Raw genomic sequence first — 72,089 nt, forward strand, 5'->3', positions numbered from 1 at the left:
GACAATGGCATAAATGACTCAATTAAACCCAGTTACAGAAATTATAGTGTCACGCTGAACATGCTTTTCAAAATGTAATTTTAAAACTCGACTATTCTGTCAGAGTCGGCCGATAACGTCTTCATTGCATTCTGCCATGTATTTATGTATGTCTTTTCATTGGAGTGTTTCTTCCACTAATTGGTCTTAATTGTTGGTAATACCCCCATGTCATTCTCCTTTAGGTCACTCGGCATGCAGCTAAGGAGATGCCTTTTTTATTGATGTGACAGCGTTAAATTGAGAACCTTTGGCGGTGTGTCAAAGCCTAATTAATCACTCTAATTTCATCTCTCCATGCATCCTCGGCCATTGAGTGAATGTGATCAGAGGGAGAGGCATAACTGTGTTAGCTAAGCCTCCTCATGCTAATTAGTTTGTAGCCCAGAGATGGAGAGGCCCTACGGGTGAAAGGCAAGATACTAAAGCTGGCCTAAATGGCCATATAATGACCAAGGGAACGGTAATCAGACCCCAGCTCATTTTCATTACATATTAGATTCAAGTTCTTCACCCCTTTTCACCCCCGGCCCCCTCCGTTAAATGGCACAAGTTTCGCAGATGAGCCAAGATTATGTGGTAGTCTCGTCCAGCCCTCATCAGCCACTCAATGTCTGCCAGTCCAGACATTACTTTACTGGACCGCCATGTGATTCCAAAAGCGCTCTATATATGATGGGGAATATAATTATGAACTTAATAAAGAAAGAAAATTAAGCAACATTTAGAATTAGATTAGAAATTAGAAATCCCTTTATTGTCATTGTACTCAAGTGTGCAACGAGATTAGAGGGCTCCCCTCTCCAGTGCAATACAACAATAATACAGACAAATATATAAATTAGATAAATAAATAAGAGAGTGCAATGGAATTTAGTACTAAAAACACATCACAATGCTGTTCTGCAAGGTAAGGGTGTTCTCGTGTGTGTGTGAGAGTTCAGAATGGAGATGGCTCTCGGAAAGAAACTGTTTCTCAGTCTATTGGTCCTCGATTTGATGCATCTGTAGCGCCTGCCAGAGGGCATTAGCCATTTGAAAACATGTTCCTTAACCACAGAAGATGTCTATAGTTGGCATAATTGTGTTATTCAATAATTTCACACATAGGTAACCTAGATTGTGTTTGCAACAACATTAAGGGTAAATTGATGCAATGTATTTTATTTAATTTTTTTAATTCCTCTAGACGGGTTCAACGTTTTCTCCCAAAATACATTGCAGGTGTCTGTACTAAATGTGGTCGGGTTGCTAGCTGTGTTCGGGGTCCTTCAGTGGCCTGCGCGCCTGCTGATGATGTCATGTTTTAACCACATATTTCTCAAATGTATTTCTTTGCCTCTGCATTTTTTTTAATCCGGCTGTTCAATTTGCATATGTTGATTTGCTAAATAAAAAAATAAAAACTGCAACACCAGCGGACATCTTGAAAGACTAGCCCCACTAACAAATCCCCTCAGTGGGATAGAGGCTTCAGCAGTCTGAAGAGCATACCCATAAACGCAGACGTGTTGTTGTTTCTTGTGTCATTGGCAATAGTTCTCATATAAGAACCGCCCTGGACTGCTCCCTATGTGTTGTTTGAAGGTTTCTAAATTAGCTATCAGTAGTGATGTGTAAATGAAGCTTCAAATTTGCTTCATGAACCAGTTGTAGTATTTTTGGACTCCTGTGGATGGCACTCTCTGTTCAACATTGGGCTGAAAGTACACTGAGTTGCCATCTTTTAAACCCTTTATTTAAACCAACAGTGCCATCGAGAGGACTCAAAAATACAACAACTGGTTCATGAAGCAAATTTGAAGCTTCATTTTCCCATCAGCTGTTCATTGTTTAGTAATTTGTTTTTCATGAGAGTTTTACATGGCACAAGAGCTTGGAGTGACAAATAAACACCTTTGAAGTAAGAACGTTTTGCCTCTTACTAGTTGAAGTCCTGACCATATGAATGTAAATTAGATGAGAACAAGTGAAGTTCATTTGTCTTCTACATAGCGGTAACACTCCAAAAATGACTTCAGGTGACTCCTATCGTAAGACTGCTAAGCACAGTCTTGCGTGTGTGTATATATATATATATATATATATATATATATATATATATAATCCAGTCTAGCTGTTGAAGTTTATAAGGATCAAAATCTCCAATCCAGCACAATATACTGCCTGTCAATTTGTCAGATTGTCAAAATTCACTAAAAGCTGCTAGTTGCTACACTTCACAACATATCGGCATTTGGTGTATGTGTGGGTTTTTGTATTTTTAATAGACATGTTTTTTTAAAAAAACACTAAGCTCCTGTTATTCTTATATGTATTGTGTATAAAATTATATGTAATAAAATAACACAAATATTATTATATAGTGTTGTGTTGGTGGCGGGGTTTGGTGGTAAATTCTTTTTTTGTGGGGCTTGGTGTGGGGATTGAGGGATGGTTCACCCAGGGCGCAAATCTAGCCTCCTCTAACGACACCATCACTGACTATCCATATTAAAGTTGTTGCTCTCCGGCCTCTTACTGTCAAAATGAAAACTTTAAACTTTGCAAACGTCACAAAAGAAAAAAGTCTGCCCTCACAAAATCTTCTCAAGCGCCTTCTTACAGGTCTAAAGCCATGAGTGATGCAATAAATAAAAGAATGTCCAAACCAACCCCTATTGATTGGATATTAATATGCAACAAAGATTACCTCTATGACACACGATCGAGGGTCCTTCTGCAGCAAAGTAGATTGTAGCGATGGTGAAGCCTCACACTTCCTAACATGCTTTGGTTGAGCATGGAAGGGTGCACTTTGGTATGGGTGAAATACTGAAAGCTTGTGACCAAAATCTACTGACCATTATGCACCGCATCGGGTACATTCAAATTATGAATTTGATTGTGTTCTTTGTTTGTTTCTTGTATCACTCTTTGTTCCTTGTGTTGGTCATTGCAAAGAGCTTTGTTTCTGGCTTTGTATTTGTAACATTGATTTATTATTATTTATTCATTAATAATTGGAAAATCTTATACCTTTTATTTTAACTACATTCTCTGACTGATTTGTTGTTGAAAGATTTTTTTATGTCTCAAATTTAATACAGTGAATTTTTTTTGTTAAATAGATTTGTTTTATCGTAATGTAAATGATCATTTATTTCCACAAACAACAGAAAAAAATTACCTGAAATTGGTACCGTTGAGTACAGGTATCGATTCCCAGGTAACGAGAATTGGAACTAAAACAGTTCAAATGTGAAAGGTACCCAGCCCTAGTGAGATCTGAAATGTATTCCATTTTTATGGGAGTTTTACCATCAGTCAAACTGTACTGCACTTGTGAAATTCTTGCTTGTTAAATTTTACAGAGCTCTGTTTTTATATTTCCTGTCATACTGGCTTCACTCTAATAAAACCTTCAGTGTGCCACATTTCATGAGTGTGTGGGTACATCTGGCCAACGTATTTGGCATCTGACGATTCTGGCTGCGACACCAAACAGGAGACCTAAAAGTCCTTCGACTCATCCTCAAGCCTTGCTTGGCACAAGCAAAAAGCTACATTGGGTGAACAGGCTCCTAATCAGAACTGCCTGGAGAGTTTTGTGTGTGTGGATAAGAGGTTGACCCCTGTTCCACTTAAGGCCGCTTGCTTGTAGTTTTGGTGTTTCAGGAATTTAAAGCCTCTACTACTATTCAAGAATGTGTAGAGCGTGTGTGACTGCTTGTGTATGTCCCTCTCAGAGAGTACCAGCTAATTGCCCAAAATATAAATGTTGCTCTATTGATATTTGAATTCAGACGCCATTGCAACGGTTTTTAAATTGTGTAATATTAATAAACGGGTGGGTCTAATTCACCAATATACTCAGTCATAAGAAAGTTTTTAATTTCTTTATATAATGGTTCTGTCAGACGAGTGTGAGCATGGATGGTTGTTTGTCTTTGTGTGCCCTGCGATTGGCTGGCAACCAGTTCAGGGTGGACCCCGCCTACTGCTCAAAGACAGCAGGGATACTCCCCGCAACCCTCGTGAGGATGAGCAGCTTATATAATGGGGGGGATGGATGAATGGATGGATGTTTAACATGGATCCTTTTGAAGGTTTTGATGAACAAGTTATATGCATGAATTGCATAATTTTCTTGGGATATTTTTAGGGCAACATTTCTGTATAGTGAACACCTGTAGATGAACCATGATGTCAATTATTTGTACTCCCCTATCTGTATTGTTTTATGTTGAATTGAAAAGTATATTGACGAGTACGGCACTCTCTACCGTTATTCTGTTGAATTTAGTTGTCATCTCCCTAAAAGATATTCCTTTGTGTTTAGGATAAAAATGAAAGAAAATATACTCAATTCGTTCGGACTACAGTTAGAAATTAAATGTGTTAAAAGCTATACTTGGAAGTTTAATTTGACTTCTCCCGAATTTAAATGAAAAATAACAGCATGACAATGGCATGGAAACTAGAGACGTCCTGGAACCCTCTGTGTTCTTAACGTCTGATGCAATTTTTTAAATAAAAGTCAGATTGTTGTCATGTGAAGCAAGATTTGTGCCAGCACTGCATAACACTGAACAGTAATTTTAGCACCACCGCGACAGCTAACACGACATAAAATAAAGTGCACAGTCTAGTACACTAATATGATCATCCAATGGACGAGGTGTCCCAGGGTTGCCATGGCAGTTACACCATAATTCTTAGCAAAATCAGCTGAAGTTGGGCTATTTTTTGAAGGAACAGTTGCTTCAGTCTTTAGTCTCTTTGATCCCACAACAGCATACGGTATGAGTAGGCCTGAGAATGAGTAAGCCCATCATGTGTGTACATGTAAAAGAATGAGTCCTCCAGTTCCGGGAACTGTTTTCCAACCCTTTTTCAATGACTCATAGAAGCTGACCTGTACCCATCCACTAGTTGTGCTCTTTTTGAAAATCATGCGACTTTTAAATTATACACAGAAAGAATAATTAAAGCATAATTTGCAGTTCAATGTGTCAAGAAAATAGTAATTTATGGTTCTGGTTGAATTTTAACTTTTTTCTTTCCAGCTAATTGTTTGATTATGATTTAATTTTAAGTCAGGAATTGAAGTGTGGTCAAAGAATAATAAACAAGGGATTGAGAACCAAATATGTCGTGTTGAGGTATTAATGGATAAAATCTACCTATACTATCCTGTTCGACGATTTCATGGAGAGCTGAGTTCATCCCAACTGACTTTAGATGAACGGCAGACACCATCTTGAATGGGTTGACGCTCAGACAACAGAAACAGACAACCATTCACACTCATACTCACTGAGCGGGAACTGAACACAAGCATTTTTCTTCACGTCAGTCACCTACCAGCTTATCAAATATCTGTAGATTTCAATTATATACCATTCTTCAAGTGGCTTTTTTTGATGAAACGGGATAAATCATTAAATAAGCCACTTGCAGCCCACCAACAATCCCAGTGTGTAAAATGACAATTTAAGTCACTTCAAAGTTCATTGTCATTACAATGTGGATCTTTATGCCATGCCTCTTCCTTTATTATAATTAACGGATCAAATCCTTATTCCGACTAAACATGAAGCAGGCAGCCAAATGGGCAATATATAGCCACAAATATTTTTGTGTGTGTAGGTGTGTGTGTGTGTGTGTGTTGTGTCTGAATGTGAGTTGCTTGCGATTGACTGTCCAGGGTGTGCCACTGCTCAGGCATGTTGTAAGCTGGGATAGGCCCAACTTCCCCACAGCCCTAATGTGAACAAGCTGTATGAAAAATTTAAGCCAGGATGTTTTTCTATGAAAAAAAATTAAATCCCGTCACTACACACCACCTCTTTGTTAAACCATTAAGCTGAACCAGCTTTAAAGCAATATTTTAAGTGGGAAATATTCCTCCAATTATAATACCTAAAATCTCGGTTGTCTGCGCCCTGAGACACATTTTTCATTAACAGACGTGGACGTCTGTGTTTTTTTTTTTCCTTCATCTTTTTTAATGGTTTCCCTTTCAGGTGGGCTGTCAACTATTTTCTCCATTTTGGCACAAATGCCCCAATGAACATGGATTGTTTTTTTTAAGAAGCAATCATCTGCAATAGGAAAGCATAATTAGCTTGCTGTTCTGTTTGAAGATGAGCTACAAGATCTTTCACATCTCATATGTGATTCCTGAATGAGATATTTTTTTGCATTAATGTGATTTCCTAAACCTTTTTATTCCCACACATCTTTTTACTATGTTGCACTCTGGCTCAAGAGACTCTGGGAGGTCCTTGGAATCAGTTCAGAAAAGGAGGAGAAAATGTGTGCTTTTACTGGCAAGTTGCAATTTACTGAAAATGACATAGGCATAGTTTACTGTAAACCTAAAGCAGTTTTCAACGGTAAGTTTACTTGTGCTCTATATGTTTTTAATTAATGAGGACCTTTCTGCATCTTTGTGTTTTATTCAGTCATGTATTAAATACTGAGACACAGACTTTGCCTCCCAAATTGTTTGGATAGAGCTGATGTCTCAATAGAAATGGGAAAAACGATTTTCCAAGGCATATATCAGTTTTTTTGTTTTTTGTTTTTTTTTCAAGAGTTTTTTTTTTTTAATATAAAATATAAACATTTAACCCGCCCAGAAACCGATGAAAAATACTTGAGTTGACAACTTGAAAGCTCCCATGCATCACAGTTATTTCCAATTATTTTCATTTAAGCCATTAACAAATCCTATGAAGAAGTTTTAATGATTCCTCTAATTTCTGCATTTGTGTTTTGTCTCGCATTGGGGATATTCACCACACAGAACAGTTCAGATAAAGTTTGCATTCACAAAGCCCTTCATATCTTTGACAGTGACATTGCAGCGAGGGGTCAGTGCCAACATTTAGTGAGCTGCATATGTATTAATGTGAGGCCAATTTTACGCTTCGGTTAAAGTTCTATATCCAGCAAGATCGGGAAAATAATACATTAGTTTGTTTTCCACAACTCCACGCAAGCTTAAATAACACAAACATTAGGAATCACTACCAATACACACAGACAACCATACACACAAGCCACAATGGCCATTTTCTCTCCTGAGGCAAACCATTCATGTCTGATCTTGCACATCAGTTGGATGAAATAGACTTCAGGCAAGTTGCAGTAAGAGGGTATTGTAACCTGTGTTTAATCTCAGATTTTCCCAAAGAAAAAAAAAAAAGAAAAAAAAGAAAAACGACAATCCATCTAACAATGACTCTTGTACAACAACATAAATACTGTGCTGGAAAATTTCTTCCAAAAATTAAGCAGTTTTTCTCTCCTTAGTCACTTTCTGTAAACATTGAAAAAATGCAAATCAAGTCTTCTCAGTTCTCAACAAGACAACATCTAAATAACAACAAGAGTCCCATCTGTGAGGCTTTGCCTGCCTCACACTGCAAAGAATCAAACAGTTTTTTATTTTGTTTCTGTTACGTTCACTTTTCTAATCTTAATGTTCAAAGGAATCATTTTGTTTTCGATTCAGCGGGTTGTAGCAGAGGATGGGGTGGTTGCGTCGATCAGAAAAGGCTAGTCAGTGTGGTCTGTGACGGACTCCTACACTCGTGGACGTCCATGCCGCCTGCCACTGAGGTGAGCACAGAGGTTACCGTGGGCATGGTGGGGTTGGTCAAGTCTGTCAGGGTGGTGGGGGTGCTGGAGGGGCTCATGGAAGCATTTGAGATTTCAGAGGCGGGTCCTGACGGCGTGCCACCCTGCAGTGTGGAGCCATCAGAGGTCTTGTCTGCACCAGTGCTTTCTTGCCGCAGAAGATTCCTCCTGAATTTGGCCCGAGCGTTCTGGAACCAGACCTGTGTAGAGTATGATAGACAGTATTAAATAAAATTGTTTGCCATACAGTCTAGTGTATTTGGTAATCACATTCAATCAGATTTGTAACACTATTCCATGATAATATAATGCAAAAATGATGTCTGACTGCAGCTACATTATATTATTCACACATTTAAAATAAAAAAAACCCTGCATGTGCACAATTTGATGCTTTTTCCACAACAAATAACATTTGGGCAGTAGTGGATGTGAAAACAGATGTGCCAAAAATAATTATAAAAATACAGCAATAATATCCTTGAAAGCTGCAAGTAGCAAATAAAAATATTGAATTTGAATTTTAACTATTTATTATGCTTCTTATTTACTCTGAATACTTTCTTCCAAAAAAGATAATCACCTTACAAGTCCCTTTCAGATTTTACAGTACAAAAATGAACTAAAGTTGTTCATATGGAGAAACGAATGTGCTGCTCCGAGTGTGCCCTTTAATTGTGTGTCCCTTTCTATGCAAAACAGAGATGAATGAAAATCTTATAGAGCGTGGACTATGATGTCAAGAGGCAGTTTTCATTTCCAAAATGTTAACCCACTCAATTAATGATAAACAGCAGCCCCGTCAAGTCCGTCCTTGTCTACATGCAATCTTCAAATAATGAACTTTTTTTTTTCATGACAAAATCGAATAAGCAACTAATGAAGAAGCTTCTCAACTTCTCGACATTGTTTGAGTCTTCTGTAACAGCTTTTCTCTCAGAATAAAAGGTTAAGTCTTGTCTGCAAGACAAATATGAACCAGCACACACACGCAGTTGGAAAATATTGGACCAATGGCATGTCCTTGCACACCTGACACAATCGTTGTTCCAAGCCGTTGAAAATGAAATAAATGGTGGCTTGACTTTCCTCAATTTTATTTTGTCAAGTGGTTCACGAGAAAAAATTGTCTGGATCCAGGTACATTTTTAAGTAGACTATACATTTACTGGAAAATGTGTCCGAATCCAGATATTATTTTGTTCAACAACTTGACGAAACAAAATTGAATAACTTCAACACACCATTTTCTTTCATTGTAAGTGCAGGCAGAAAACTGTTTGTCATTCAAATTCACTGCTGACTAAAAACGGGAGTGCTGCTATAAAATTCCCGTAAGGATATAAAATGGCTTTATCCAAAAATAAAACACAGCAATGCTTGATGACAACAAATAATGCAATTCCTAAGTTGAAAGGGACAGACTTGGGAAATTAGCATTTGCGATAAATGTTGTGATGCTGTACATTAGAGTTCTGATTTTTTTTTTTCCGTTCGTCCATGTTGAGCATCTGTCCCCACTCAAATGAACATGAAATAAAATGGGGTGGGGGGGGCATTCTGAGACCTGCAGCGTAACTCTGTTGTGCAACCCTTTGAAATTTCAGCACAGAAAACTGACTTTGGTGGGCAGCGTTCATACACCACATTGAAAAGTCTTGTTTAAAATGAATCAAGTTGGTTTGACTTACGTCGCAGCAATAATGACCGGTTAAAAGAGAGGTGGCCAAATTATACTAATGCTACACTCTCCATATTTTAAAATGATCACCCATTCAATTTTCTGTTCCATAGAATCAAATAAAATTCAAGTAAAACTACATGTAAACTATTTTGAGTGACGATTCTTAGCTATCAACATTGCTATAACAGGAAAATTAAGCAATATGTCTTCATCTTGATCAACAAATCCTGACATGCATGTTCAACTCTGTGTACGTTGACTTCAACTCAGTACGCGAGGCAAGCAAAAATACAGTTCATCCATCCATCAATACGTCCGTCATCATCATGTTATACACTGCTTGCTCTCAGAAAGGTCACGCGTCAGGTGGCGACAATCCCAGCTGACTTTGGGACAAAAGACTAGGGACACCCTTGGTTGGTCGCCAGTCAATCGCAGCAAAAGTGAATCCATTTGACATCATGCAAACAAAAGCAATTGTCACAGTGAAGCCCGTTGTTTTTCAGAAATGCAAAATGTAATTCAATAACGAACGTGTAAAGGCCTGATTCTCAGCATTCACACCCATTCCTTTATGCATCAACCAGCAAATATAAAACTGCCTTTTGGAATGAAAGTCAAATGAAATCATCGTTCCTTATTTATTTTTTTTTGTCTAATCCTCACATCAAATTCATCCATTTACTGTTTTTCACCAATAGACTAGGCATCAACTTGTGCACCGCTGAGGACAAGTGATGGAATCATGCATGCAGGCGTGGGAAACAAGCAGGGGGAGCGGCATATCAGCTGGAATAGCAGGCGTGAAAACTTGAAAGCATCAAAGCAAAACGCCTGCTTTGTCTTCTGCAAGCGTTAATTAAAACAGTGGGATGAATTGTCAAATTGTCTCGTCCCCATGATGATTTTACCACTTGTCTGTGGAATTTGGTTGTATTCTCGCTTCAATTACATTAAACAGCTTTTGTTTCTCATCCCTCATTCCTCATCGCATCACTTATTCCCTTGATATATGTCATGCTTCCCCTCTCAAAAAATTGTTATTCATGCTACAAAATGGTGCTTCAATTTAACTTTAACAATAATGATTTTTTTTAGTGGATGTCACATCAAATGCGCAGAGTGCAGTTTTGGTAAATACAAAGAGAAGTTCGAACGGTTTTGTTTCCTTTTGCGGCTAAACATTAACATTATATTTATTTCGATTTTACCCAGATGTTATTATTAGAATCAATTAGGTAAGTGTTGGTAATTTGTCATATTTGTTTCTGTGATTTTGCTTTAATATGCTAACAAAATGGATGAGAAATAAGTTGAAATAAAGATTGAGAAATTAAATTCTTTTTTTTTTTTAATCCACGAATTAAAGCCATTATATGCAGAAAACGGCACCTGAAATGTATTGGCAGCCAATAACTACCCAAAGACTGGAAGTCGTGGACATGAGCAACTTCTGAGTTTCCACCTTGGAGAGCTTTCACTGCTGACACCTTCTTATTATGTATTGTATTATGCTGAGTAGAAATGATGCTTTCTGTGCTTGGGTTCGGGTATCTGAACGTGTGGCAGGTGTTTAAAAGCACGAATCATAAATAGCAGCACAAACCATCAGTGTCCAAAACATGTCTGGATTAACTTAATGCATTCTCTTTCTGAGTGAATGAGTGTGTGTGTTCACCTGCAAGACGCGCTTGGTGAGGCCTGTCTTCTGGGCCAATTGCTTAAGATCCTTGGCGTCCGGGTTATGGTTGATTGCAAAGTAGGACTTCATGGTTCTCAACTGATGATGCTTGAAGGATGTCCTCATGCGCTTGGTCTTCTGACTGGAGCTGTACTGGGAGTCCCTGTCCATGGACTCGCTGTCATTCTCATTGCAGCTCAACGCTGCAGGCCAGCAGGGAACAAGAGGATTAGATTATTACACAGCGGGCACAGTGATCTGATCATTAATCATCATCATTAGCCCTTTTTTTTGTATTCCTTTCCAGCATCTCACTGCATTTTTTAGTTTAAAAGTACTGCGACTGAAGCAGCAGCACACTCGTTCCCATCAACGGCATTAATTCATCAAGGTTGGGGCCTCGATTAAGTGACCAAAGACTACAATGTCCATGTGGTATTTATGCAAATGAGGGGGGAACATGTCATTCTTTTTGTTTACATTTGAATTAAAGTATTTCTAAATTCCAAAATCACCCAGTTCCAACTTGATACAGGGCCGTGGACGCTGGTTACAGCTACACGTCTTGTGAACCTTGCTACGGCATCTTCGTCTGTCTTTACCAGGAGGAGGTGCTAGCCAGGCTTTAGCAGGCAACGCACGCTTGCGTATTTGTCCAAGTCTGCAAATTTCTTGGCAATGGCCGAAGTGTTGCTGCGTGCATAACAGTTCATGTTCAATATCATAACGCTGCAAATGATGAATATCAAGTGAGTGAAAAGCATCAGAATAACACGTCTCTTAATGAGTGCATCCACACCACGCAGAACAAATGCTGCCTTCTCCAAAGAACATATGCTGCAGTATTTTTTTTTATCAGGAAGCAATCTGGGAATGTATTCTTGTGATCTCTCGGTCCTGTACTGCGAGTCTCGTCGAGTGTGTTCAGAATTCAATGCACGGGCCACACGTGTGTATCTCTGCTGTACAGGTGAAGTTTCTGCTTGTAAACAGAAGAGGGCGCGCTGCATCTTTACTTTCTTCGAAGGTTCCGTTTCCTTCTCTGCTATAGATTCTGGTCTTTTTTTTTAATCTAAATGACCAACTAAAGTTTTACTTTGCCGTGGATATTCTATGACTATCTACGTAGGTATTTGTTTGTTTCAAGTTTTTTTTTTCCGACAAACTTTTGTTTTGTTTTTTTCCAATAACACACACGCACGCACATGCACACGTGCACGCACAAAGGCAAACACACACACGCACACAGTTTTCCCTCATATAGAGTGTTAATTAAATTGTGTGTTTGCGTGTGTGTGCCTGCGTGCGTGTTTGGGTGCGTGCGTGTGACTTTATATTAGAATGACAAAACGCAGGCAATAACTTGTAACTTAATTGCCAAGCAAATCGTGCTTTATGAATCTCGCTTGCAGTGAATAACTCAGACAAGCGCAATGATCTTTCTAGTAACAAGTTTGGCCCCGTCCCAGTGCGTGTGCGTGTGCGCGCGTGTGTGTTACGGAAGGGGTAGCGGGGGTGGGGGGTCTGCAGATGTCTATGGAGTCAGACAAGTGGAAAGGGTGAAAGCTGGCGGAACATCAAAAATAGTTCCCTTTTTCATCCCAAGGAAGCCAAATTAACCACAGCATACACACAAAAGTAAATGCAAACTTTAAAATATGGATGTTCATTTGTTGTTAAGGTAAGCATGAACTCTTCGTGTGAAGTTGTTTCTTTTCTGAAAATGTATTTTCCCAGTTTATGTTTGCATTTTTCACTTAGAAATTATTCCGTAAGATGGTTCTCCTGATGGTGCGACATTAGTTAAATTTCCTTCATTTTTCATTGACGTCTGTGATGTGACTTCAACATCAATATGTGATTTTGAAGGCTAAAGTGAAGTCACGTTAAGCTCGGGAACAACCAGAACTTTTGTACGGTATACAATAAATAGTTGAAAGTGACTTTATCGAAACATTAAATTCTACGGTCCATACAAAAAGATAGATCGGAAACACGCCCCCTCAAACACTCCATGAGCAAGTGAAGTTTGAAATTTCACAATATGGTGCCACCCACCCTTCAGCAAAAAAAAAAAAAAAACGAAACAAAAAAAAGAAATAAATAAATAAAGTCACTCATCATTGGATTGTCACAAAACCGGGAAGCGTAATACTTTAACATGACTTGCATCAGAACTACATATCATTCGAATTAAAAAGATAAATGGATAAAATTATAGATGTTGCGTTGCCAGTTTTTACTTCGATTGGACAAACTAAAATAACCTGCTCTTCCCGAAGGTTTTTAAGCACCCCATTACCTGCATTGTATGCTGCCAGCTCCGCTCCGGGCCCAGGGCTTTTCCTCTTCCTTGGCCGGCCTTTCTGCACTGTTCCCACGCCGTTGAAGTAGGATAGTCCGAGCGCGTTTGCCGGGCCAAGGCCTTTGTGTGGCACCACGTCCGTGTGATTAAAATGTGTCTGATAGTCTCCCTGGATGAGAGTCTCAAAGTGAAGCCGACAGTACACTAGGCTGTCCTTCATGCCAAAGTGGTCCCCAGTGGTCAGCATCTTGCTGCAGGTAGTGCAGGTGAAGCAGTTGAGGTGGTAGACCAGGTCCCGGGCCCGCATCACCATCTCCGAGGCAGAGATGCCGAGATGGCACCGAGCGCATCTCTGCACCGAAAATCTTCTGCGGGCAACACAGAACCCCATCAGCGGCTGGACACGCAGCCGAGCTCATGCATGGGCCCACTGCACTGACAACAACTAAACTGTACACGACAATGTGGCGCGTTCATGCACGCAACAGACTAAACTTTTGAGCTCTTTCCTTGTCTTTAACACGATGGGATTCTTTTTAAAAATGTATTCAGTTTGAGACCATATGAAACAATAAAGCCTTCATGGTGAGGGTTTTGAAAACAATAACTCAACATTGGGGTGAATTAAAAACCTTTCTTTCTTTCTTTCTTTCTTTTTTATTTATTTATTTATTTCTTTATTTATTTCTTGCAATAAGTGTGGAAATATTACTGGACTGGCGTAAAGGTGCATGGGCCGCCAACTTAAACTAGAATGCAGCAGTTAAATTAGTTTCACGTTCTTTGTATTTCTTTAACTTCTGTATTTTGGGAGCATTCCCTTTCTTTGTTTCCCTAGTGTATTTCACCCTAAAAAACAGACACGAATATATAGGCCCCAAAACGTCAATTCATATTAACAGCAGAAACACGGCAGTATAAAATTAAAAAGTATCGTTTAAATCGTGCCTTCAAATACTTTTGATCTGTGTCATGCAGTGTAAAACCTTAAAACTCCTGGGCCAAAAATATCTTGATTTTGGTTAAATAATAATAATAATAATAATTATAATAATAATAATAATAATACATTTAACCGACTCGTTATACTTTGGGTTATTTAGTACCAACCCATTAGTGGGGTTGTTTTGTAAAAAAAAAAAAAAAAAAGTATTGTTTTGTTTCGGACGGTCCAATTTTTGACCAAAATTGTTTTATTTTTGACCCAGCAGTTTTAAGAGTGTAGCTCTACACAAATTGACCATTTAAAGCACAATGCCACCTTTCAGGCTAGTTGAACTGCATGTGTGTGCAAGTGTGGCTGCAGGGCGCCTTCCTACCTGTAATAGTCCTCCTTGCAGTAGATGCTGCCGTCCTTGCTGAAGCAGGTGAGCTCCGATTCCAGGTTGAGTTTGCACTCGCAGCACTTGAGGCAGCGCATGTGCCACTGCTTGTCCACGGCCAGCAAGTAGTAGCGGTCGGCGATCTTCCTGCCGCAGCCAGCGCACAGGGCTACGCGCTCTGTTGTCAGGCACGGCATGGCCTGGAGCCAGCGTGGAAGACACGCGAGGACACAGTCAGCACGTCAGGCAAGTCGAGGGTTTGCAACATACAGACTCTACGTAGAGGACAACTAATGGAATCGGTTCATTCGATGGTCGATTTCAATATTTATTAATATTATGGATGGAATAAAAACAGTTCTTGATTTTAGAACGGTAAATTTTCACAATTTTAACGCTGTCAACATAAATCTCGGACAATAATTAATCGCGCCATAAATCGATTCAAAAACGTGCAGAATTAAAATAATAACTGTAGTCAATTATTCTATTATTATAATGAACATTATTATCATTACACTTGTCCACAAAATAGCACAGCTCCCATTTATATATTATCTGGAATTTGTATACATTCAATTTAGCGACTATAATTGGACATTGAGTTGCTTTGCGAATTTGCTAGGTGGGCTGTGATTAAAGATAATGTGAATGTAGACATATGTTAATTATGTATTTTACTGAGAAGAATTACTCAAATTTTTATGTTCTTTTCAATTTTGGCCTTGAACGTTTCTCGTTGGGAAATCAACACATGTAAGCGATGCACTTTCCCAGGTTTGATATTCGAATTATTATTATTATTATTATCATTATTATTATTATTATTATTATTATTACTATTACTATCGTAGATTTGTATAGCTCACTGACCAATCATGATTTTACCTAAGTATTGTTTTTTTCAGATTAGCCTTTTACAATGTTTTCGATTTTGAAAATCCGTGGGCGAAGTTTGCTGTTCTCCAAGCCACTAAAAAGTAACACATCGTCAAATATTTGTTACTTTATCCTTAGTTAATCTAGATTGAAATGTTGCTCTATGATGCAGTGAAATGTCCAGGGGCTGCCATGCAGTGTGCTGTAACAAGTCAAAAGAAAGCAATTCGTGTTTCCTACCGTCTCCGACTCGCCCATATCGATAGCTGAGCTGATGGCCGCTGACTCGCTCTTTCCTCTGCGGTCCATTTCTTCCACCACACCGTGCACGTCCCCTCCGGGGAGGCCATGAAAAAGCATCGTTGCCGCCGATGGGAGAATATTATAACTATTCTCTTCGGATCTAAAAGCCAAGATGTCCATCAGAAGAAAAAAAAGGAAAAAAGCCACTTGCGGTTCTGTCCTTTATTTTCTCAGGCTTTTCCTTGTTGACTTGACAAGTTGAAAATCCAGATCAGGGAGTGAAAATGAGAGGAAATTGGACACGTGTTCTCCCCACTACTTTTCATCTGCCAATGGAAACCCTTTTCCGGATATCATTCATTCTCAATAAGATGATTAATTCGCAATTAACAGTGAGGGTTATGCATTTTGTCTCCGTAGTAATATATACATTTTTTTATTACCAACTAGTATTTCTAACATTTCTGCCACAAATAAAACGTACCAAACGACCGGGCTATGTTGCTCTTGGTTCCGATGACTCCGCCACCAAGCCAGGGAGTGAGATTTCAGCATTCGATAGTCCCAAAATTCCTCCCCTTCGCTCCTGAATACCAATTTACTCTGTGCAGGTCTGAAGATGCGCAGCGGAGACTCCCTGCATCTCCCAATAAAAAAAAGCAAAAACCAAAGCAAACAAACAAAAAAAATCCAAATGATATGACACCGTGCGTGAAGCTTCCTTCCTCTCCTTTACGTTCACCAGTCCAGGATGTTATGTCAAGCTACATTTAGGTGACATATCGAAAATGAAATAAAAAATGATTTGCATTATGGACTCCCAGCTCCGAGACAAGCGTTTTTTTCCCTCTCTCTTCACGGTTGCCTGTTTACGTTGCTGTTATGTCTCCTGCCAGAGAGGCCGCAGAACATGTGCGTACAAGAGGAGGAGGAGCTGTCTCTCCGTGTTTCTTGCCCCCCCACAAAACCGCCGAGCCTCTTTCTCACGTCCACTTTGGACTCCTGCTCCTTATCAACGAGGCCCAGTTGCGTCATGACGCACCGGCTGAGTTCATTGGCTGGGCCGCCGCCATGGAAGTGCTCCGAGTTACTTGAACGACCCAGAAGGCTGGCAGCCTCATGTCTTGTCTCGGTTAGAACGCGTGGACCGCCTCATACACCGCCACCTTGAGCTCAAATGCTGCGAAGAAATAAGAGAGTCGGGCTGTGCGCACTGGGAAGGTCTGTTGGGACCTTTTGGACTCGTGACGCACATCTGCGCTAAAAGTTGCTCACAGCAACCTCACCATGGCAGAATTACTTGGTGGATGATTAATTTTTCCTCTTGTTTTCCCCATTTTATTCTGGAGTTTGTAATTTACATTTTTATTGAAGTTCTCTATTAAAGCAATCACACACCATAGCCCCCAATTTAAAATTGGCCTGTGTTATAATTGTTATTTTAATGTTCTATAATAATATGTTATTATGGATAAAGAGAAAAATAGGATGTCCAGTACAATTACCGGATGTCTTAATATTTTGAGTTTTTCTTTCATCCCCTCAAATTTTACACTTCCCAAAAAAACAAAACAAAGGGAAGGGCAAAAAAACTGTCAGTTCCTGGACTTGATTTAATTGTCATTTGTGAGCAGTAGACAGCGAGCGGTTGGTTTTGCAACAGGGACTGCACCATCGAGAGGAACCGATCCACTCATTCTAATTAGCTCTCCTCTCCTAATTGGGCGGGGACGAGTGGACCTGGTCATCAGTGCTCACAAGGAGAGCTTTGATCCAGCACTGGGATAAAATGGCAGGTTATCACATAACCGCTTTTTATTAAAAAAAAAAGGTAATGTGTGTGTATATATATATATATATATATATATATATATATATATATATATATATATATATATATATATATATATAATTCACAATTCGCAGTTTTCCTGGTGTTTTTTAATTCGACCGTTGATGCCCCTGGCCGTTTTCAAAAGTATCCGCTGTCACCCCCTCTTCCACATAAAAGCTCGCATTTAGGCTATTGTGAGGTTTTATAGCACAAATATGATGTTAAGCTTCTAAATCCTTATGCAAACCACCTGGTGTAATAGCCCTAATTGAATACATGCATATTTATCATCTGAATTTTCTAGCCGCTATATGTCTGCCTTTATACATTAAACATAACGGGAGGGGGCATGTCTGCAGGCGTGTACGAAATATGTTATTAAGTTCCCGTGGAGGATATAGAAATGGAGCGTTTGTTTGTATTTTAAGAGTCAGGTCTGCTTGTTTTCAAGGATTAAATTTAAGAGGATCGAAGGATGGAAAACATCACATGTTACAACTGATATTGTACGCGAGATATCACTTCTTGAAATTGAAAGGAATTGTCGATGTTTCTACAAAACAGAACAGCAGCATTAAGCTTGTCAAGAGCTGCAATTTATAGAGCGCCAAGGCATTAAAAAGTGAAACCAGTTACACTCTCTCTCTCGCTCTCTCTCTCTCTCTCTCACTCTCTCTCTCTCTCTCTCTCTCTCTCTCTCCCCGTCTCTCTCTCCCGCTCGCGCGCGGGCGCGCACGCCCCCTCCAGCATATTGTACCACACCGGGCGCTTTCTATGCAACGTAAAACATCGAAAGGTAAACTGTCAGTTGATTTTGTCTGTGCTTGATGTAAGCCTAAACTTCTGGTCAGCATGAGAGTCACAACCTGATTTATCACCCACCCCCCATATAAGAGCATGGAATACGGATTACTTTTACATGCTTTATATTTCCTATTTTTAAATGAAATCGTCAGAATGTATGAGGAGCCATTTTACGCTTAATCAGTTGTCACGAGGAAAGACAGGAACATTCATTCATTCATCTTCACCAATATCAGTTGGTTGCCAATATATAGTTACTTTGAATCATATTTAACAAACTAACACAAATATCATTAATAGTTCCTTAAAAATATGCACACATTTACACACTTACCCCCCCAACACACACATTAAAAACTGCTGCTGGAGTATTTTGCACTTGGGAGAGGCGAAACAGAGATGGTATCAGAAAGATTATTGTGTTGTTCACTGGAAGAGAAAAAGGGTTTATGCAGCTCTGTTCGTTCCGAGGCTTCATGCTATTGTATGGTTATTATTTCTATTAGTTCAACAACAAAAGTTTGTTGAAAAAAAAAAACGTGATTAAAGACTGACTCACTTGATGGGCTGTTTTCTCATGGGGAAACAGGTTCAATATTTTTGGATTGTTTTGATCTGATAAAAGTTTCAAAAAGGTGAGCTGATAAATAGTTTGTGTTAGTACACCGTAAAACTGTTTAATTGGGTAAATCTAAAAAATGTGCCAGAGAGCACCAACCCTAATGACCACTGTAAAACTAATAAACTAACAGCGTGAGCAGCTATCTTAAAACACTTTGAGGAAAAGCGTGCATCTGTGTGTGTTGGCGTGCGTGAGCGCGTGCATGCCTGCATGTGTTGGGGATGGTGTTTGGGCTTGTCAACGACTAAAATGCTGATGCAGCTTATTACTCCTTGTCCCATAATGATTTACAAACAAGGCAGCCATCAATAGCACAAATCTGCATCTCTCAGAAAAACATCACCCTCGTCAGGCTCCTGGCATCTTTTTGATCTCGCCCACATTTTTAATTGTATTTTGCATAAAGGTGGCAAGCTATCGGGTGTGTGGCCTTAATGGGATGCTGCTGTGGAAGTGGGGGAGAAGGTTACACACTCTCTGAGGAAAGCTCCGCTGTAATTAAGAAGGGGAACAAAGCAGAAAAGACTAAAAACACATGAAAGGGAAGAAGCGGATCACCTAATCACTGTATGTACGCCATCCACAGGGTTGCATACACTTTGAATACAAGCATATAAGCAACCTTTCATAAGCATCAGCACACAGCAGTTCAAACATCACACCTGTGCCCCCTTGCAAATCAGCCTCCTCTATGTAAGCTAGTCGTGTTGTTCCTTAGTTAGGGATGCTGGGCACAATTGGCGTAAGAGTTTCTTACGGGAGAATAGCACAGATGTGAACCTATCAGGTAACTGAGGCCTCTGGTTCGGCATCTGGTTCTCTCCACAAGGTTCACCTTTAGCGCTCAAATCTGAAAAATTTGATGAAATGCCAAATAATGAATTAAGGACTATACTGCTCGTATATGCAGTCAGTCAATGTTTTGAGGTTCTGCCATTTTATACCTGTCACTTAATTATCACATAATTGCGTTTCTGACCATGGTCCATATGTAATGTTAAACTAAAACATGTGGCACAGTGCAAAAACTAATTTGAGAGCACTAACACAGTCTTGAAAAGACCAAAACAGTAGGAAACAAAACACACCACTAAGAGAACCAAAACAAAATGACTGCAAAAAACACAAGACTGAATGAAACTAGGGAACTAAATACAAGCAACCTGACAAGACTACAAGGAACACCTGGAAAGTACATAAAGGGTTGGAGAAGGGAGCTGATTAGTTAACAAGGGACCAGGACGACGGCAATACAAAGCCTGACAAGGTAGCCAAAAAAAGCACATGAGCAAACAAGCCTATGAAACAAAACCAAAAGCAATGTAAACAAAAACCGAATCATCATCCCATCAAGGGAAGCAGTTCATGTGTCGTACAATAGGTATATGGGCTTTCACGTTTCCCTCATTCACCGACCGCTGAGGCAGCATCAGGGGGAACTGGGGTGCAGTATCTATACTCAAGAACACATTGACATGCTCTCATGGGTTGAGGATGCACCTGACAACTTTGGGGTTGGGAGACGACCATTACCACTAAGCCATGACGCCCCATTGGTCTGCAATAAAACGCGTGGCAATAAGTCAATATCAAAATTTAGAAAATAACCAACAAAATTCAGCTGTGAAGAAACTACCAAAGCAGAAGCAGTTATGTCCCTGTGTACAATTTGCCACTGCCTCTGCGTCAGGCATGCATTATCAATGTTACGGATGAATCCACAATTCCTTGTTTTATGTGTTTTGATGCCTCGCAGCTTATGCTATCAAAACTCAAAGACGTGTCCCTGCGGTATGTGCTCACTGCTCCAGGCTCCAGAGCAGCAGCCAACAAGGTTACTACATTTATCATAATGACTTGTTCGTCGTATTAAATTGCCACTGATTGCGGAGCAAATATGTTTTTATGTCTTGATAGAAAACTGTTCCAACCATTGCTGCAATTATTGCTATGTGCATTGTTCTCACATTCCATTGAGTGGTTTGATGCGCAAAGTGGTAGAATATTAGCAAATGTCGTTGGTGTGCAGGCATTGCGCATCTAAATTACTATGCCTTATTCTCTCTGACTCTTGCCGAGTCTCTTCTGATGACGTTTTTTTTAATTATTGCATCTTAAAAATGTTGCTCAGATTCAACGAGTTCTTTTCCTAACATTCACAGACTTCAGGACTGTGTTCCTGTTTTGTCTGCCACCTGCTGCTTTGCTGCCTGCTCAAAATAACAATGCCTCTGAAATCGTTCAGTTTAGGTTGTTACCTAAATTACGTGGAAGAAATATAGATTTTTTAAAGAAATAATCTGGCTGAGATGACCTATTTGTGATAATTAATTTTTTTGCCAAAATCAATAAATCAATAATTACTCTCAAAACGCCCCTTTCTAGGCATCAAAACAGTCAAGTCCCCCTCCCCATGTCTTGGTGGGAGTCTCTGAAAATCGTTCTAATTTCAGTGTACATAATTTCAAAAAATGGCAGTCCAAATTTATACGGCCTTCTCTACTTCTGCTTCACATCAACCTCTGAAACGATCACAAGGATCAGCCTCTCCATGGCGAATTTATAAGAGATTTAGTAAATGAGCAGTTTACATCAAGTTTTTCTCTATATTACATTTCAATCCATAGGGTTAGCCTGACTCACTTTTTATCCAAGTCCAACCTTAAGGTGACCCAACTGAAAAATAAGAGTCCGAAACCGGCAGGTGGATCGGCGGCCAACTCGCTGGAGCTCTGGTGCTCCATCCATCCAACCATCCATCCATCCATTTTCTACACGGCATATCATCACTATGGTCATGCATGGGTGTGCTAGATTTTTTTTTTGAAATTTTGCCAAGCCAACCTCGCACGACTCCATAACCAAATTTTCTGCTCTTGAATCACTGTGACACCTCGGCTGCCTGAGAAATTCCAGTAAGAGGGCGACCGTGACCTGGAGCCCCTTTTTTATTGTGCTGATCATTTTTATATTAATACAAGTTGAAAAGGACAAGAGCAGGAATGTGCGTATGCATTGTGGTGGCGATTGGGGAGATTTTTAAAAATGAGCTTATGGCCACAGATACAGCTGAGGTTCCCTTATACACTGACAGCGACAGTCGTTTAAGGTTGTTAGCTGCGGGGGGCTAATAACTGCCTGCTTGCCTATGGAGACTAAGAAAACTTTATCATTCTTTAATATCTGAAAACTCAGACCAAAATGCATATGTATGTATCGAGTCCTGTCCACTTCAACTTGTAAGTAAATGCAATGATCAAGTGAGCAAATTAACAAATTATTTTTGCATTGACTTGAGTGGACTTGAATTGCTGTTTGTTGCAGGAGATAGGACATTTGAGCCATGAAGACACAGCTTACATTCAAATATAATGGTTTTGCAGCTAAAAGGAAATGATGAGCGTATTTCATAACAAGACTGGATTATTTTCTTTCTCTCAGCTGCAAAGCATTATATGGGGCTCATATAAAAATAAAGTTACATACAGTATAAATACAAATACATAAATATATACAGTATAAACAATATTCTTTTTAATATAAGTTTTCTTCAAATTTGAAAGATGTAAAAATGCAAGTTATAACGAGATCCTCTGTCGGTTGTTAACTTGTTCTCAGCAGAACAAAAACCGAACAGGGTATAACTTCCGCTAACAACCCGGGCTAAACTTAGCTTCTCCCACAAAATAAGACCTTTATCCCTCAAATGAAATGTATGTCGTCAACATACTTCCTAGAAATGCATTTCTATTAGCCAGCACATTGGACCCAATTGTATGGCATCTTATGTTCAGATCACACTAGAAAGAGCACAAGAAAAAGGTAAATAGCTGAGGATTAGATCTACAAAATTCAATAGGGATTGGTACGTTTGTGAATGGCAAACCATAAGTAGGCGGCAGTCCACCGCGTTCCTTTCAAGGTCACTTTCATATGAAAACCCTCACACAAACATGATATTGAAAGTTATGTATATCTATTATAAATGTCATAGAATATTTGTAATTTTGCATTTCCGGACAGAATTGAATAGTGACAAAAATACCGCATCTAATTAGCCTGACTTTTCTTCTTCTCTTCATATTTAATGGCATTAGAACAAGAAAGAAATCCTAAGGTGACCTAAGCACGCTAAGTGCAATGAAATTCAAAATATAATAAATATATCTTGGATTCCCCATTCTCATCCATCCTTTCCTCATTTTTGACTATTGCCAGATCACAGCTGTATCCTGTGAGGAGATAATAAAAGCTAAATCAGCATTAATAATTAGCATTGTCTGTTTGTCGCTGTTAGGTTTTGCACTACTGTTTTGGTCCTGGTTTTGTTTTGCACCATGCTCCCATGCAAGCCCCTGCAATCAGCCCCAGACTGCGCGGATTACAAAAGAAGCTCATTCTGTCACAGGAGCACCTCTTTGGAGAGTAATTCTAAAACTTACATGCCTCTTATTTGTTGGGTCAAAGGTTAAATTGCTGACCCTCCCCTCCATTCCTCCCTCTCACTCTCCTCACCGTGGCCAAGCTGTACCCCGAGTCTTATATTTACATGGATTAGAGTCCTTTCACGCTGAAGAAAAGAGCTGGTTCACAGTCAAAGCCCGAGGAGCAGTCCATGCTGCCCGAGTGGCCACATTATTCACTGGTAGACAATGACCATATTGTAGTTATGTGAAAAAGGAGGGGGTAGGAGGAAAGAGAAATCCCCCCCCCCTTTGCCATGGCAAAGTCCTACACTTGTGCCACAGAGAGGGAGGGGAGGGGGGGGGGGGCTGAGCCCCAGTCGCTTTTTCAAGCAGAACAAACAAAGGCTGCCCACTGTGAACAAGATGAAGATGTCAAAAGCTTTTAGGCTGGGGGGTGAGATGGGGTTTAGGGGATAAACCAACAAAACAAGTGAAAAGGTCCTTTCTCCAATAGATAAATCCAACTAAGACTACATTTCCACATCAGATTTACACTCTTCTGAACGTCGTTTCACCTCCCACTCTCAATACTGCCATCCATATAGAACAGTGAGGAAAGGAGTTAAGCTTTGGGGAGGATTGTTGCTTATTAGCACATTGCGATGCAGCATTGCACCCAACTGCACATCTTTTAGCAGTCAACTTACAACTGGGTTCTTTGTTTTCATTTTTATTCATAACAATCATCTCACACGCAAAGCATTCTTAAATGTAAGTTCATATCCAAGCACAAATGTTGGTTAAATCAGTGTTATTGAGCCAAGGCACATTTTTCACATTGGAAAAAATCTCACGGCACACACACCACTTTGCAAAACGATTCACAAAAAGAGGCTAGACAGGGTCATTGTGTACCTTTTGTCATGTAGGGGAAAAACATTTTATGTTTTGCCCGTTACTGTACGTGGTTGGCATAAATAAATGAAATACACAACAGTTTTTCTTTCTATCTTAAAATATATATTTCTTGACAAGATAATTGCCATTGGATCATTTCCCACGGCACACCTGATGATCTCTCAGGCCACACTAATGTGCCACGACACGCTGGTTGAGAATCGATTGACAGCATTGTATCTCAGATATGTAATGATTCCACTTTCTTCAAATGAAGATCAATGCTAAGCTTGCTTACAGTTTTTTTTTCTCCTAAGAATGTACAGATATTCCTCCAAAACATGTAGCTATGGCAGCGTGACGCCTCAGAGGGCAGAGGCCTGAGGCATTGTGGATTGAATGACATAAAAAGAGCTGGTATACAGCCACAGCCAATTCATATGCAAATGGTTTGCTATGCACTGACTCTGATTAACTCCCAGTGAGTTCGTAGTTTCTCTATTAACAAAGATTTAGCTCCTTTTGAGTGAAGCAGTATATTAAGTGGGAAAAGGGAGAGGGGAGAGAGGACTGATGGCCAACCTTACAGTAAAGCCCCCTCAGGACATAATGCAACCTTCACCCTATCGGACTAATCCGTCTTGCAGATGCAGGATAGATTCAGACACGGTACAAGGAGGGAAAGAAAGGAGACAAAAGAAAGCAGCAGTTTTGTTTCGAATGCAATCCCAGCAGCAAAAGTTCTCCAAAACCCCATGACTGAACTGAGTGAATGACTTGGGTTTGAGCCAGTCAAGAGCTGTGTGCCCAGTCGACCTTATGAATAAGAATGAGTCAAGCTGCTCTATAACACTGCTTCTATTTGCTTTTCAGGAACAGTCATACAGTATAGCTGTACCAGTGCCTGCAAACTGGAAAAATGAATGAAACTCAGTTTCTGTTAATCTAGGTGAGTGTGTGTGTGTGTGTGTGTGTGTGTTTGGCCTGCTTCTCTCACTGCTCACCTGTTCGGATTTTACTTTCCCACATCAGTGTTTTGTCACACCCGATTACCTCATGGATTTAGCCTCATGTCTCATTCTGCCTCGTTGTACTACCCTTGTATTGAACCTTGAGTCTTGCATTTAGTCTGTACCTCTCGTACTGATCATGACAGTCAATGAAATTTCAAAATGTCCTTGAATGAAATGTTTTCAATTAAATGCAGTTTTGGAAGAGGAACAGAAGTAAAATTGAAAAAATAACAAAAAAAATACAAATGATTTGTTGTGTTCCAAAAACATGCATGGCAGGCCGATTGAACACTCTAAATTGCCCCTAGGTATGAGTGTGAGTGCGGATGGTTGTTCGTCTATGTGTGCCCTGCAATTGGCTGGCAACCAGTTCAGGGTGTCCCCCGCCTACTGCCCGAAGATAGCTGGGATAGGCTCCAGCACCCCCCGCGACCCTAGTGAGGAGAAGCGGTATAGATAATGGATAGAAATATATATATATATATATATATATATATATATAAATTCAACTTATTGTTTTATGTTATGTTTTCTACAATAGTGGGAAAAAAATCCTAGCAGCAATCTCATTGAGCTGTTCATTTGTTTTTTTTTTCATTCACTACAAGCAACATTGAAGAGCATGACTGTGGGAGGTTGCTAGCTATAGCATGCCGAAATAACACTTATTGTCTGTATGATTATGCTGACGATCTTGGTTATACCAAAGCACAGTGTAAAAGACAAATCAAGTGTCACTTTTAGATGCATCAAATACCACTTTTTTAATTGCAAATAAATATTTCTCAACATATAAAACACCTATGCAATGACAGTTCATGTTTCATATTGCTGAGATTGCGAAATTGAAATTGAAAGGATTTTATAAAAAAGGAAAAAAAAACATTTTCAAATAAAAGGACCGCCAGACACAGAATTGTATTAGCATTGCATACTTGACAATTACCTCTAGCATTAAACATTTGTTAAGTCTTAAGTTTAAAAATTTAAATATAGTTGAAGTATTGTTAAGTTTGCCAAAATGAGGTTTAATCATCCAACCATTAATTATTGAAATGGCCTGTCCTCAACCCTCTTTGTGTAGATTGTCACGTGACCAAACATGGAAAACAGGTTTGTCGGCTTCTTAGCCATTTCTCAACATCGAGAATGCAGAAGTACAGTCTTCCCAAGAACATACTTGAAAACATGCCTCCTAAGAATGCTTCTCCTTGTAAATGGAATGGCTGTTTGCTTGTGAATTTCTTCCTCTGATACAGTTCTATGAAATGATAAAAGGGGGGGGGTAAACTTACAAATGCGAGTCCTCTCTTCATCATTTTGATACCATCACGATCTATCTTGGGATATCTTTCCAGTCAAGTCTTCACCAGTCACTAACTGATGCATCCTTGGTTTCAGCTGGCAGACAAGTAATTCTTGCGTTCTTGGTTTTATGCATACTTTTAAGGGAAAAAGGACTTGGACTGCAACTGGTGACGTTTCACAAGATCACAAGAACATAAGAACGGTCAGATCACCAATTGAAAAATGGCTTGTGTGTAACTCAAATAATTACAGGCTGAATTCATGATTGTTTCAAGAGAAACTTGTGTGTCCATGTGTGACCGCCCTGCTCCACCAGTAGTGACACGCATGCTGTAAAAATATTTTTAAGATGTTTATGATTATACTTCCTCCTATTAATTGATTTCTACTTTATGCAATGATTCGAATGGATTTCCCATGCTGGTGGCAAATTCATGAATGAGATCTGGTGACATCCACCAGACATGTCTGCAGAGTGCCAAATTTGTCTGCCTGCGTCTTGATCAAATACACCCAAGTCATTTTACACCTGAGCTGCACAATCCTCTTTTGAGCTAGTCGAAAATTGAGTCTACTTTTTGTCACCTAATTGCAAGATGCTCGGGGTAATGCCCAGTGAGACATAGCACGTCTCGAAACATTTTTATCATTCGAACTGTACAGGCTATAGGTCACATACATGGTGGAAAACATTTTGTTTGTTTTTACAATGTCCAAAAGATTCTTTTTTAAATTGAGTTACACTGGTTATAGGTCAAATTGCTGGTGATATAGTTCTGAAATTGTAAATATTGGTCTCATTTTTATACATCACAAAAAACAGGCATTTTAACATGGATGCGTAGACTTTTTGTATCCACCATACCATGCATCTCACTTTCTCTTCTTAACTGTCACACAAGTGTATAACTGAGTTATTTGTAAAAGTGCCAAAATCCCAAAAACAATTAAACATGGAAATGCTGGAGTGTTGTTAGAAATATACACAGATATAATACATTTTGTTGCATTGAATATCATTTTTCTCCTCTCACATTCTTCTTAAAATGCCACACAGTTAATCATTTGATGCTCGCAGACTCGAGACGTACTGAAAGTCTCACATGGTAGTCTGTCATGTTTGACAATTGTTTAATTATTATTATTTGGCACATTTTAACTTTTCAACTTCAGTGGTTCCACTGCATCTTCTACCTGTTTACCTTCAGGGTGGCTTTGTTTTTAATTTGTTTTTAATGTAAAAATGTCAAAATTATCTCGCACTTATCCAGTGGAATCCTTGTAGCACAGGGACTTTTAGAATTGTATCACATCAGCAGTTTGATTGCATTGTATTCATCTTCAGCCACATTTATAAGATTAAACCCCAATTCATATACAGTCTGCTTAGCGGTTAAAATAACAGCTGGTACCCTGCCTCATAGACTCAATAAACAGAAACGGAACATGCTGGAAGATTCATTAACTGGAATTCTCAAGTCGGACAGATCATTTTTATTATAGTTATTTTTTTTATTTAGTTTAATTAGTTTCCAGAGTGGCTTTGTTAGTTTGTTAGTTAATTTTTTGTTTAGCTTTAGTTAGTTTTATTTTTAAATGGTGTTTTACTTGTGTGCAAGATTAGAAAAACACCATTACAGGTATTGCGGAGTGGATATTCAACAAAAATATTATTGAAAAAATGTGATAATACAAGGTACAGTTGATCAGTCCACAGACTTTGAATTAAAATGAATTTAGTGCATAATACCGCTTCTAAAGTTAGATGCATGTATGTATTGATTTTTAATTTTGGTTATTTTTTCAGTTTTTGTAAAGTAAAATGACAGGGCCCTCATATTTATGATGGGAGACTGGACAAAAAAAACAAACATTTTTTTTCTTTTTCTTAGCACAGAACAAAAACACATGCCAATTATGCCTCCGTGAACATGACGACACAGCAGATAGTCCAAGACTGGCACCGATGGACAGAATCTTACCGAAAGCATGCGCTGATTGTGTGGGGTCTGGTCGGTGACTGTCTTGTGGTCTGACAGTGTAACCATCTTGAACGACAAAAAAAAAAAAAAAATGCATAGACTGAGAAGGCCATAACTGGCTTTGAATGTGACATTGTGCTTTGTGTTCAGCCTTGATTCAGCAGCCTGGCCGCTGAGCCACCCTTAACTTTAGCATCCGCACCCTGCTCTGTAGCTCTCTGCAAGTGTGAAACCAGGAGAATGGCCTTTGTCAAGGTGTAGTCGCTTCAATTCTCACTCATCTCCCCTGGCATTGGGGTGTTAAATTATATGCTCCAGAGGACTCCAATCATATATTATTAGGAAAACGGATTCTGCACATGTCCCCTGCTATGACAGTTTTCACAGTCAAGGATTTCGACCTTTATTCCCAACCAAGTACCTCCTGCACTCTGCTTTGCACCCTTTGTGACACACACACACAGACAGGCTCATGTACACCCCTATCATCCAGCACCAATTCCTGCTCTCCTCGAAAGCCACTAAGTCGGTGGCTGGGTGTGATCACAGTAGAGTTGCTCGGGGTGTAAGACACCAGGCATCACAAGGCTTTGACAGCACAGCCTTCGGCTCCGTCAACTCTCAGATGGCTTTTCTCTGGCCTCTGCTACCAAGCTAAGGGACATTCAATCAGCATACTGTCATTGAACCCTTTTCTAACATTGCAAAAACAAGGCAATCTCAGCATTTCTCTCATAAAAATGTAGATTATTATTGATCATGTATTCTTTGACCTTGATTGTAAGCTGTTTTTTTTTTTCAAGATACCTCCTTTTTCTTTAGTTATGTGTTAACACTGATCTTATCACGCTTATCCTCATTAGCGTAATGCGTAACATGGACTTCATATCTTGGTTATGCGCGTTACTGACTGCATTGTGTCTGACAGCCCCACGGCTTTAAATCATTATTATTGTCCCTATCATGTGATTTTAAAATAAGTTACAAAGGTTTATTAAAGTGTAATGTAGTGGTACATGTGCTCCCTTGAATGCAGACTGTGTGCATTCCATCCCCAGCCAGTGTCTCAATACCCAGCTTTGGCCCGCCAAGGCTGCATAAAAAAAGGTGTGGATTGCGTCAGGAAGGGCATCTGGTGTAAAAACTGTGCCAAACAAATCACGCTAGGGACTTTCTGTGGCAACCCCTGATGGGACAAGCCCAAAGTCGTGGGACATATTATGGAAAATGTACTTTATTAGTAATTGCTTGTATACAAATACAGTGGTAGCGTGACTCGCAAGTTTAATTTGTTTTCTGTGATGAAAACTCGTGTGAGGACAAACAGCTGGTCCAATGCGGCTGAGCTACACTGTTCTTTCTGAATGTGAGAGAAGTAAAGTGGCAGCAGTTTTTGGAGCAGATGCATTTAGTTACGTTTAGTGAGTACTATAGAAAACGCTTTGCTGATGAAATGGGAATGAGCAAAAAATAAGTGATCTATTCTAAGGTTGGGTGGTTTTGATTCAAGCAGTAGTTACAGTCTCGGGCTTGATCATCTGTGATGTTGGTTTATGAGGCTTTAATAGAGTTGCAGGGCAATAGAAAAATTGCTTAAACCTGCCAACACAATCTCAGCACTGGAGTGAAATCTGGCGCTTGGTCCGAATTGCACACATGCAAATCACCATCTCAAGATAAAACCACGTCTTCGTATGGAGCGTGTTTACTCCGCTTTAGTCTGCTTTGCTATCTACACTATATTTTGTGCATGCTTCATGGCAGGTTGATTGGACACTACTTGTCTATGTGTGCCCTGCAATTGGCTAGCAACCAGTTCAGGGTGTCCCCCGCCTACTGCCCGATGGCAGCTGGGATAGGCTACGGCACCCCCCGCGACCCTAGTGAGGACAAGCTGTACAGATAATGAATGGATTAATGCTGGTGTTATTTACTAGCTGTCTGAATAATAATTGAAAAACTAAATAAAAAGGATGTCACTGGTGGTCTCTGTCTTTGCCTTTTGTATCTTTGATGCTACTGTTGAGTCTCAAGCAGTTGGGAGCTTTGCTCTTGGGCACCTTGGCAGTAATAGGAAATTATGCTGAATGTGCTCTGAAACTCCTATTAATATCCAATTTCCAAAGAGGATTTCAAGAAGAGCTTTAAAATATTTAACAGAATTCCCAGGATATTCAAACCTCGACAATCAAAAGACAGAAGTTGTTTATTGAAAAATACACATTTTCATTCAATACAGTGTATTACTTTGAATGCAAAATGTAGTGATACCAGAGCAATAATGAGTCATTATCGGTCACAATGCAGGTTATAACTCAAAAGAATACTTTGACGTTTCATGCTCATTATCAATTTCATATTCTACCAATAACAAAAACAACATAATCCTGAATGATGTGAGTACTGTATAGGGGAGATCCGTGTCCTTGAGATCTAACTTTAAAGCATCAAACACACTGAAAAGTCAAACTAATTGATGGCGCTTCTGATTAAAACAAGCGGCTAATGAGAATCGAGCCAGGGATAATTCGAGCGAAACACTCTTCATGCTCAACTTTTAACCTGTCTGTTGGAGGGCGAACCACTTTGATGTTCCTTGGTCTTTTCATCAGGCATTTTTTTTTGGGGGGGGGGTTGAAAGTCCATTTTCAAAGTACAAAGACGAGGTTCACGTTTGTAATTTGTCTCGGCTTCAGGAAAAAATGGTTGCCTAAAAAAAAAATATTTTGCAGAGGACAACTTGTAATAAAACTGCAAAAAATAATTTGTCACTATTGGTCAGATTAGATTATTGTTATACTTTCGAAAAAACAAATTCTAAACACAATTATTTGCAGCCATTGAGGTTAGTTCTTTACACTTGAATAATGATAACATTCATATTCATAAAGGGGAAAGTATAATATTGACAGTGATGCTTTGCAACTTTGGCGTTTTGCCGAGAAAGAAACTGCAGCAGAATGAAATCTTGACAACCCATCATCTGATGCGTATAAAACACACACGGTGACAGTTCATACTATTTCTCCACCCGAATCACAATTTTACTCCATCGGGTTGATTCATAAATTGCTCTTAGTTATTATGCATACAACCAAGGAAAATTAATATATATACAACACACACACACAGACACTACTTCATTAAAAATTATATATACCCTTGCTATACTTGTGAATAATTAACATTTGTATCACAAAAACATGAAAGGACAATGACACATTCAATTAAAAAAATACTGCCCATGCCACGTGGCACTGCTCTACTGTCAGGAAGTGTGGCGTGGAGGTTGAGGAGGAGGAGGACCACAAAAAAAAAAAGAGCAGGGAAGCGAGGCAGGGGAAACTTAAGAGCAATTTAATCAAGAAAAAACATAAGTACAAAAGAACAAAACACGTGGGAGCAACAAAACATGAGGACTAGACTAAACTGAAAATAAAGCGAAACAGGTCGGAGAACAACTGTCGTGAACATGGACATGAGACGAGATAGCTGACAAGGGCAGAGACAAAGACAATGCTCAGACATAAACACTGAGAAAAGACCAGGAACTAAATACAAACAAATTGACAAGACAACGATGAGCACCTGATCAAGACACAGAGGGTTGGAAGGACCTGATTGGTTAAAACAAGGGCTTTGGTAAACGGACAGAGGTGAAACCAATAGACATGACGAGACAGAAGACAGGAACACAAGGCCAAAACATGAAACTAAACTCAAAAACCTAAATAATCAAACAGACATGACATATAGTAGTTTAATGTGTAATACCTCAGTTATTATATTGATTATTTTGTGCTATTATATTAACGTGGCAATGTCAATACATGCGAACAATTTCGTGAAGCAAGTAGATGTTTTATATTGAGTAATGAAATAAGTATTTAAGGTGGAACAAGCCAATCGCAACAAATTCATGGAAATTGAATATGCTGGGTTATTTATTACATGTAAATGTAGTAAACACTCAAACTGCTAAAGCTCATTTTCATGTGTTCAACCGTACACGAGCATGTATCCCTTGGGTCTGTTTCTCCCAATGTACGTGTGCATGTAGAGTGTGATACAGTGTGATGTGCAGCGGAGGAAGCATTTCCTTGCGGTTTACTGCGGGCTTGGCTGGGCATGGCAGATGTCTGCAACGTTGCTCTGCTCTGAGTTGAGGGCTTCATTTCAAAGGCCTGTTTGCTGGCAAGCCTTAATAGGAAGTGATCTTAAAGTGTTCCTTTAAACATGTTGGAGGCTAATGGTTTAATGTGCTCTGGGTATTGCTCTGTCTAATGAGATTTATTGCTGCACTTTTCACAACAAACATCCAATAGAAATACAGTTTCCTCAGTTCCTTCATAACTTGTGTAACTTTCTGTCGCTTCAAATCCTGCTACATTTGTACACTGAAAAAATGTGGTGTTGAATTCACCCGACTACTTATAAAATGTATCAATGTACCCAATGATCTGATTTCATGCAGCCACTTGACAAAATGAAATTGTGTATATTTTATACCCCATTTTTTTATATATCATTTTGGCTGTCCAGAGGGGCATAACCTGTCTTTATTTTCTTGTACTTTTTTCGGGCTGCATATGCAAATCTTTGAACAGTTCCGCAGTAGGTTAATTAGTAGGCAGCACAACCAGCAATTTCGGTGGTTTATTTGACATGTAATAATATAGTCATGTGCCCTGAGAGCACATGCACAAGGACACAACAGCAGTACTCGACTGTTGGACTCAATAGTGATGGATTGGGTCCCACAAGTCTCAGGTGTGTTCATTTTCAGAGTCCAGCCGGTGGCTCAGGTCATCCCAGGGATCAAAGGCTACGAGTGGATCACAACAGCATCCCTCCCTCAGCTCCAGAGACTTACACACTCCAGCCCTCACTTGAAATGAAAACAAATAGAAATACATAGTCTGCCATTTGACAGCTTTTGTACTTGTGTGGACCATTGTCTGTTTTGCAGCAACTCTGCCCCTTTTATGAGTTATAACAGAAAGATTATATGAACATTTGCCAAATTAGAAACCCACGTTTGTATGATTTATCAGATTTCCTCAACATATACTGTATCCCAAGTAGATAACGTGGATCCCCCCCCACATAAACAAAACTTAACTTTGTAGTATGAATACACTTATGTCTCTCTCACTAACTTATGCTGGCACAGTCATGAAGTCAAATAGGAAAAAAAAAAAAACAAGCTAAAGTAATAAACATTTCACACATTACATTTCCTTACCTTAACTGTTGTGGTTGGCTTGCATACTGGAAGTCTTAAAAAATATAAGGGTAAAATTAAATAAAAATGAAAAACGTTTTCTATTAATTTGACTAATTACAGTTTTTGTTTATTTTCATTGGTGGATTTTACGTGTACGTCTATAGAAATCTCTAAGCAGATTTAGTAGATTTTGGTACTATTTCTGCTTCTATTAGTTACTTGAGTTTATTAACATATGACTGAACAGTGTGTCGTTTTTGACATGACTGTGTTTTGGGGCCTAAAAGCATAAAAGAGGTCTCAAAATCTTTTTGGGTAATAAATGTTGTGGATAGGGTTGGGCATTGTTTGGATTTCAATGTTTATATATATATATATATATATATATATATATATATATATATATATATATATATATATATATATATATATACTGGTTAGCATGATGGCCTCACAGTGAGAGACAGCATCGAGCGTGGGTTCAATCCCGGCTCCAGCCTTCCTGTGTGGAGTTTGCATGTTCTCCCCATGCCTGTGTGGTTTTTCTCCGGGTACTCCGGTTTCCTCCCACATTCCAAAAACTTGCATGGCAGGTTAATTGAACACTCTAAATTGCCTCTAGGTATGAGTGTGAGTGCGGATGGTTGTTCGTCTTTGTGTGCCCTGCCATTGGTTGGCAACCAGTTCAGGGTGTCCAGCGACTACCGCTCGAAGATAGCTGGGATAGGCTCCAGCACCCCCCGCGACCCTAGTCAGGAGAAGCAGTACAGATAATCGTTGGTTGGATGGATGTATATATATTATATATATATATATATATATATATATATATATATATGTTGTATTTGAAGGCCCTCCAATCAGAGACCCCTGCGAAGGTAGATCAGGTCCAGCGCACGTCCAGTATCCCACCGCTGTCTGCGCGTGCTGATGCAGAATGGCTGACCGAGAGGAGCAGCAAGGGGTCTTCGGTGGCAGGGCGTACCGTGTGACACATTTTCTATCAGTCCTTCTTCGTTTGTAAAATCAAAATTTTGTAACGAAATTCTTGATTCTGAGCGATTCCTCGAGAACCAGAATGATGGTCCTGGTTTCACTCGATTGAGGCGATTCCTGGTTATTAATCCCAACCCCTATTTGTGGAGGACGGCACATTCAGATTAAGTGTTCACAGGCATTCATGACGATGCCACAGGTAAATTGATGAGGATGGAACATGGAACGTTTGAGATTCTAGTGCTCCTCTACTGTTATATTCGTGTTTTTTCCCTGTTTAATCTTGTTTTCTCACCAGGCACCTTTGGAAGTGTTGGTGGGCGGAGCTTCCTTATAGCGTAATCATTTGTCAAATTATTTAAACTCGGTCACAGTGTCAGATTATTTCCAGATTGCTTGTTTGTTTATCCCAAATTGAAAATAACACCGCGACGCTGATGATTTCATGAATTGGCTATAAGTGATGGCAGACGCGAATGTACTTGAGCGCATGAGTGACGGCGTCCACTACATGGAGCCCCATGTTTGGACACAAGCTGACTTTTTCTCCTCACCTGGTCTGTTTAAGGGCTGAAAGCTAATTGCTGCCTTGAGCAGTGCTGTTGCTTTTAACACCACTGCAGCAGCTACATCCACGCCTGACTGCCTCTTGATACTTAACAAAACTTTAGCGTAGCTAAAAAACTGAAAAGTACGACCAGTTGCCACCAAAATTTATTTGCACATTTCTTCTCTTGTCCATTTAAAAAAAGAAAAAAAAAACGATCACCGAAACATTTTCAATTTTATGATGCTAATGATTTTTGCTCATATAAGTACAGTGAAACCCCGGTTATCGCGGTTAATGGGGACCGAGACCACCCGCGAAAACTGAAAATCCGCGAAATAGCGGCGCCCCTTCAAAAATGCTTAAAAAAACCTATACAGGTATACAGTATACCCCCCTGTATACAGTACACCATATATCGAATACGGGTAGAGAGAGAGAGAGAGTGAAATTCATGTTATAACAAAAAAAAAAAAATTATTAAAACATATTATTTTTTTATTCCCCAGCAATTATTTTTGTATTTATTCAATCAATTACTTCTTTTTGTATTTATTTAATTACTTCAACTTTTACCTGCTGGTACGCCGTCCGGTGTGTCCTGTGAAATGAAAGGTGGCATTCTTCATTTATTTATTTTATTTATTCATTCATAACTGACAGCCTCGCGCTCCGCTCGTGCCCGGGCGGAAGAGGTGCTCCTCTTCGGCTTAATTGTCACGCACGCCGGACCTGCTCCCCCGAAGCGTGGCTCCGTTCGGTTGAACTCGGTTTCATTTCGCCCCGCTCGTGCCCGGGCGGAAGGTGCTCCTCTTCGGCTTAACTGCCGCGCACGCCGGCCGGAGCTCTGGTACGGTCCGAACTGCGCGAAACGTCGCCCCCGATCGTGCCCGGGGGAACGTGCTCTTCTTCGTCCACTCTTCTCTTCACCCACGCTCTTCTTCGGCGCACGCCGGCCGTCTAACCGCTCCAGCGCCCCGTCGTGCCGCTCGGCGAAACTACAATGCCCCCGCGGAGCGGAGCGAATGGAGAGCCCCGATCGTGCCCGGGCAAAAAAGTTTTTAATTTTAGAATATTTTTTAGATCCGCAAAGCACTGAACCCGCGAAAGATGAACCGCGAAGTAGCGGGGTTTCACTGTATACATTTTTTTAGTCAGTGTGTCAGACACTAGCTGACAACAGAATGTGACAACCAATTACAATGCTTGACTCCCGCTAAGATTTGGACAGGCTGAAATGGAAAATAAACACAAACAAAGCTTCAAAAGGGGGCGCGGAAATCCGTTGCTGTAGTCATCACACACAAAAAAAAATTAAATCAACTACAGATTATTTAAGGGGGATGAAGTTTAGTGCTGACATATTTTTTCCTACAGACCTATTTTATACGTTCAAATGTTCAGCATGCCAAAGTTTTTGTTGCTATTTTATTGGGAGTGAATTAAAAATAATACTTTTGACAGTAATGACTGATCGTAATTGATGATGCCTACTTTATGTTGACTATTGTAATATATTTGCCCCGCTACAAAGACGGGAGTAGACCGAGCCAAAATATTCAACATTTCATTACCCAATTTTCTCTTAGTTTTTTTGATGGTATTCATGGCGCATCTGAAAACTTTGATTTGCTATGAAGTCACTTGTATTTTTACTTTGGTCTCTTAAAGGGGACATATTTTGGGAAGTGTACATTTTAATTGCTTGCATGGAAATAAAGAAGGAAGTCTGGCCATCCCCTCATTGGCTACTGTCTCTGCAACCCATAAGTGGGAGAAGATGGATGGATGCGCATTCATTCAGGAGCTACAATCGGGCACAGCTCATGCCCAGTCATCCGACACACTTATTGCCTGTTCAAGCCAACCTTCAAGCATGTATCGCACTCCTACCCTTTCATTCGCAGTGTTCCTTTGATCCCTTGAATCTCCGTTCCTTTGCAATCCAAGACATTGCATACACACTCAAGACAAAGCAAATAAAGAGACACTTTTTACTTAATCCAACTATTTACAAGGATGCTGGCAAGCGGCTTCACAATCACTACAATATTAACGTTGCACAGGAATGTCATTTTAAATGTCATAAAATAGGTTTCATGAAATGAATAACTTTTTGGAACCTCCAAGCAAATGCAATCCAAGAACAAGTATTTTCGGTTCCCTCCATAAAATTAAAAAAAAAAAAAAAAAGGGGGCTAAGTGACATCGGAATTTAGACTTTTAACTGAAAGTGACTTCATATTACAATTTGAAGTTGAGCTTCAAAGAGGCACCTGTGTGTGGGCATCCTGTTACAACAGTTCTGTTGACTTTCTCCTTTATTTGTACTTTTCCCCCATTGTCTACCACCAAGAATTCTATTTTTGTCACCAGTGCTACTCTGTTGGGAGGTGCAGTGTGTGTTTCTACTCCTTTTCACAGTACACTAACCCGCTTACACGTTTACAGCATTTTTTCCACAATATTTTATTTAATGTTGAATATCAATGCTATTGAACCGTGAGGAGTTTCACCCCACCATTTATCTACTTTGCAAAAAAAAAAAAATGCAGTCTAGAGAAGTACGAGAGTTGAAGTGAAGTGAAGAGGAGGAACTGGCGGCTTTTGTTCTTTGTTTACATTCGAACTTCATCTTGCAGCCACCACGACTGATGTCATGAATTCCCTCATAGTGGTCTCAGTGGTTAGTCCAAACTTCAATAATGTTCTTCTCTCTCATTGATGAAAGAATTCTCACAACAAGTAGACTGTGAAGCAAGGATGAATACAACTCTAATTCTTGTTAGTGACTTCTTGTATACTTAAATGAGAATAGCGTTTTTTACTTTTTGATTTAGTTGTTATTTATTGTGTACGTATTTGTGTTTTCTTTATTTTCCATTATGGTGGTTTGTTGTCATCACTTTATTTGACTGGACAAATGTACTTGTAGTTGTGCCAGGCAATAAAAATGAAAAAAAAAACTGAAGAAATAAAAGAGGTCTAATATTTTTTTCTGTATAGGACAAATAATTTGCATCCCTGTTGCTGCTGTAACAACATCCTTGCAGCCAAACTTCACCCAAAACATAAATGCATGGAATACATTTGAAAGACACAAGGTAAATAAAACATTGAATATGAATTTACAATTAAACCTTATTCAGAAGAATTAGTTTTGAATTGTTTTAAAATCTTATTAGAATAGATTTAGGATATAACAGGTCCTCTCCAGAATTCACCATTATTCTCTCTTTTAAGCGATCATTTCAAATCATTTTATTCCGTGTTAATTTGAGATGGCATCACTAAAGCTTCAACATATAACATATTTAAACCTATGCAGTAATAATTCCACTCAACAGGCAACAGGCAAACATTTAGTCTTGTGTCTACCAAAAGGTAAGACGCTCAGAAGCACATTACTTTGTGCAATTTGCTTGCGAGATTTAATTAGTGACTCCATGGGACTTCAACAGTCCTCGGGAACTTTCCCATCAATTCCCTGGTTTATGGCAGTCTGTTTCCACTCTTGCCAAGTAGGGTATGCGAGGGGATAGATGCTGGGGATAAGCTCTTCTGGCTAAAACTCCATGAAATGGTGCAATGGGATTTACAAGTCCATGCCTAAGTCCCAGACATTCTTCTCTAAATAGATTTGTCCTTTCTCAATATTCGTTTTCATCTTTTTGGGTTCTCTTGTTCATCTTAAAATCTTGATCTGGGTTATTATTCAATGATACAAATTTCAACCCTGCAACCTTACAATACAATTTGTACAGATGTCTTTGCCTGAGATTCATAGGCAATTAAAAAAATATATGGTTCGTGTTTCGGGGGCAGCAGTCTTAGCAGGGAAGTTAATCTTTCCTGCCTCTGGCCACTTCCTCCAACTGCACTCGGTATTGCCAATGGCACTGGAAGGTAGATATTTCATTTGTTTCCTACTAATCATGACATGCATGCACATTTTCTGCAACATACAGCATGTGAGGCCATGGCTGCTTATAGAAATGATCCCATACCGACGGGGTTAGGGGTCTTCTGTTCTCTTCTTTCGGGATTCAGTGACATCATAATTTATTAATCACAGTCAGTAAATATTACACCCCCAAGTGACCATCAATTAAAAAGTACAAAAATGGATTGAATGTATGTACAACGGATTATCTCACCTTTGTAACGATGCTTCTTGCCATTTTTATTGTTGTTACTGCCAATGTAAAACCTTTGTTCTGTCCTTGCTATGGACTCTCGCCTCGCGCTTCCAGTACCGCCAGGTGTAACCCCGCTTGTGAGCACAGGCAATACTAAAGTGGTATCTGCTCTAAGAATTGATGTGCCAAATTTGTGATGAATGAACAGGTCAGCTTCAAGCTGGTGTTGCGCAAATGCAATTTGCTCCATTATTTGGAGGATACTAGAGTGTCAGCCCCATACTGAAGGGCAATTTCCTCGAAACAGGGCGTGACACGAGATGGGCTATGTCACAGCAGTGTGTGACTGTGCTGGTGAGGAGCTTGTGCATGGTCGTACGGCGCAAAACTGAGGCTTCTGACGTGGCTTCTTATGTTATTACCTCATCATATTATATCTTATTTCATCGTTGTTAATCGTATGAAAAGCAGCAAAAAGAAACCTGCTGTTTGACAGAGACAGTGAAGATTTGACTTTATTTATTCATTTATTTTTCATTTTAAAAATGACATTGCATTTCTAATTTTGGTTTTTCTTTGCCTTTTTGACAGAATACTGAAAACTTTTAGAGCTGCCAGCAATTTTAACACTGCTGCAATTTCTGAAGATGAATACGAGACAAAACAACATTTACGCTTAGAACAATGGTTCACAAACTCATGTTTGGATTTTGCCCGCTTCTTTTTTTTTTTTTTTTTTAGATCCAGTTTCATGGCGATATCATCATTCGTGTTAACCTCAAACTTTTCAGTTGTTATAAAGTACCCATCTGTATGCATCTTTATTTTAAAATGACAAATATTTCCCTGTTGCTGTCATGTGTTACATCAGTGAAGATTAATGAGAAGAAGCCATGCGAGACCAACCCATCATATTCAATTGAGTTTCATAGAGGAACTTTGGTATGTTTAGAATCATGAGCAAATCGTTTTCATTTTTTTTTTTTTTGATGAAGCTTTAGCCTTTTCATCACTTCATCTTAGTCCCATCAATTCATGAAAACTTTACCCTGAACTTTTTAGGCTCCTCTCTGTACTTTTTTGTCACATTCCATCCATGACTCCCTAATATTCCTCTTTTGAATGAAAATATATTTTCTTATTGATTATTATTAATTTGAAGGTTTTGCTCAAGTAAATGTGCTACAAGCTTCAGAAAAATTGGATTAATTACAGAAAATTGCTCGAATTGTTTTTAGAAATTCTATTTTTTTTTGCAAACTAACATTAATTTTTGGCAATTATATGTAAGAGAATTCTATATTCTTTCGATGAAAAATATAGGAACGCTCACACTCTCGGCACAAATTTTAGCAGTTAGTACTCTGCCCAAGCCGATGGCTCGGGTACGATCCCCAAGTTGAGTGTTTTTGTTTTTCCAAAATATCAGGCATGGCATACTCGGATTTGCGCTTTGACCACACCGATTTTGATGCAAATGAGGGACGCCATGTGGATTGGCTGGAAATAGTTTACTTTCATCCAAAAACAACACACAAAGGCGTAAACGCCCCATTATGCCCAAGTCTATCGCCGCAAAGTCTAGCAAAATCTAAAAAGCTCCATCCATGCGCACAATTCGACTGCGTTTTGCGCTAGACTTGGAAAAATTAAAATAACAGCCATGATGTCATAAAAGATATATTCCATAACTGACCTACGACCCATAAGCTTTCACCCTCAATTCAGTCACCCTATATATAGTGCAGATCCTCTTTAGAATATTGGTGGGCAAAGTGAGTGATAATGATGCAAATTGAGGCAGCACAACTCATGGCTGCTTCACCATGACAACGTGACTGCTTGCAATACTCTGAGCATTCGATAGTTCTTAGCCAAGAGGAATGTCTGTGCTGGAGTTACCCCCTTACTCAGCCAAGCAAGTTCCATGTGATCCCCCGCACTCTGCCCAAGCTCAAGGAGGTCATTCAGGGGACCAGATTTGAAGAAGGGGATAGCATCAAAATGGCAGTGCTGACAGAGATGCCGTCAGAGGATGAATGCTTCCAGGAGTGGAAGAAGGCAGACCAGGCTTGGAAAATGTATGAGACACCATGGCGAAAGACAACACTTGTAGTTTGTATTAGAAATATATCCTTTGTCACGCCAATCCTGGAACTTTTCTGACTTACTTCTTCTGTCTTCTTTTCCACATATCTATCTGCCAGAAGGTGCGCTCTATTATAGCCTCCTCACAGCATGGGTCTCAAAGCCACTACCCCTATCTCCTTCACTCTTTAAATTGAAATATTGTGATTATTCCCCTGGTTCACGAGAGGATAGCAGTAATCACCAGACAAATGATGTGGAAAACCAATAAAAAGCCACTCCCTGGAGACACTTCTAGCTGGCCAAGTGACACGGGCCATGAGGGATACGAGCAGCCGATGTGTCTATGGAGAGTGATCCAAGTTGTAGCAAAGCACTGCCTCACAGACATGGATCTGCACATCTTAAATGGGATTGGACTAAACAAATGGCAGCATATGGTAGATGAGGGAAAGCAGCAAGTTGAGAAAGGGTGAGGTGGCATTGTTGTCAAGGAGAAAAGGGAGAGAGAGTGGGTGTTGGGAGTGTATGGTAGGTCCTACCTCAAACCCCACCAACCCCCACCACGCCACTTCGCCCCTTTCAATCTTTCATTATGTTGTCACACTCTAGCTGCGTGCTTCCAGTAACACTTTAATTAGCCTCCATGAGTTTAATTGTGCGTATATGTCTGCCAGCATGTTGTGGTGCGTAAATCTGTCTTGTTTTTTTTCCCGATCTATGTTCCACTGCTGCTGCTGTGGGCAAAAAAAAAAAATGTACTTCTATATACAAATTAGACTACATTTTTTTTGTTTTGTTTTGAATTGAATCACTTTATAGCACCTCACAAAGAAGAGTGCCTTTCACTAGGAGGCTATGTGAGATTCCAGGCATTAAATGTCAACAGGTAAACAGAATATTTCTTTTGCAAGCTCACTGATTGCCTTGAAAAAGTTTTGGGATAATATATCTTCATTTCTGTTGGTTAAAAAAAAAAGTCATACATCAATCATTTGGATAGTGTTTTCATTATTTCCCGATAAAATATGTATATTCAGAATATCGTTTTAATGTTTAATTAGGTCCACATTAAAAGTCTGCTAGGATGGCAGCAGTCTGTTGGGTAAAATGTGGTATACATCCTGGTGTACTCGTTAGCCAATCATATCTTATAAAAAATTTAAAAAAAAAGGAAAAAAACCTTGGAAAGTTTTATTATCAATATACCAATAGGCATTGCTTTGATGTAGAGTTGCCACCTCCCAACCTGGAAGTTATGGCTGCGATCCTCAACCTCGTTGAATTTCTTGAGTATGGAATGTGCTCTGTAAAATTTTTTTTTAAAGTATCTTGCCTTGAAAGCCTTTTCATTTATTTCTAATAAACTAGTCAAATTTACTCAAAATGTTCCTAGGTTGACAAATTATGATGTTAGTGTGGTCCATTAACCATTATTAGATGTGATTTACACACAAAATTAATTTAAAAAATGTTGCCACTCAAATCAAATGTCACAGGGGCAACAGATATTGGGACAACAGTTCAATTGCTGTATTTATATTTTCAGAATTAACCCACAGAAATGGTTTATTGTTTATTGTTGCATGGAATGAATGATTACAAAGCCCATTAAAATACATTTCACAACGGCCAAAAGGTAAAAGAACTACTTGGACCAAAGCATTTACAAAATTGGCACAAAGTTTTAGGTGCTGCTAACAAACTAGATTACATGAGCTAATATTTTAGATTGACACTAACATGACAATATCTGAAATAGTCATTATTAAAGTATAAAGAAGTGCATAGATGTCTTACATAATCATTTAAATTCATGGTACCGCATTGTTAAACTCTAATGAAAAAAATACTATATGACATGAGGAAGAAAAAGATTGGTGAATATATATGAACAACAGCCAATTTATGGATTAAACAAACAAAGCCTCTTTCTTCTAGATGTAGAAATAAAATATTCACAACTACTTTTACTACTAATGCATATAAAAAAAAATACAAAAAAAATGTACAGCAAAACAAAAAAAAATGACAGCATTTTTATCACCACTGGCGGATGCTGTCACATGAGCGTGTCACTCAGAGGCACCTCCTTTCACAGCATCGTCTGTCTTTTATCTTGGTAGGACTGTCTCATAAAAACACCATAATACCTTGAGCTGACTACCAGACCATACTTAGTCACTCTAATGAAAAGGGGAAAAAAGCAATCAAAGGGACTCCGGAAGTCCCATTTTTTTCCTCCTCTTTATTCTTTATAGAGATACAAGGAGCTGGCAGTTTTCTAGCAATGGGAGCTTTTAGCAGCCTGGAGCACGGGAGCATAAAACCACAGTTGTGTGTTGCCATCTATAGAATGGGTGTGTGTGTGCGTGTGTATGTGTTGTTACTGCTGGTGCTACTACTACTTGCCTCTGTCTCCCCGCTTATCTGGCCTCATCAACAAAACAGCCTCAGCTGCCCCTTCGGATCCCCTGCCAGGGTCCCTATCATCCTCTGATCAAATATTAATGTGTGATACTGAGCTTGCTCACTAATCCAAAGCCAATTAATATTATCTGTCAATTATTTACAGATCCTGAGGTGCAAAGCCAGATCCCTGAGGACTACATCGGCCAGGTTCAGAATACATAATTGACTTCCTCTTTCTGTACCCTAACACGCCCGCCCCACTACACCCTCCCGTCATCCTCGCCTCCCTTCATTCTTTCTTTCTCTCCCCTTCTTGCTTTCTGTCACTCTCTCTGCCCTTCTTTCATCTCTGCTTTTTTTTGTTTATGTGTGTCTTTTAAAGCCTAAATGGCTGTACGTCTTTTCATTGGTTCAGCAAGACAGGCACAGGATGCTGCCGATATATCTGACATTGCGGGAAATGTGTGTGTTTGCACGTGTGTTAGGTGTGTGTAGGGGTGTGTACACGTGTGTGTTGAGTAAGTGAGGTGGTTGTCTGGCGTTTTGGGCTTTGTGCCTGACTTTAGTTCATATACTGTATACACATCAGGGAATGATTTTACGCGATTTGATCACGGATGTGCAACATGAGGTGTTCACATCTTCATACTATGTAATTTGCGCTGTTCTCTTCAATTATACTTGCAAATAGACAAAAGGGTTGCACACACCTTGCAACCACTGCATCAATTTAACACCAATAATTCATTAAAAAAAGGTTTGTAACTCCAAAATATGTGAGTAAAAAAAACTGTGGGAATGTAGCTTTTTTTAATGGCTATTTAATTCCCAAATCACCTTGTGGAGTGCAAGAATCATTCAAATATTTCACCTGCTTTAGAGATAAGCATGAATTTCATAAAAGGAGCCTGTGCCTGTGTTAGCTTAACACTCTGTGCAGGGGGATGATGGTGGAGGGGTGTGGTTCAGGGAAGGAGAGATGGTGGCGGGGTGGAGGCCAGCCTCGCATCTGAGAGGGAATAATGACGGCCGCTCGAGTGAATCCCTTAAGCTACAAAGCTTGCTCCTCTCCCGCTACAGCACAGAGAAGAAAGGCTACGGAAGAAAGGAACGATGAAAGGAGAGGGAGTCCGTCTCAGTGTGCTTGTGCCGCTTCTAAACTCCCACCACCTTCCATATAATGCACTTTGACCCGCCAGGGCCTCTAATTGGCTGGCTCGATAAGAACTTGCAAAATGCTCAGGATTCAGACAATTTTCCTAAAAACTGATTGACTTTGCCATCAAATGTGTGTTTGTGTTGTATAAAGAATTCTTCATCGACTTGCTACTTCAATGGATGCCATTTTGTTCTCAAGTTATCCCTTCCGTCAAATGTGGCCAGGAAGACTGTTTTTTTTTTTTCATTAGCATACCTTCACAACTCAGCTCTCATGTTTGTTGGAGCAGTTTAATCTGATATGTAAATATACCGTTTGATTCAAAGTGATTGTCTAACGAGCACAAACACAAACGTCTGTGTCTCTTTCTTTCCTGCACAAGTAATTACAACAAAGCTTGTTTGGGTTGTTCTCTTACACCGAATGTCTGCTCTGTTTTTTTTTGTGTTTTTTTTTTTCTCAGTCTGACATCCTTTATCCTCTCACTCTCTTGTTCCCTGCCTCTCGTGTCTCCTATTTGACACCAGTGCAGCTCAGTCTTGATTTTTACAAGTTTCATCCTTTACATTTGGCTGCTGCAGATTTTGTCAGAGCTGTTACTGTGAAGTGCGTTTGTCATATTGGGAATGCGATTTTTGAAGCCTGGCTCTTTTCAAGTGGCTTATGTGGGGTTGGTTTAACTGGAAGGGAAAAAAGAAGGTGCTGGCCTATAATGGAGGAATTTTCAAATCACTGACCTCTAGAATGAGAGCCCCAACATAGTGAATAAAAGGAATGTGGTGTGTTATGCTTTACACTGAGCTTTGTCAAGGTGTTGATATAATACCAGCTATTTAGGTGTAAGATCTGGGGAGTGAAATGGCGACTTAAGTGGGTGAGCGTGTGTGTGTGTGTATGTGTGTGTATGTGTAAACCAAATGAGTCCTTATTACAGTGAAAAGAATATTCCTGTCATTTCACACTGATTAAAAAAGCATTTAGCCAATACTGAACTAATCTATTTAAGAACTCTTTATCAAAAGAAAAAACACTAAATGGAGATTCTTGTAGTACCACTCATGTAGTCTGCCGTTGGTGTGTTTGATGCGTAACAAAACTCATGTTTTTTTTTTTTTTGGTTTTTAACTTCATAGTGAAAATACATAAACAGTTAAAATTATGTTTGTGGTTGTGTTGGCACTATTCTAAGCAATAAGGCTTTAGCCGCACAAGAAGTGTCGGGGCTTGTTGTGGGTCAGGACACAAAATATAGCGTAAAAGCTTATGCGGCAGTTTAGATGGGGTCAGGAATTGCTGTCGCATGCTGAAAATGTAAGAATATCAGCAACCCCAATGCTTTACTTGCTGAGTAAACATTTCATACGCTAACACAAAAATACATAATTAAAAGGCAGGAGTGCCAATACCCGGCAGCGTTAAAACCTTGAAGATGTCATGCTCGCATTGACGGCGTGATATCTGATCCGTCCCTTTATGCTTCAGTCACATTAGCACATATATTTAGCACATATGGATAAGGCCCGAGTCAGAGGATATGTGAGGTCATGCATTTTTTTTCCTCTTTAGATCACACATATCCCAATTGGGTCACTTGGGAGCCAGAAACCTGAATTGTGTGAAATTAACAATGTTTCAAAATCAAGCTATACTGACATTAAGACGAAACAATTAGACTTCTAACTTATTAAGTTGGAAGAATTGGTGTTCATTGTTGATAAACCAAAAGCATGTTTAGCGTCACAATCAGTCTGCGGCCACGATCTGGTGAATGATCCATCAGTCATATCAAGAACCAATATTTTTGGAATATTATTGTAATAAGATTGACAAATAACATCTGACACAGCCTGTTTGTTCTCAACCCATTTGGTCGGCTGGGGGTCGTGCGCTCGGCGTAAAAAGAGGTGGAATTTTATTTTCGTGCCAGCACAAGTCTGGTTCCGCACGTTTGTGATCATGTTGCGCTGAGCGTGCCGCCGCATGAAGCATCCTCGTCCCTGACGCACCTGATAATTTGGTGACAGAAAGTAGTCTGGCATTAAAGCGTGTGCGTTCTCATCCCTTGAACAGGGGCGCATTGGTTAAGTTCGCCATGTGTATGACTTGATCTGCCTCTCTGGGTGTTTTTCCCTCACCCCGCAGCTCATATGCCAATTTGGTTACAAAAACGTGGATCAGATTTTAGACTCAGAAAAAGCAAGTCTAATTTGAGGCACATACAATTTTGATGGATTTGATTGTGCAGATAAATAGACTTCATGTATTTTATTCATGAATATGACACCGGTGTGGGACAATCCCTCTCAATTAATAATTGAACGGTTTATAATCATCGTCATCTTAAAAAATATTTAAAAGCATTCGCATTTTTTTCAACCATTGTTCAATGATACGTGATTTTGTGAACTGGGTGAATATGACTCGGCTGTGTTGTTACCGAAGCCCTATGGCACTGTGATGTGAATTTACACAAGACAGCAAGCGGCAAAACGGCCACCCCCTGAGATGTATAAAATCGGTTGGATTTTTCCTGTCGAATTCATATTCCACAAACGCAATATTTCTCAGAATACCATGTTTAGACTAGTTGGGGAGCAGACCTTATTTTAAAGGAAATTATTGGCTTGACTTCCCCTTTAACATTCATTATGGTGCAAATTGACTGAGCAGAAAGAAATTTGTGATCAAAATTCTTCATCACTTCATTAAATATCAGAACCAAAATCCTGTCCCGTGGCCGTTTTTTCATTTCAAATGAGCCTAAAATTGAAATCTGAAAAGTCTGGCTTTTTTTGTAAAAGGCATTTTAAAATGATATGAATGAATGACAAAGATTTTTAATGCCACACTTTCAATGGATCTGATTCTGTCATAGATGGCATTTTGGACTATGCAAATATTGTAATGCGAGCCCATTGTAGTGCTGTACTAATATCTTTGATATATTTTAAAGAGACATGTCACTCACTCATTGAGAGTTTGCAAAATTTTGGCTCCATAACTCCTGTCAGTGCCCAGAAACCCTGCAGCGTGTGAACCTATACGCTCAGTCCAACTGTCGACAGATTATCCGACAACTGTAATAAATGTACCGCCTGAATGTTTAATTATTAACAATAAAAAATATCTCAGCTGCAATCATGTGTCTTTGTGGAAGGATTCTTTTGGCAGAGGCAGCATGTTCAACAAATGTAAATTTCAATGTTTAGGAACAAGTATGTAATCTACTTAATGTCAAATATTGTCCCCAATATAGTGTTAATTAATCTGGTTTATAGTGTTATTTAAATTCATGACAAAATGATTTATCAAATAAATTGATATATATAATAGCGCTGCAAATAACACTAGAGAGGGTAAAATAGACAGTAAAGAAGAGCACATGACCCAAAAAGTCTTGTCTCTTTGATATTGCATATTCAACTTCTGCGCTCCACGATGTTGACTTGATATTCTCCTAATTAATTTGTCTGCAGTTGGGCTACCTTGATGAAAGATTGCATTCGGAAGGGGAGAACACCTGGTAACATATGCTGCAGGGACTGATTGCAAGGCAACAGAGCGCCAGCTGCAACTAACAGCTAGGACGATTCAGCAGATTGTGTATGTTTTGAAAAGAGGACATGCATGCACATGAACACACATCCCAATACACACCAATTTAGAGCTTAGAAGCATTAGGCATCTTTCATCTCAGATGTGGTCATACTGTATAGTAGCCTTGGCTGAAAACATTTAGTCAAACTGTTGTGCCCAAGGGTCGATACTACTTAATATGGGATGTAAGAAGGCTTAAATCAGCAGCAACGTGTCACATTTAACCTTCAAATAATGGTGCATATCACTATATGGCGCCAAAATGTGGAATTATCTATCAGTGAACGTTTAAGAGAGTAGGGCTACCAGTCTGATACAAATTTCTGAACTAAAAAGTGGTCAAATTACCTTAGATATTTTTTGGGGTCCGACCTATTTAATACGCTGATATAACCACAAATAAAATATTTGAAAATCAAACCCCAAAAAACTATGTTTAATGTTTATTTATTTTTGTACACATTAACACCGTACAACATAAGACAAACATAATGACATTCAAACTCCAATGCACCACCCCTCCACCGTTTGCAGTTGACTGAAAATGACATGAGAGCTCCTCAAGGCTCAGCTAATGACCAATCATGGCTCAGCGTCAGAAATACACCTGAGCCGTGATTGGTTGTTACCTTGAGCAACTGTGATGTCATTTTCAGTTGACCAAGTGACAAAATGGCCGCCCCATGAGATGGCTATAAAAAGGATGGATTTTGCAGCTAAACTCGTACATACATACATAAATGCAATACTAATCTGAATGCCATGTTTAGAATAGTAAAGGCACTTAGAATATATTATTGGCAATAATTTTACGGGGTTGACCTCTGCTTTAAATAATAAAGGACAAAGAATTGCAAAACAGTTAAATATTCTGCCCTTACTGTACTTCAAAGGTCCCATTTTGCTAGACTGGCAAAAGAAGCGCTCAGCGTAAAAACATGCGTAACTTCATTTATACCTGCTCAAGTCAAGTCCAGCATGTTTGCGGCTGTGTTGCACGAAGAAGCCTCGCACCCGGCGCACCTGAAAAATTGGTGACAGGAAGTAGACTGCGCACGGCGTAAACATGGGTAATATTGACAGGGTTCCTATTAAAATATTTTTAAGATGGTAATGATTATAATCAATGACTTGGAGAGGGGTGGCACGATCGGCTCACAGTGCAGAGGTCGTGGGTTTGATTGCGACTCTGACCTTCCTGTGTGGCGTTTGCATGTTCTCCACGTGCCTGCGTGAGTTTCTTCCGGTTAGTCCGGTGTCCTCCCACATTCCAAAAACATGCATGGCAGGTGGATTGGACACTCTAAATTTCCCCTAGGTATGAGTGTGAGCGTGAATGGTTGTCCGTCTACGTGTGCCCTACAATTGGCTGGCAACCAGTTCTGGGTGTACCCCGCCTGTTGTACGAAGTCAGCTGGGATGGGCTCCAGCACCCCTGACCCTAGTGAGGTGAAGTGACTTAGAAACTGGATGGATGGAATTGGAAGAGGTGTGCAAATTTATGGGAACAGTAACCATATGAGTCAATTGTCAAAAGAGCGATATGTCTGGTGATTTTCGAGTGCAGTGTTCAATAATGCCGACCACAATGATGCAACTCAATTTATCAATTAGATGAGAAATAATCAAGGTAAATTCCCGGGAAGCTAAATCTGATTTATCCGGTCAAAATTGGGGTGCCGAAAAGCCATTGAACTAATGAAACCAAGTTCAATCTAAAATTAATATGTCTTGCTATGATTTTGTATTACCTTGCTCCAAATTGTTTCAAATTGATAAAGGGACATTTTTGCACGTAAAAAAATCAAGTGATATATTTGTTTCAAACTACAAATGTATTTAAAGGTGTTAAAATGTATTTTATTTATTTTTATTATTTTTTATTTCAAAAAGTCTCACTTTTCTCACAATTCAACATTTTTCAGGCAGAGATTTCCCATTCATTTCCAGTGGTGCATTCAACAAAACACATTCACATTGAATACACATTGCGAATGATTTTAAAGATGACAAAAAAAAATTCCCATTCACCAAAAATCCAACATTTTCTCACATTAAATACAAAAAAGATTCCCTTGTCATTCCCATTCAACATAATTCCATATCATTCAACTTGATTCCACATGGTTTCATATTTTTCGATTCAGCATTTACAATTTCTGGAGAAATTGCAAATGACTACTTGGAAATGTTTTTTACATTTTCTGTTGTCAACGTACATTTTACTAAATTCTCTAAGCTGCATTTGTTTTCTCTGCTTTGCTTCTGAATGTTGTTTGTAACTGCTTGTCGGCGCTGTCTTTACTTGTGTGAAGCACATTGAGTTGCCTTGTGTATGAAATGTGCTCTATAAATAAAACTACCTTGCCATATTTTTCTCATTCATAAATCAGTCAATTATTGGACAAACCATCATTCCCCACATATCAACAGACAACGGTATTGATTACTCTTGAGCGCTGAACATTCACGGTTAGATTTGTGTCAGCATAATATTGAGTGCGATGAGACAGAGCACTACTGGGGTCTTCTGCTCTATGTGTTACAGATCCTGCGAGGAGCGCCCCAGCAGCTGCCCTCCTTCATGCCTGTTTGTCAAGAGTTGTCGATAAGTCCTGCACTCACTCCACAATAAAAGGGAGGGGAAGTAACGGCTGAAATAGGATGCTTCCTGCCCTTTAACATGCCAGAGGCTTCGTTAAGGGAACCTGTGAAATCAGTTTAATAGGCTGACATCACCCCTGGGCCTCTGTGACCTGGCTCTCTTGAGACCATTTTCTCCTTTTCTTAGAATTTTTCGGCTCTTCAACCAACTTCTCTTCCCAATGCTCATTTTATCCCGTTATTGATGATCTCCTTCCTTCCATTTTTCCTTTAATGTCATCCCAACAAATGTCTTTATTCTTGCCCTTTACCTGTAGTCCTTAATTGTTCCTTTTCTTTCTTTTTGGCTTCCTCTTGCTCTAATGCCTCAGTAGTCTTTCAAACACGGAGATATCTCATTTTCCTCCAGCTGACTGGGATGAAAAAAAGGGGGGATCCGATTGGTCTATGAGCAACCTTGAGTGTGCCTGAACTCACCTGACATTAGTGAATAAAATATAGCATGTCCTTCTGTTATGAATGGCAACTGAAAAGGAGATCACTCCACCTCTTATTTATTCTCTTTACTTCTTTCTTCAGACATTAATGCCGGGAACGTGACATTAATGTGCCTACTGGCTGTTTGAACCATTGAGCACAGGTCAGCCACTTTAATAGAGAGGTTCATGCCTCTCTCAAAGGGATAGCAGCCTGACGCCGCCATTAACGTAGAGCAGGAATGTAGCCATAAAACAGCACTTCCTCATGTACGGCTGCCCTGAAAGGTACCGGGTCCATGGTGTGTGTTATCCTTTCTGCAGCCAGCAATATTGCAGAATGCAAAAGGAAAATAATCACCACTGTTTGTGTAATCAGTTGAAAATCAGTTTGTCTTTTCAGACTTTGAGAAAGATCTTGAAATGTATCTGCATTTCCTTTCCAGAAGGCATCTGCACAGGATGTTGGTTGGTTCTGTCTTCCTTTCATCCTTCAGTGTTTCATTGTGACTATTTATGTGCTGTGAATATTTTATCTGGTGGATATGGTATGAGGAGTGCATTTAAGTGACGCATGTGAGCGCTGAGGGTCCTGACACTGCCTGGATGGTTATGGCTGCCCATGGCTGTGGGCAGGCCTTGGGGGTTGCAGGCTCTCTCCTGGTGGGGATAAAAGCAGGAGGCATCTGGCTCCAGCAGAGCTCCAAAAACCCAAAGTAGTCGAAGATCCCCCTCTCCTAGTTTAGCCAAACAAGCTGGACTAATCCCAACTATCAGGGGATGCACTGTCAAAACAAGCAGCAGGGCCCTAAGGCAAGCCGATCCACTGAGCAGTGAAGGGCCGCGCAGAGAGGAAAGAAGGCCCCCCCATTAGCATAATGCCTCTCGGTAGTGAGCTGGTTTGCTGGCCTGACAGTCTGAGCACAGGGCACAGCATCTTACGGAGAGCTTGAGCTGAGAGACGGGGCAGAGGGGGCAGCAGTGGAGATGTGGGAGCTCTCTGGCTCAAATCGGCGAGGGTCAGAACCCAGGCTGGCAGCGCCTCCTCTTTCTTTCCGTCTCATTCAGTGATTTCTGCTTATTTTTAGCAGCCTTCATCCTCCAAAAGCAGGTTGAGTCCTCTTCTCTCTGAATATGAAGTCTTATGCCCTGGGCTTGCTACCGTTCCTCCTATTCAACAACTACATCAACACAAAGCTATTCCTGTTGTCCTCACACATGCGTGCTTGTGCTGCGTTGAAAGCCTTGGCATATTTTCCAAAACAACACAAAACGGACCATAAATCTAAATCTTCTTACATGAAGTATTGATTTACTGCATTCCTTATCCTACAGATATTTCTTTAGATATCTGGATGAGCCACTTTTCTTTTTTTAATGACGTCACAAGAGTAAATTTTGCATCAAGAAAGTGAAACCTCACTCAGTCTTCTTTTGTCACCATCCACTGTCATTTAATTCTGTGTATGCAGAAACAAATGAGGCCGCTGTTTATGTTATTACCTCTAATGGGAACATAATGGGGTTAGCAAAGGCCGCGTAATAATGACTATCAATATGAGCAGGCCTTTTTTTTTATTAAAGCATTGCATCATCTCTCTGACAACTCAGTGTGAAAGCATGTCGAAGGCAGTAGGGGGTAGAGCTACCGTTCTGTGTCTTGCCGCTACACTCGAGCAGCACTTAATACATTGAATGTTCTTTCAAATATTTACAATTGTGTTGACATTAATTCTAATCCACTCCAATTTGGTGATTGTATGTGTCATTTAATGACATGATCACCCCTTTCAGTTGTTCATGTTGATGACTTCTGGCTGTTGCAGACTGCAGCTCAAAGGTACGATTCAAAAGAGGAAGCCCTGTCGTCTGCATCGAGTCCAGCTGGTCCTGATGGGATTGTAGTTGGACTGGATCCAGTTGATTATCATTTCAGCTCACTGTCACTCATAGTGCGGCAGGTTCCCGGGCCCAATTATCTTTGAAAACACAACCACGGAGGATGGATGTGATCAATGAGGCCGATGCCAGCGTCAATATGCTCCGAGTCAAGCCTATTGATCAGTGGATGTGTATAGACAGATGTTGTGAGCTGTATAATGTCAGCGAACTGGTAGGTGTGAGGCTGAGGGGAGGACTGGAGAGAAAGCACGCTGAAAGGGGAGGAGTTGGATGGCGGTTGATGGGGGGTGGGTAATCCAATGGCGAGAGCGCCAGGAGTCTCAGGTGTGCATCGTCAAGAGGAAGAGGTGACTGGTTGCTGGGTCCCTGAGCCCCCTGGGAGGGGATCAGGACCTGCCCTGACTCTCAGGCTCCCAGCTCACGACAGCAGGGTGACGAGGCGCCCCAGCGCCAGCCCCCCTTCACAACTGCTACTGCAATTAAAAGTCTGGCTGAGTTGCTGGCTGAAGCACAATAAAATACAGAGCACAACAACCCTCTCACCTTACGCTCTGGGACTCAGACACACGCATACACTCACACACACAGGTGCGTGTGTACACACAAGCACACACCCGCACACGCACACACACATACTTGGACTCTGCAACCTCTCTTTTTGCTCAGTTCGAAACAGACTTAGATTTTGCACAAATCAACTTCTGATTTGTGTCTTCAATGCCGCTTTCAGTCTTCTCACTAATTATTGCCACTAGCTAAATATCACATATTGTATGGAGTGCTCAGTAAACATTGAGTTTCAGAATCAGAATTTCCATGACATACTATTTCCACTAATACGGGCCATTGAGATTTGATTTTGCGCACACACAAAATATAATTTTCATTCAAATTAATCTTGCATTTCGCAGTATTTTGTTAAAATATTGTACCTACTGCGCGACAAAGAATTCCGCTACAGCTGAGTCGAATCATCTTTACAATTCAGAATCTATTTTTTTAGTTCACAGACAATTGGAGTAAAAGCTTCCTTCTGAACTGAGTCTGCATTCATTTATCCTGACCACTACCAGTTTGGCCCCATAAGTAAAACGATTAAACTAATACTTCTTACACTGAATTATTTGGGAAAAAAATCCCCTTTGTTGTGTTTTCATGACCAAATACGCAGTTATAGTATAGAATTACTAAAGATGATGACGTCTATGGTCTGTCTTCCTTAGCCCACCCCCATCCCGACATGTTTATGTAGGAATGTTTTTTTTTTTTTTTTTTTTTACAAGACATACAGGTAAATACAGAATCAGGAAAACATAACATTTTTTACCTTGGCGTATGTATGCATAGTGGCTGTAAACATTTTTAATTAATGTTGTATATGTTCCATAAGAATAAATAAATAAATAACTTAATTAATTAACTAATAAACAGGTTAAGGTGTTGAAAGGGATAGGATAACAACATGGTTACATGCAAAAATGACGAAAAATAAATTGGTTGTACAAGCTGAATATATTTTCATTTTCATTTCTCTTATCTCCACATATTGTAGATTGTATTGTATTGCATTGTATATAATCACTGTCCTGAGAAAAACACTACATATATATATATATATATATATATATATATATATATACATACATTAATATGGTTTCATCCCATTAATGTTATTTTTTTATTTAATATTTTTTTAAATAACTCAATTGGACATACGTGTTCACAGGACAGCAAGGATATGGAAGTTTGTTTACAATTGTGTGATGCCAGGTTGGCAAATGAATAAACAGCATCACACAGTAGCTAGTGTTTGATTGTTTCTGTTCAACATGAATACATATTTATTGTGAATTGTTTTTAGAATGGAGTGTGCAATTGGTATTTGGCTTGGCTTGATGTTTCACATTTATAATTCATAAAGCTGTAACTCACACAATTGCTTAATTGTTGCCCCCTTGACAGTGCTATTTGCAATGTGATTCATGAGTGATTTTTGCTCCGAAGAATTATACAGCTGTTTATTCAAGCATACCAACTTAGCAACAATATCTTCTGGCTAATGTGTTTGCATCGAATTTGATTTGCAGTAGAATTATAATTGCTGGGATTTGACCTTGAATACATTTTCAATACTTGCGGCCTACAGACATAACACAGAAATGCCTTTGTAATGACATTATTATTACAGTAATATAAAAAGATGGAACATTATTTTGTATTTACAATGCGATACAATACAATTTTATTTACCTAGCACATTTCATAACAGCTGCAGCTGTAACAAAGCAATTCGGATACAGTTTAACATAAAAGAGCAATATGACAACAACAAACACAGTGAAAGCAGTAGATTAAAACACAAATTGCCACTAAGACATATACAGTAGAAACATTCAGCCACCAGGTTCCTAAAGCAAAGTTGTTTCATTGATGATGAACAATTATAGCTCTCAGATTTCTTCATGATGTATGCACTCGTTAAAAGGGCTGGTTGTTTCACCGAAGTAACCTTTTTTTGTAGATCCTTTTTAGTGTGAAATCACTAATGACCTGTTTCATACGACAGACTGGAATGTAAGACATTCTCACATTAAATATGATATAATGATGGCAAAAAATTCTGTCGTACCATAATGAGATAAATTACACATCTTAAGGAGATTTATTGCTCTTTTTTCCAAAGTTTCTTGATTAAAGGTTCCTGACATTACTCCATCAAACCACAGTAAGGAAAAATAACTACCACACACTTAACACTCTGATGAGCATCGGGAATTAATTACACATCTTCCTCCCCAGTTTAAGTCCAACTTCTTTTCGTCAAATTGATCAAATGATGGAATGGGATTTTTTTTGTTTTGGTTGTTGTTTTTTTGTGATTTTGGTAATTCAGTTGATAAGTCTCTACCCTGTGACACAGCATTCCCCCAAGATACTGTACAACACAATCCTCCTCTTTATTAACTTGAGTCAGAAGAATGGTTTATAATCTCATCTCATCAGCCAACTCATTGAACATGCCACACACTTCCACTTCCGTACATATTCAACCGGCTTGATTTCTTCTTGTCTATCGCCAAGAAAAATGACTGCATTCTTCACAAGATCATTCCAAAATATCCATCCATCTATTCCCTGGACCACCTCACCTCATTCTCACAAGGGTCACGGGTGTGCTGGAGACTATGCCAGCCTGCTTTGAGCGAGTAGCGAGGGACACCCTGAACAGGTCTCCAGCCAATCACAGCACTCCAAGATATCGGCATGAGTTGAATCATTTAAGAAAATTAATCTGTCAGCTGCCAGGAAGGACAAAGACTTCAAGCTGTAGGTGTCAAACTATCAAACTAATCTTTGCATAATGTAGAGGTACCGTTGTGCAATAATACCACCCCAATGAGAAGCTGTGCAACAATTTGGACAGTCATAAGTGCAGAGAAAAAGGGATCACTGGTGCTTTACTTACAAATCTACATCGGTTTTGCAGATGATGCAGATAATTGTTGCATCATTTATTAAGTTTCCAGTAGCAGTACATATAATGCAACTTTGTGTGTGCAATTATACAGAAGGTCCTTGAGTGCTTTAAAGTGTCATTGCTCGGGAATATTGATCAACAATAGCTGTTCAAGTATGTGCAGGACTGAAGCTACAATGATCCCTGTGGTAAAAATAATGATAATAATGCCCCACAGGGGTGTGCAAAGTTGGCATACATTAGCGTAGCGCCACTATAGAGTTTGAATCAACGGTTTAGGGAGTTATTGGCAAGAGGGAACAAGCTGTTTGCGGGTTTTGGTGTGCATGGTTCGATAGTTCCTACCTGAGGCGAGGAGTTGGAAGAGGTGATGGCCAGTGTGTGTCTGTGCTCTTGTCGTGGTTCTTCAAGTGTGTAAGTCCTCAAGATTGGGGAGAAGGGTAGATTCTTTTCGCAGTTCTAACTGTCCGTTGGAAATCGGATCTTGTCGTTTTTTGTTGTGACAGCAAACCAGACTGTGATGGAGGGACCGTGACTGATTCGATGACTGCTGTGTAGAGCTGCCTCAACGGATCCTGTGGCAGGCCGAACTTCCTCAGCAGCTTCAGGAAGTAGATCCTTTGCTGTGACTTTTTCAGAATGTTGTAACTCGAAGGTCTCGACAGCTGACACAGGGCAGTTGGACAACATGAGCCGCAGCACTAGCGAAGGAAGTTTCCTGAAGTCCACGATCATCTCTACAGTCTTGAGTGTGTTCCGCTCCATGTTGTGTTGGCTGCACCAGTGCGCCTGCTGCTCCACTTCCTGTCGGTACGCAGACTCGTCACCGTCTTTGATTAGGACAATGACTGTGGTGTCATCTGCAAACTTCAGGGGTTTGACAGCTGGGTGCGTTGAGGTGCAATCATTCGTGTAGCGGGAGATGAGCAGTGGAGAGCGGACGCATCCTTGAGGGGCCCCAGTTCAGGACGCAGAGTCGTTAGCAGAAAACTGGTTTCTCAGCCTTTCTGCATAGCTTTTCTTTGCGATGTTAATTTCCTTTGTCAGCTGGTTTCAGGCCCGTTGGTACAGTGTCCTGCCTCTGCTTCTAAAGGCCGCCTCTCTGCTGCATGTTTGCATCGAACTCTTACAAGAGGAACTCAACTGTTGTATGTGTCCCGATTTCAGTATGACTGCACCTCAATTAACTCCACCGAAATCATGTGACAGCGCCTGCGTCACAACTTAGACCTGCTTTTAGCTGGCCTCATCAGTCAATTAATCAGTGAACATTTTGGCCAGACATGTATCTGCTAAATCCCGTCTCTTGGTCTTCTCTCCTGAACACCCTGTCTGATGCTTTCCAGTGTATGTTCTGTTTTTCAAAAAATGCCGGCTTCAAACCCAGGGGATGTTTTCCCTGATTATGGCAACACTCTATTGATGTCAAAACTCTACTTATTTGAAGCCTGACACGCAGTCATGCTTGGCAGTAATGTCTCCTGTTCACTGAAACTTGAACTCTTTTCCTTTTGGAGCATTTCTCATACTGTTTTGAAAAATCGAACAGAATGCTGAAAAGCTGATGACAAACGGAAGCAATTGGGCTGGCTGCAATTTTATATGGACGTCGAGCATTGCCATATATACGGTTCTCTCGGGAAAGATGGATGATGGATGAGAAGGGAAAACCTACTTTTTACTTTCACTTCACTGTCAGAGGACAGGTGCTACTCTTTTCAGCCCCAGGAAATGCAGCTTAATGTTAGCCAAGGCTGCTTTCACGGCCCCAGGCTACAGGAGGGACAGAGGGGGAGCAGGCAGCAGGTATTTGCCGCCATGGGGTAGATTTAGCAGTTGTGTTAAGCTTTCGATTTGGTCCACACAGGCACACACACACACACACACACACGCAGACGCACCGCTCCCACCATAAGCCATCATTTGATCAAACCAGACAACCCCCACAAAACACATCGCAAGTACAGTTTTAAGACAACATTAGATTAAGATGAAAGTTTGGTTAGCAGGCTTGACAGCAACTTGGCAGGTTGCCAGTGCAGGTAGCTAAAAATACGATTGTGTCGAAGTTACATATGGCAGCACTGTGTGAATGTGAGTGTGTATCCTTTATTTATTTATTTTTTGGTCTATATGAGCTCTGCGAATGACTGCCGACCAGTCCAGGATTGTACCCTGCTGTAAATCAGTATCAAGGCTCCAGCTCGTACCCAACTTGCATGAGGTCAAGCAGAAAAAAAAAATGGATACATTACTTTTTGTTTTCACAATGATTTTCTTTATAATTGGAAATTGCAAGATTCAGCACTTCGGAACTCATCAATTTTAAGCCACTGTTTTGTGCCCCTTCACTTCTTTACATCATCTTGATATTGATTGGATTTTTTTAGAGGTGTTCATATTGAAAACCTTTCAGTTTACACTGGAGCGTCATATTACAAACTACGACCACAATAATAATTAATTCAAGTCGGGTGGCGTCATACGTTCACAGCATAGCCTTTCTGTACAGTTGTGATAACTTTCACATTTATTTCCTTTCTGCCTTCCTTTCTTTACACCTGACACATTCTCTCAGGTGAAGATGTGTATGTGTAGGCTAGCATCTGTTATGTGTGATTATTTGGGAGAGGGGGCGTGGTTTCCTGACTGATGTGTACTCGCTCACATTGTCATTTCATAGTTAACGGAATCAATTCATCTAATAAAGCTCCACCTATGTTCTAATGAGTTTAATCATGCGTCGACATTCAATGGTAAGTAAGGTCTAAATGATAAAATGTCAGCTGGTTTTCTTCTGGTGTGTGTCAAACATTTCTGTGAGTAAGTGGCTTGTGCGTCGAGGATGTTATTGGTGCAGGCTTTTTGTGGCATGAACAATTCAGTACGCAAGTGGAATGAGTTTGGCCTCGGCAGTTTGCATTTACAATGTCGGCGCAGTCTATAACTCAGTCGATGGACTCTTTGCTTTTTTTTTTATTAGGGAAGTACATTTGGCATGCGAGATTTAAAAGTGTTTGTCTTGACCATTGTCATCACTGTTTTGTGGGTGGATTGATTTTTCCCCCTCTTTCTCCATAGTGTATTGTAAAAGTGTGTGTGTCCTGTATGTGTTGTCTTTGTTGTGTGCGTCTAATCCCCAGGTCCCCAGGGCTCCAGAGGAACAGCTGAAGCAGGGGCAGTGGTGGCTTGTCATCGTGGGGCTCCCGCTGTTTCCCTCCCTTTCACTGCTCCCCATATGGTCCTGCAGCACTGGATCCCCAGGGGCCTGTTAACGCCACACCACCCAGGCCCGGGCCCTGCCACCAGGTCTCTCTCACCTCCTGTCTCACCCCTGCTCCAGGGCTCATCGTCACCCCAATCTCCCCTCTACCCTGTGCCCCCACACCCCACCCGCTTTTGATTGTGTGGATCACGCTGCGGTATGAACCATGATTTGCTCACTGTTTTTTCTGCAGTTTGTTAAGCAGACATACCGCTATCCTTATTCTTTTTTTACCTTTTCAGTGATCTTTTTAAATCTACTTTATTTTTGCCCCTTTTCGTCAGGTCATGCACCCAGTGAGGAAGGGTTTTATATAGTACCTGAAGTCACTAAGTGGATTTTAAGACTACTGGTAGAAGAGTGTTTCACTGAAAGTCAATTTCTTCCTACCATTAATAAGTCTTACTAAAAGAAACTGTTCAGATCACCTAAACAAGAGCATGACATATTCTCAGTGTTTGACCAGAGCATGTTCGGTGGGCCTCAGTGATGCCAAAGCTTCCTGTCTATTTAAAGAGTGATTTACACTCTGCAGGCCCTCAGCAGACCTTAGTGCTAGAAAGTACTTCACTTTATCTTCACCAACCGAGCCCCAAGCGTCTCTAAATCAGCTGTCACTACCTCTCGGGGATTTGTAGGGATTTATAAGTGAACAGGGATTGCTTTTTCACACAACTTATCAAACAGATCATAAAACACCATCGTTGGGATTTGACTGTTTTGTTGCAGCGCCTTATGGTAATGCTGTTGGGCTTGCTGAGCGTTTGCACTAGAGAGAAAATGTCTGATCTATTCTTTTCTTTTTTAAATGTCTTTTGTAAATACGATTTGACTGTATCTGAGTCACCCCTCATAAATACATGACTAACAAGTCATATAAAGGAAACACAGTTGTTGACAACACAGTTGTTTTCAAAATTGATGCACCCACACATAAACAATTATTGTATCACAATTTTAAATAATCAAATGCATGTCTGATCAGTTAAAGATGTCGTTCTTTTTTAAACATTTATGTTGAATATAAAACGTTGACTGTTAATTTGACTGGATCCACATATTGCGTCCTAGCGCCCTCTATTGACAGTACAAGGGAACACACTCTAAGACGCATCAAACACATTGGAGTGACAGAATGAACACAGTAAGTACATGTCGACGTGACATAGAATAAAAGCAACGGTTAAACACGCACGATGACTTAGTTGTGACACTGGAATTCAAGACATTAGAGTGCAAAAAAATATAGCCACACTTTACACACATATTTTGTTAAATCCCAACACTATCAGGTTCAAATTCCTCATACAGTTTGCAATTACACCATAAGATGTAGTTGTAATTTCTTGTTTTTCCATCTTAGTTTTAGGGATTGATACAAAATATAAAACATGAAAATGCATGCAATAACTTATTGGGAGAATATTGTATGAGGTGTGTCTGAAAAGTTACACGACTGGTCATGTCATTAATTTCAAATTCACATGACAAATGACAAGTTTTCTGCTTCAAAGTAATTCTCCTGGAGCACTCTTTCGCAGCCTTCTCTGCCACACGGTGATGCACTTGGAAGGGAAGGATCTTTCCAGGATCCTTGCAGCTCCATCGTCTCAGCTGTCTTTATGTTATTCATGTCTTCTAGACAGTTGCTTATGACAAACCCCTGTATGCTTTTTTTTTTTTTTCTTAAATGGTGTAGATTAATCACACCAAGCCAGGTCAGGTACGTAGTGAGGTTCCTCCTGCACAGCAATGTTCTTCTTGGCCAGGAACTGTCAGATGCTCAGAGCAGTGTGAGCAGCCTTGTTGTCAAGGTAAAGCAGCCACAAGTTGTCCTGCCTCTTCTCACATATGCCAAAAGATCACCTTGTTGAACGCTGCTAGTTGACTGCATGCCCACAAAGAGGAGGAAAACTTTAGTGACACATCTCCTATATGGGGCACCCTGTGTGCGATTTGCACTGTTGCGCTTATCAGCCAGACTAGTCATTTAAGAAACTTAACAAGAATATAGCAGTACTTGCAGTTGTCCATTTGTTTGTGGGTTTTTTTTTTGTCTATGTTTCTGGATGTGTGCTACTCCTTTACCTTTAATTGAATCAGCATAGGATATTTACACACAACATAAAGTGCATCTAAAAGTTTTAAATCTTTATGCATTTAAATTGAGAGTCAAACTGAGGCTTAATCAGTGCTTCCAAATTCTGGGGAGTTCAAACTGTACACAGATCGGGAAGGCCAGGAAATTCTCTGCCCTTTGAGATACTTTGAAACTCAATCGCTTCGAGTTCCTTGTTGCGTCTCGGAGCGCAATATCCTCTGCTGCTCTCATGCTGTCATCAGCTGCCTCTCTCCGCTCCTCTCATTCTGTGTTTCTACTTCCATGCACTACAAACAACCCGTCTGCTCTTGCCCCCTCCACCACAGTGCACAGGAGCCCGGTGGAGCCTGCAGCTGGCCAAGGTCTCCCCTCCTCTGGGTCACAGACTCTGCAGTAGGGTGGGGATCTGGATCCAGCTTAAAGAAAAGCAGGCAGATCAACGTGAACAACAGTAACCCTCACACGCCATCTTAAGCTAGCCTTAACACATCTATAGTTATTTCCTCTCTTCCCTCCAATTAATGTCTTTTGGCAACCCTGTTGGATCCAATGTGGTACGATCATATTAAGGACAAAACAGACATTGTTTTAGGATTCCGTGTTTGCAAGAGAGATGTTGATTGTTTCACAAAACAGTATGAGCATCTAAGAAGAAGGAGGTCAAAGGCCAAGACCTTAATTTACCTGATTCAGGTGGTTATTGAACTTCGCTTTTCTTCATCACAATGACCTCACATCACTATTCCTTTGTGATGTGAACTAAAATAAGATGGATGGATGGATTGACAATTATGAGCTCTACTAAGTTGACCCTTATTTGTACAAATGGACTGTCCACTGTTACAAGGGATTTTTAAGTGGCTGTACAGTGCACGGACCGTACAGTGTACACGCTGCACACTATTGCAGGCCAGCGGGAGCCTATTTCAGGTGACTGCGTGAGAAATCAGGGTCCACCCAAGACTTAGCCGCCAATAAATATCAGGGTATAAGAATCAGAATTCACTGACACATTCACACCTATGGGTTATTTCGAGTTAACCCAAAATGCATGATTTTGGAATGTGGGAGGAATCTAGAGTACCAAGGGTGAACAGACATCGGAGCCAGTGACAATAAAAAAGTCTTCAGAGAAAACCTAGAAAACTGGAGGGAAACAATATGTAGCCCATAAGCGAGTTGGCACACATGGCACATATACTGTACACTCACCAACAGCCCAACAGCATGTGTGTTTGATGCCTGTATCTCAAAGTTACATCATATTCATTGTTATGTTTTGTTTTGATGACAACACAAGAGGATAAATGAGTATTTTTTTTTTGTTTTATACTCAGGTTATTTCAGCAGTTGGACCAATACGTTCTCATGCTTTATGTGTTTTTTATTGCAAGACAAATATGTTTCACCTTCTCAAGGCTTTTCAGTATTTCAGAATAAAAACTGAAGAGCTTTTTTTTAAACAAGTAACATTGACAATATTTAGGAATCAATCACTTGGGCTAAGGAATTACAGAAATTGTGTTTTCCTTAATTTCCTTTGGAATTTTTTCATCCAAGCAGTCAAGACAAAACCAGTCACCCTCAGTTTCAGCTTTCAGGTTTACACAAGACAAGTGAAAGCACTCAAATCGCTTGTTGGGACTGTCTTCAATAATGATATGTCTCTCGCACTTCTAGCAAAACAGTAACGCATTTGGTTCTCATCGGATGTGTTTAGTCCTCTCGCAAGTGTTGATGCCTTAGAGCAGAGGTAGTCAATTAAAAGTCACAGAGGTCCACGACGAAAATTTCTTCCAATTAAAAGGTCCGAACCAAAGTCCAACTTCCCGAAATGTCTAGCCTATGTTCACATTTTTATATAGTTTCAATATTTAGTCATTTTCAACAGAGAGCACTTATATACTAAATATTTAGCAATGTTTCCATTAAACACGTTTGCCAGTCAAACAAATATAAGGTATTTATTTCACATTCAAGAAAATGTGGCTCCAGGAATTTAAGTTTGCCACTTCCAGAAAAAAACTGTAAAATATCTCCTGCAGAACTATATCAAGTGCTAAGCATTGAGTTCACACCTTTTACCTTTTTTTTCCTCAAATCAAAGAGTTATCAGCCTAAAAAAACTGAAAGCCTAATTATCCAAGTAAAACAGGTCAACATGTTCAGTACACAATCAATAAAAATGGCTGTCCTCATGAAAAACGAATTCAAAATGAGCTTTGACACCACCTTTCCTTTTGAATATTTTTTAACATCTCTTAATGAGAAAAATGAGTTTGTGACTTCCCTGCCAGTGACTTAAATCTGGGTTGGAACGGAGTCAGGGCCATTGGGATTTGGTAGATTATTTCACACATCTGGGCTTTGTGTTTTCCTTGAAATAATGTTTGTGCAACCGCATTTAAGCACTCCTTCACAACTTCCCCATCACTGAATGTTTTTTTATGTTTCCTCAAAATCCATGATACTTTTAGTGAACATTCGTTTGCATGCTGCTGGGCTGTGAACGAAAATGTAAAAATCTCTTATACTGCACTCGAAGTTCGATGTTTTTGCGTGCGCTCACCACAAACTTCAGCGGATAACATTGCACAAAAGGGCGGTGCTTTGTTTCGTAGTGGCGCTTCGCAATGTTGCGACGGAATCGGAGCATATGATGCACACTGGTTTTGAACCGGCTGCAGCCAGAACGCAACTAAATTTCTCCGTCCATTCATTTAAAACAACAAGCATCGACCTTGCTAACTTTTTAGCAAGGCATACAGTCAGCAGCACTCGCTTCCGGTGTGCTGCGCAATTGGCAGTGGATCGTAAACAAAAGATTTGATTGGCTCAAATTAGTGACGCCTTTTTCGTATTAACTAGAATTGCAGCACCAACGTTTGCGAATGTGCCCTGAAAAACAATTCATCATAGATTGGCCATGGGTCCGGTCCGAACCATCCCGGTCCGCCATTTAGTGATGCCTGCCTTATAGGACTTCGATACAGCTGCTTTCGGCTTGGACTCCTTGGACTTGCTTTTCCTTTTTTATCTGCTGCTATTGTCATCTTTCATATTTATATCAGATTTCTAGGGAGGCTTTTTCTTTCCCGACGTCTTTGCCGCAGATGATATTGTTTCAAATATACTGGAACTGTAGTATTTGCCAACAAGATCTGGAAGAATGACTATGTGAATTGTTTTACTGATCTACCCACTAACCTTTTCCACACTGTAATGTTGGACTTTATTCGTTGGATAAAGACTTCTTTTTATGTCCGTACAACAAAGTTACAGTAGTCAACATCAGCAACATTGATATGAGCCTGTACTTGTGAATTGTATGCATAGTTTTTCTTCAGTTTCAGTCCTGCAACCGTTTCAGAAACAATCCATTCCCAGTTCTGACATTCTCACCCCTGAACCAAAACAAGCATTTCAATTTCAGACAACCTCATCCGTGACAATAGCATTCCGCTATGCCATCTGCTGAAGCACCGAGGTGAGGATATTCGCAGGTTTTTTTCATGCATAGGTTGACGTATTGTTTCCTGGCAACATCCTCATTCACATAATTTCTCACATGCTGCTTTTATCCTTGACAATGTTATACGTTCTGTCTAGAACCAAAACCAGTTTGCTTTTTGCTTGTTGAACCGACATTGATCACTTGTTTCTCATACTGGGTGTAGTATTCCAACAGTTCGTCATGAGACATTCTTTTCAAATTTTCATCCCTCATTTTACTTAACACTTTTGGGAACTTGGTCTGAAATCTATCTAGTACTGAAAATCCTTCAATGTGGAAAATGGACTGGGTTGAAAAATCATATGATTTACCAATTCCGCGTATGAAACTGCTGGGAACATATGATGATCTTTTCGCCACTCAGACTTGTTGATCTGGTCCAGATCTTCACCCCAATACAGCGATTTTCTTTTTGTGCCAAAAAAATAAATATTTCTTGTCGAGTCACTCGGGACACTTTTCAATACTAATACATTTGGGGAAATCTTTATTTTTGCTGACTACATCGGAATATTACGAGTGAAGTTGTAAACCATATTGTGAATGTGTGGTTCTGGTAAACACAGTCTTTCAAGATGGGCAACCACATGGATTGTGGGATAAGTCACTATATTTAGCACAAAGGTTAAATCCCTCTATAGTTGCTGGGCAATGCTGAACACTCACTCAGTTTTCTATTGACGTATGGCTGTAAACTAAACGTGTTCAGTCATGACCACGGTATTATGATTAAATTACTTTGATTGGACTTATTACATAGAGAATCCAAAAAACATGCTCCTTGAGAGTAGGCTTTTAGTAGGCAACACATCACTAGCGACGATAAACTTAACTTGGGAATCCTGTCGGAGTCATTTTCAGAGCTAGGCACTTGACCCTTTTTTAGCGGTCAGTCCCCCGCCCTCCTTGTTACCGTTCCGACCTCGATCATCGGGCCTTATTCATAAAAATTGTCGGCCCCCGACTCCAGCCTTGGTTAATCGAACCCCTTTTTGGAATTTGTCCCCCCCCGCGTACCAAAAATGGGCATGCTGGAGGGCTGGACATTCCACCCCTGGGACGGACTGCCCAGCTCTGGCCATTTCATAAGTCACAAAGGTGTCAACATTGTATTTCTTCATTAGTTCACAAACCTATTTAAGTTGGAGGTACTCATCAGTTTGCAGATATGCAAGTAGACAGAGGAAGCAATACAGTTTTTTGATTGTCGTTATCATTGTTTATTCTATTAAAAGGATATGACTTATTTGTTTTGGAACATTTAAATTATACTTGGCAGAACAATTGTGGTTGCAGAAAAATTGCACTTCATCAAAGGACTTATTTCAGTCAAGTCACCTCAGTGGCGTAAAGAAAGACTTAGCTATGAGCGTTGATTTCACATTTAAAGTGTCACATATTTTTCAAATGGATCTGTATGGAATTCACATCGACGAGGAGCGGTTAAGATAATGGATGGATGAATGGATGAAAGTGCCACACTCCCGGAATAAGGACCACCTTTTAACTTCAACAAGTCACACCTCTTTGGTGGTTGCTTAAAAGAATACAGGCTACGCATAGTGGGTGTGTCAGAAATCGGGATGGGTGACTCATCACACACCTTGAAAGTGTGCAAGCCAGGTGCGAAAATAAATGTCTTAAGCCCGAACGGAACAATGTTATATTTCAGACCTGTTATGGGAAATTAACATTTGAATTACTTGTATACAAATATTTGGGTCGCTGGAGTGCTTGCCCACGACTCGAGTGTGAAATTAAACAACCAAGAAATTATTTTGTTAGCTGCCTATATCCAAAAATGTGTCAGTGATCAAGCTGTTCATAAAATTGCCGGATTGAGAGCTAACAATTTGGCAAATTATCAGGACACTACCGCCAAAGTGAGTTTTTCTGCCCATGACTTGGCAGCTCGGCAGGGCGCTGTCATTTTCAAAGCAACAGCTGGTGTCTGGCTGCATGCCGGACTACACAGACGCACCACCATATCAAGGACAAAAGAGGTAAGCCGAGCTTCCGCAGTTTAATAATTGTGTTAGCTAACATGTTATCAGCATTAACCTCAGATAACCAGCAAAAACTAGAATGTTTGGGGCGAAGTCGTTGTGTCAGATGCATACAACACATGCACTGATCAGTGTCCATCCACTGTTTGGTGAAGTGATGCTTACATGTGTGAAAATAACATACTTTTTCTTCATACGCTGAGCTAGTCGGAGCTCTTGCCTCGTCACATTACACTATACCCTCTCCAGTTGTCATGGTAATGGAAAATAGTTCTCAGTATCAGAAAAGCAAAACAAAGGAGACAGGGTGAGCAGTGTTACGTCAGTATGAGACCAAAAGCAAAAAAGGGAGTGTATAGTGTGCTGTAATTTCTGATACTCTGAGTATTTTGTTAAAATACATGAGTGTTTTCACAAAATGTTTTTAAAAAAAAGCTTGCGTCATGTGTCTTCTTGCTTCTGCTGTCTAAATTTTTAAAAGTCAGGTGTATATACTGTAGGTGTTAGTTACTTGTACTTCTGACATATTATTCTCCTCTGCCCCTTTCACTTTCAATGTTCCATGCATTTGCTTTTCTCATGTTTGCTCAGTTCTTCATTGGGGTGCATTCTCCAGTGCATCCCCTCTCCTTTCCTCTATCTCTTCCATTTTCAAGGTGTGATATTGCTTTAATTGAGCAGAAACATGTGGAGAGATCAGACATATCTCGGGGGATTAGAGGAAAAGCTTGGAGTTTGTGCGACTGGCAGCCTGTGTTTGGAGCAAGGGGTCTGCTGGGAATGAATGTAGTTAGTGTGACCCCTGACCCCGCGAGCTGTTGACGTGGAAGCTGGCCAAGAGAGGTCCAACAGAACGCTTTTGTTAATCTCATTCAGGGTTCCCTGTGAACTATGGGCAGGGGGAAAGCTGGCAGCTCAGCTCTGTGGAATGCAGAGCTCTTTATTCCCATGCTTTGGAAACAGAGGTGGGCCCTGGAACTAGCAAGGCTCCTTCAGCAAGACCTCTTCCACTCAGCTCAATCGACACTGACAGTTTCCTGGCTTAGGCTTGCCAACTGGCAGGGTAGCAGTGCAGGGGGGACAAATGCACCTCACTACGGCTGCAGGACAGAACTTCCATCAGGTTGCTACAGAATGAGATCCACTCAATGTATTTGTTTTGGAAGAATTTATCTACTTTGAAGAAAACAAAACAATCTGTGATAGCAGCGAGAGTAAAGGTAATGCTGAACTTTGTCGCAGACTTGTGTCACTCTCAATTACCGAGAGTTTAAAAGAGCAGTCCGATGTTTTTCTTAACTCTGGTTCAAGCCTTTCAAGAAACATGCATGGCCAAGAACATACCGTGTGTGCATAGAGTTGACACAATAGCAAATAAATTCTCAGAATGAATCCTCACTTACCTGATATCTCACAAGACTCATGTGTGAAAATGATTGATTGGTGTTCAGGCTTTTAATTTTTAACTGTATTTTGCTTCTGTATGACATCTAATAATGCTGCAAGAAGGCTTTGAGGGCTATATGTTAGGGTTTTCATGGAGTTTGAGGGGGAGGAAAACTAATTGATCTGAAATACAAAATAACACAGCTCAACAAAACACAAGGACTAGACTTATCTGAGGCAAGACAGGTAGGAGGACAACCGACATGGACAACTTCAACAGTGAACCGACAAAAAGTGAAAGCAAACGGAACTAAATACAAACAAATTAATGAGACAATGAGGAACACCTGGAGAAGACACAAGGGGTTGGAGGGAGGTGATTGGTTGACATTAGGGAGTGGGACGACAAGCACAGGTGGACACAATCAACTGACAAGAGACACACCAAACACAAGGAAAAACATGAAACTAAATACTGAACCAAAAACAACAAACACAGGCCATGACACTATATTTGTGACCGGCATAAATACGAATCGGCGCATGGCATTACAGGGGTAGACCCAATGTTGGCAATTTCGCGTATGAGCATAGGCCGAGAGGGAGGGCTTTGCCATTGTAGGAGTGGTTCTAGCCGACTTCAATCATGGCCAATCACAGCGGCTCTATTCTTTTTAATATGGCCTGCCAGTCAGGCTCTAGATTGTCAACGAGAACTGGCCTCTTGAAGACCGTACCAATATATAAATGTCAATTTAGTGCCGAGGCAAGTCTAGTCTAGCATGTTAAGGACCGTAATGCACCTCGCTGGGAGTTCCTGGTGACGCGGCTGCTGTTCCCATCAATTTGGTGACAAAATGCTGACCAAATTTTAGATGACCTAAATGGAGGTCTAATGTGGTTCAATGCAATTTTGGTGGGTTTGATTGAGACGCAGGCAGATGGATTCAGCGCTTAGCTAACATTTGTGGTGGACTTAATCTATTTCATTCATAAATATGACAACAACTTTGGACAATCCCTCTAGAATCATTGTAGAAATCTTTTGATTGAAGGATCTATTATCGTTACCGTCCTAATAACACCGCCCTGTCCATGCGGCACATTATCCATGTCACATGCATCATCCGCAAGGGGTGATCTTGTAGTTTGTCACGCACAAATTGAGGGATGCCGCCACAATTGGACCGGACTCGACTACGTTGTATACCACAATGGCGTACAATGGCACAAACACCCAATTCTACCAGTGCGAAGTTTAACAAAATATCAAATGAAAGAAAAGTGCACCCAAGCACACAGGTAGACTACGCTTTGGGCTAAACGTGAGCTGGGAATGGAAATAGGGCACTCAAAATCATTTTCCTGCCATTAATTAACAATAGGAGTAGCAGTATTTTGAAACTATGAGACCTACCAGACCTGTCAGTTTGACGGACTGCGCTTTGTTGCGCACTGGCAATGGCGTCTTTACTAAAATTATTATTACACCCTGCTTGAGTGTTCAATAATGATATTGTGTTTGTCAAAATTCTGTTGTGAGTATCTTTTAATAATGATAATCGGTCTGCGCAGCGCCAATTGTCCCAACCTGCTCTTGCCCTTTTTGCGGGTCAGCTGGTTTGGTGCTAGATGAAAGGAGATTGCAAAGGAGTTGCAAAATACTTTACGGCGCTTCACGTTGATGAAGAGGAAGTGTATCGAAAGCACGGCACACAAAACAATTGTCCCGAACACACCCCCAAATCTTTTTTCCATGTGGGTTTTATGTCAACAGCACCACATAAGCTCATTCTTTTATTGATTTTGGCTGTTCGTCATGCACTGGCCTCAATGTCGTCAGTAGCACATCTAACAGCCTTTTTTACTACACACGACACTGGTCCTCTTTTTTACTCTGACTTGCTGTCTCAGCCAACAGTTCATCGTCAGATGCATCAATATTTTGAAGATGTAGTGCCTCCTCTTCTCTATAAGATTTGTTTATAAATCATGATGGCCAGGAGCATTTCTCAATGCAGCCGCTGGTTGCTTTGAAAACCTGGAAGCGCTGTCCCAGCACAAAGTTCTTTAGATTGAGTAGAGCCGTCAAATTGACGGGCACACCTTAGTTCAAGTAGGAATGCCTCGCAAATATTTTTAGATTGTTTAGTCCAGAAAATTGGACCATTGGAATGAAATATTTACAGAATTAGGAAAAGTCAAGCGGCCAGGAGCATCGTCAATCAATATTCGCAGATTAATACCACATCAGAGTTTGAAAACCGTCAAACTGACGGCTCTTTTTGTCCTAGTGTTATAGGTATTCCACAAGGCTCATTACTGGTTCCTATCCTGTTCACAATTTACATAACATTACCCCATAACAGACTGCAACTTTCATCTTTATGGGGATGATGCAGTTCTCTATTGATCCTCCGACACTACCATCAAAATCCTCCAGCAAGCCTTTAAATAAGATACAACCATTACTCTTGACCTAAAAGGGGCCCTAAAATGTGTATAAGGCCAAATACACGGTGCTCTCAAGAGCAGAAACCATCT

General features: G+C 40.1%; 1 protein-coding gene across 3 annotated transcripts; it reads right to left on the reverse strand.

Moving 5' to 3' along the window:
- Nucleotides 1–7,171: 7,171 nt before the first annotated feature.
- Nucleotides 7,172–16,937, reverse strand: lhx2b (LIM homeobox 2b). Of its 3 annotated transcripts, XM_088301460.1 has the most exons (6): nucleotides 16,267–16,937; nucleotides 15,780–15,942; nucleotides 14,658–14,860; nucleotides 13,336–13,706; nucleotides 11,031–11,236; nucleotides 7,172–7,868 (listed from the first exon to the last, which is right to left on the reverse strand). In XM_088301460.1, exons 2-6 carry the CDS (start codon nucleotides 15,897–15,899, stop codon nucleotides 7,578–7,580), a joined length of 1,191 nt encoding a protein of 396 aa, XP_088157586.1. In that variant the 5' UTR covers nucleotides 15,900–15,942; nucleotides 16,267–16,937; the 3' UTR covers nucleotides 7,172–7,577. The 3 variants fall into 3 exon arrangements, with proteins under 3 accessions (XP_088157586.1, XP_088157575.1, XP_088157566.1); XM_088301449.1 differs by having other exon boundaries at nucleotides 13,336–13,703; nucleotides 15,780–16,937; XM_088301440.1 differs by having other exon boundaries at nucleotides 15,780–16,937.
- Between the last annotated feature and the right edge of the window lie 55,152 nt (nucleotides 16,938–72,089).

Source organism: Idiotropiscis lumnitzeri, chromosome 1 (genome assembly GCF_059441095.1).
Source record: "Idiotropiscis lumnitzeri isolate Australia: NSW breed Sydney's pygmy pipehorse chromosome 1, RoL_Ilum_1.0, whole genome shotgun sequence".
NCBI classification, from domain to species: domain Eukaryota; kingdom Metazoa; phylum Chordata; class Actinopteri; order Syngnathiformes; family Syngnathidae; genus Idiotropiscis; species Idiotropiscis lumnitzeri.

Coding starts and splice junctions, on each gene's coding strand:
- lhx2b (XM_088301440.1), bottom strand. CDS start 15,962: ATGGACATCTTGGCTTTTAGATCCGAAGAGAATAGTTATAATATTCTC. Junction 11,237..13,335: donor GCTGGCAGCATACAATGCAG/GTAATGGGGTGC, acceptor GCTGGCCTGCAG/CGTTGAGCTGCAATGAGAAT. Junction 7,869..11,030: donor TCACCAAGCGCGTCTTGCAG/GTGAACACACAC, acceptor TACTCTACACAG/GTCTGGTTCCAGAACGCTCG.